The sequence below is a fragment of the Apodemus sylvaticus genome, chromosome 3 (assembly GCF_947179515.1).
Source record: "Apodemus sylvaticus chromosome 3, mApoSyl1.1, whole genome shotgun sequence".
Classification (NCBI taxonomy): Eukaryota; Metazoa; Chordata; class Mammalia; order Rodentia; family Muridae; genus Apodemus; species Apodemus sylvaticus.
In genome coordinates, this window is record NC_067474.1 from 86,096,296 (window position 1) to 86,150,306 (window position 54,011).

At 37.3% G+C, this 54,011-nt stretch overlaps 1 protein-coding gene across 2 annotated transcripts; it reads right to left on the bottom strand.

Annotated features, from left to right (window-relative positions):
* Positions 1–24,444: 24,444 nt before the first annotated feature.
* On the bottom strand, positions 24,445–35,445 carry LOC127680888 (FERM domain-containing protein 3-like). Of its 2 annotated transcripts, XM_052176671.1 has the most exons (3): positions 35,319–35,445; positions 27,519–27,971; positions 24,445–24,464 (listed from the first exon to the last, which is right to left on the bottom strand). In XM_052176671.1, exons 1-3 carry the CDS (start codon positions 35,443–35,445, stop codon positions 24,445–24,447), a joined length of 600 nt encoding a protein of 199 aa, XP_052032631.1. The 2 variants fall into 2 exon arrangements, with proteins under 2 accessions (XP_052032631.1, XP_052032630.1); XM_052176670.1 differs by lacking the exon at positions 24,445–24,464 and having other exon boundaries at positions 27,448–27,971.
* Positions 35,446–54,011: the final 18,566 nt, after the last annotated feature.

The window sequence follows — 54,011 nt, forward strand, 5'->3', positions numbered from 1 at the left end:
AAAACTCTTAATCACCATAGATGGAGAAACCAAGATATTCCATGATAAAAACAAATTTACACAATATCTGTCCACAAATCCAGCCCTACAAAGGATAATTGATGGAAAATGCCAACACAAGGAAAAAGAAAGAAAGTAATCTGCTTCCAACAAATCCAAAAGAAGTTACCCACACAAACATAAAAATAACATCACAAATAACAGGAAGCAACAATCACTATTCCTTAATATCTCTTAGCAACAATGGACTTAACTCCCCAATAAAAAGACATAGACTAACAGAAATATTTCTCATGCAAATCTTCAATTTTATCAGAAAATGTTTGTAATTCTCCTTTTAATTAATTTTGTAATTTTTTTATGTCTACCATTTTATCTGCATTATTTTTCATGATAATCTTCAATTTTAATATGTCTTTCTATATATTTCATCTATCTTATCAGAAATGTTTTCAATGTAAAAATCTTTGATTTTTATCACAAATGTTTCTAATTCCACCTTCAATTAATTTAGAGTTTTTATATCTACCACTTTATATGTAAATTTTCCACGAAATAGTCAATTTTAACGTTTTTGTCTATATATTTCTTGAATATTACCAGAAATATATTCCATAGAAATCTTCAATTTTGTCTGAAATGTTTATAATTCACTTTTATTCAACTTAGAATTATCTTTATGCCTATCATTTTATCTGCATAATTTCCATAATCTTTAATTCTGACATGTTTTTCTATATATTTCTTTAATTTTATCAGAAATATTTTCCATGTAAATCTTCAAGTTTATCAGAAAATGTTTATAATTCCACTTTCAATCAACTTAGGAATACTTTTATGCCTACCATTATTATATCTATATAAAATTTTCCGTGATAATCTTCAATTCTAACACATTTTTCTACATTTTTCTACAATTTTATGAGAAATATTTTCCACATAAATATTCAATTCTATTATAAAATGTTTCTATCCCATATGTCAATTAATTTAGCAATGTTTTACATGTCTACCACTTCACTCTTTAATTTTCCATGAAAATTGTCAATTTTAGCGTGTTTATCTGAAATATTTTCCATGTAAATCTTTAATTTTATCATAAAGTGTTTTTATTTCCCTTTACTTCCCTTTTCAATAAATAAATAAATAAATAAATAAAATAAAACAAAACAAAATAAAATAAAATAAAATAAAATAAAATAGATCTAACCCATGTTTTACGCATCTCAATGGTTCACATCCAGTAGTGGGTTGGGGGTGGGGGCTGGGGAGGGAAGAGCTCTGCCTGCTTTTCTAAAACTATTGTAACACTTTCAGAAGCTCTGTGCTTTACCCATCTTTAGGTAAACAGTATTAATGGTGAAAAATGTTTGTAGGTATTTAAATGCAATCAATTTTAAAAGGGGGTGTTAAATTCCTTGTTTGGCATAAAACCTATATACATATTAATTAGAAACTTTCCATCTTTTTTCTGTCTTTTTTTTTATTCAATATATTTTTATTTACATTTCAAATGATTTCCCCTTTTTTGGCCCCCCCCCTCCCTGAAAGTCCCATAAGCCCCCTTTTCTCCCCCTGTCCTCCCACCCACCCCTTCCCACTTCCCCGTTCTGGTTTTGCCCTATACTTCTTCACTGAGTCTTTCTAGAACAAGGGGCCACTCCTCCTTTCTTCTTGTATCTCATTTGATGTATGGATTATGTTTGGGGTATTCCAGATTTCTAGGTTAATATTCACTTATTAGTGAGTGCATACCATGAGTCACCTTTTGAGTCTGGGTTACCTCACTTAGTATGATTTTCTCTAGCTCCATCCATTTGCCTAAGAATTTCATGAATTCATTGTTTCTAATGGCTGAATAGTACTCCATTGTGTAGATATACCACATTTTTTGCATCCACTCTTCTGTTGAGGGATACCTGGGTTCTTTCCAGCATCTGGCAATTATAAATAGGGCTGCTATGAACATAGTAGAGCATGTATCCTTATTACATGGTGGGGAATCCTCTGGGTATATGCCCAGGAGTGGTATAACAGGATCTTCTGGAAGTGAGGTGCCCAGTTTTTGGAGGAACCGCCAGACTGATTTCCAGAGTGGTTGTACCAATTTGCAACCCCACCAGCAGTGGAGGAGTGTTCCTCTTTCTCCACATCCTCTCCAACACCTGCTGTCTCCTGAATTTTTAATCTTAGCCATTCTGACTGGTGTAAGGTGAAATCTCAGGGTTGTTTTGACTTGCATTTCCCTAATGACTAATGAAGTTGAGCATTTTTTAAGATGCTTCTCCGCCATCTGAAGTTCTTCAGGTGAGAATTCCCTGTTTAACTCTGTACCCCATTTTTTAATAGGGTTGTTTGGTTTTCTGTAGTCTAACTTCTTAAGTTCTTTATATATATTGGATATTAGCCCTCTATCTGATGTAGGATTGGTGAAGATCTTTTCCCAATTTGTTGGTTGCCGATTTGTCCTTTTGATGGTGTCCTTTGCTGTACAGAAACTTTGTAATTTTATGAGGTCCCATTTGTCAATTCTTAATCTTAGAGCATACGCTATTGGTGTTCTGTTCAGAAATTTTCTCCCTGTACCGATGTCCTCAAGGGTCTTCCTCAGTTTCTTTTCTATTAGCTTCAGAGTGTCTGGCTTTATGTGGAGGTCCTTGATCCATTTGGATTTGAGCTTAGTACAAGGCGATAAAGATGGATCAATTCGCATTCTTCTGCATGCTGACCTCCAGTTGAACCAGCACCATTTGTTGAAAAGGCTATCTTTTTTCCATTGGATGTCAGAAACTATCAGAAGAGATGTGAACATTCAATATGAGTATCCAGCTTCCACTGGAATTCACAGATGAGCAATTTACAAGGACAGGGGCTATCTGTTGTCTGTTGACTTTCACAGGTCAATTGTTATGTAAATATTGAGTTCTTGCCTACTCTAATATGAGTCAAATGAAAACAAACCTACTTCTCAGAAGAACAAAGTTATAAAATACTCAAGGGTTCTCTCTCTCTCTCTCTCTCTCTCTCTCTCTCTCTCTCTCTCTCTCTCTGTGTGTGTGTGTGTGTGTGTGTGTGTGTTGTCTGTCTATGTGAAATGTTTTTTACCCAGAGAGATATTGAAAAACAGCAGGGTCTCAGTTTGAAAAAAGTACCCTGAATCAGATAATAAATGTTTTTATAGAACTGGGAAAACACTTGGTATCTATCATGTTCAACCTGCTTGTTATCCATTCCCTTTCTAAACGATGAGAGTTTGACCTCTTGTGGCTAATTGAATTTAATTATTTGAATGAATTTGAGGAATCTAATTAAAAGCCATTTTCTTGTATTTGTATTCGTATTTCTTTGAGAACTTAACTTGTAAGCCACTTTGTGATTCTTCAAAGACAGTTAGTGACCAGGGCTTTATACTTTCTGCTTCTATGCAGTTGTCATTTACATGTTTCAGATACCACATATTATTAAACATTAAAGCTTTGTAACTGCACAATAATTTTTTTTCATTAGTAATTTTAAAACAGATTTCTCAAAAACTTTAAATCAATTAATATTTTACATTTTCTGAATTGTTTGTTCTTCCTCTTGGATATTAGAAAACCTTGTCTTAAATTTGTAAAATTAATAATTTTCATAGGATATGTGTTATAATACACAGAAGCTAATCAATCTTTGTTCTTATTTTATATTTATTACCTTTATCTGCCTTTGGTTCCTTGCTTTTGCATTATTCAACTGGGAGCATATTTTATTTACATGAGATCTTTTCCATATTATGTTTAACAGTCTTTCCTTGATACATTTTTCATTGAATATTATATTAGTTAAGTACTAGACAAACATGATTTGGAAATTCTTGTGAGACATATTGAAATGATAGAGTTTTCAGTTACAGTTATTTAGCTAATAATGAAATAAATTAGAAGCTACAACAGAAAGGAAGACTATAAAATGTAGCATTTTCATGAGTCCAGAAGTCTCTTAAACTAAATGTAAAAATTGTATTTAATGTACTTTAGGAAAGATATCCTAACCAGGCTCAGTAACACAGATCATAACTCCAGCAACTGTAGAAGCTAAGACAGGAAGATCACAAGGTGAAGGCTACACCTTGGGTTACAGAGTAAGTTTGAGGATAGTTTGAGTAATTTAGTGAGAGCACTGTGTCAAAATAAAAAACGAAAATGTGGTAAGGGATGCACCTGAGTAGTAGAACTCAATTACCAGGCACAGAGTCCTAGGTTCAGTTCTCAGCAGCTATACTATTACTACCACTAATAATGATAATTAATAGTGTCTTAGAATATTAATCACACAATCCAAAATGCTGTTAAGTAATGCAGTATTACTTATGTGGGTTATTAAAAAGAATTATTATTTAGATGTTAAGGTCATTCCATGACTTAGCCAAGTTATAGTATTTGGTTTCTTCCTCCTTTGAATTTTATGGTTCTTGTTAAAGACACCATTAGGGTATACGTGTTGTATGACGATGTACTATAAGATAAAGCTGTTTTCCTTGGATGTAAATTCACTAAGATACAGGGTGTTAAATGGGAGGTGAAACCAAGACTGTCTAAAGCAGTGGTTCTCCACTTTCCTAATGTTGGTACCATTTAATATAATACCTCATGTTGTGGTAGCGCCCCCCCTCCCCCCGACCATAAAATTACGGTTGCTACTTCATAATTGTAATTTTGCTATTATTATGAATTGTAATATAATTATTTGTGTTTTGCAATGGTCTTAGGATATCCCTGTGAAAGCGTCCTTCAACCCGCCACAAAGAGGTTATGAGACATAAGTTGAGGACTACTAGGCTAAGCGGAAGTGAAACATTCTATCTTGCATGGAAACTCATTAATCCCGCAAGGTAAAGAACACTAAATAGCTTCTAGAAGTACTTGAGACTGACCAGATATTCTAGGCTTCTCCCTTCCCACGCATATATAGGCAGTAAGGAGATCTGAGAGGCCCTATCAATGGAGCTGAGCTGCCTGGAAAAAGCAGAGATCAATTTTAGAGGATTGAATGAAAATGGTCCCCATAGCCTCATATATTTGAGTGCTTGTTCCACAGTTCATGGAACTGTTTAGGAAAGATAAGGGGATCAGGTTTTAGTGGAGGAGGCATGTCACTGTGAGATTTCAAAATCCCAGGCCATTCCCAGGTATTTATCTCTAGGCCCCATGCTTATTATGTCAACATTTAAGCTTTCAGCTACTGCTCCAGCATCATGGATGTCTGCCCGATGCCGTGAGTCTCATCATAATGGGCATTATCGTACTGCTCTGAAACCATAAGCAAGCTAGCAATTAACTATTTCGTTTATAAGTAGCCTTAGCCATGTTGTCTCCTCATAGCAATAGTAAAGGAACTAAAAATCAACCAAACTACCTTGGAAGAAACAGAGAGCATCTGAGCTACCTGTAAAGGCCTCTCTCAAATCCGTAGATTTAACTGAAATCTTTTGTGAGCGTTCACCTGTCTTGAGTGGGCTTTGGTGGGCAGCTACCTTTTAGTCATTTTTGCTCCAGTGAATTACCCCAGGAGAACTCATTTGTTTACCAAGTTGGACATTGGTGGTAAGTGTACTTTGGCCTGCAGCCAGTTTCCCTTCTTATGCGTGTAGATAATTGTTCCCTGGAAAATTGTAACACAGCACTGGCCAGTCTGTGGTTTGAACAAACATTCGGGCTCCATTTTTTAAAAAAATTGTTGATTTCCTAGAAATCTTAGGCTGCCACTTTTCTCACTACTCACTATAGCTTTCCTTAGGCAGAAGCTAAGTATGCAGAGTTGCATTAAGAACAGCGTCAACTCATGTCAACAGAAACACAGCTGAACCTCCTGCCTCTTCTTTAACTTGCCTGTTATTGAAGACAACTGGACTCCAGGGGCATGCTGTTGGAACTGCATATCTCTGGAGAATTCCAGGAAGAACTTTACAAATCAAACTCCATTTGAAATCAATGTAGTTTTTTATTCAGAGATCTAACTGCCACTTTAAACAAGCTATTTCACACATCAAACAGCACAATTGTTCATATTTCTATAGCCATGGAAAACGTGACATCTTAATACAGCATAGAATTCTGAGAGATCAATACATTCTATTAATTTTGTGTAAAAATGTCTTCCCTTTATTGTTATGAGATTTACCTTTGCAAAAGAAGGTTCAATTGTAATTGTTTATTCTTTACAAATGATCCACATGAATATGATTGTAGGACTTATAATAATTTCTATTCTGAAACAAAATTGTTGCCAAAATACGAGAATGAAAAACATTACATTAATTTTGTTAGGGACATGGTGAATTTATCAGTGTTGCATGTTCCAAGTTACTTTCATTCTACAGAGTTTTCCTTAAGTTTTTTTATTTAATTAAAATACAATTTCAAGTTTCTCCCCCCTCTCTTCTTTCTTCTAACCCTCACATATCCAGTGCCTCCTACCTGTAAATTTATAGCTTTCTCCTTTTTTGAACAATTGTTGTTCCATATACATGTAAATGAATAATCTACAGTGTTATCTATCTATATATATATATGATTTTAAGACTGATCACTCACTATTGAATAGTCAATCAAGGATCTCATCCCTGGTAAAAACAAATTATCTTTCTCAGCAAGTTGTTCATTGCCTGTCATTATTCAATTACTCAGTGGGGCCCTGTGAGATTTTCTCCATTTATATTGGGGTGTTACTTCTTTTTCAGTCAGACATATTGTTGAGATTTTATGAATGTAGCTTTCTTGCAAAAGCTAAGAGACACAAACTCACAGAAGAATCCCTGGTTCTCTGGCTTTTATAATCATTCAGACCTCTTTTCTGGGATATTCCCTGAGTCTCGGATGTGCTTTAGATAGATCAGTTGATACTAGGCACCGGATAATCCATTGTTTTCTACATTTTGACTCATTGGTTTGTTAAAAGATTATTTTCTTGCTTTTTCTATGGTATAGTTTCCCTAGTTATGTTGGAGTTTTACATTTATTATCCTTTGAAGGGCTGGATTTGTGAAAGATATTGTGTAAATTTGTTTTTGTCATTGAATACCTTGGTTTCTCCATCTATGACAATTGAGAGTTTTGCCAGGTATAGTAGCCTGGGCTGGCATTTGTGTTTTTTAGGGTCTGTATGGCATCAGCCCAGGATCTTCGAGCTTTCATAGTATCTCGTGAGAAGTCTGGTATAATTCTGATAGGTCTGCCTTTATAAGTTACTTGCCATTTTTCCCTTACTATTTTTAATATTCTTTCTTTGTTTAGTGAATTTGGTGTTTTGATTATTATGTGCCAGGAGGACTTTCTGTTCTGGTCCAGTCTGTTTGGAGTTCTGTAGGCTTCTTGTATGTTCATGGGCATCTCTTTCTCTAGGTTAGGCAAGTGTTCTTCTATAATTTTGTTGAAGATATTTACTGGACCTTCAAATTGGAAACCTTTGCTCTCTTCTACACTTATAATCCTTAGGTCTGGTCTTCTCATTGAGTCCTGGGTTTCCTGGATGTTTTGGGTCAGGAGCTTTTTGCATTTTGAATTTTCTTTGACTGCTGTGTCAATGCTTTCTGTGTTATCTTCTACACCTGAGATTCTCTCTTCTATCTCTTGTATTCTATGACTCCTGATCTCTTTCTGAGGTTTTCTATCTCCAGAGTTCTCTCCCTTTGTGATTTCTTTATTGTTTCTATTTCCATTTTTAGAACCTGGATAGTTTTGTTCAATTCCTTCACCTGTTTGGTTGTGTTTTCCTGTAATTCTTTAAGGGATTTTTTGTATTTCCTCTTTAAGGGCCTTCTACCTGTTTACCCATATTCTCCTGTATTCCTTTAAGGGAGTTATCTATGTCCTTCTTGAAGTCCTCTATCAGCATCATGAGATGTGATTTTAAATGCAAATCTTGCATTTCTGGTGTGTTGGGGTATCCAGGACTTGCTATGGTGGGAGAACTGTGTTCTGGTGGTGCCAAGTAGCCTTGGTTTCTGTTGTGAGGTCTTTGTGCTTTCCTTTTGCAATCTGATTATCTCTGGTGATTATCCAGCTGTCTATAGCTGGAGCTTGTCCCTCCTGTCTACCTGTAAGCCTGTGTCAGCACTCCTGAAAGACCAGCTCTCTCCTGGTAGACAGAATCTGTGCACAGAGGGCTATGGGACAGACCTCACCTGGAAGGATCCTGTCCCAGCTGCTCCACTGTTCGGTGCTCTGTGTGCTCCTGGCTGAATGGCCAAGTCTTGTTTTTCTGACTTAGTATTGCCTGGCAGTGGTAGAGCACTCCTTTAATCCCAGCACTTGGGAGGCAAAGGCAGGCAGATTTCTGAATTCAAGGCCAGCCTGGTCTGCAGATTGAGTTCCAGGACAGCCAGGGCTATACAGAGAAACCCTGTCTCAAAACAAAACAAAACAAAACAAAACAAAACAACAAGAAACATTAATTATTCTCATAATAAAATCTATAGTTTTTGAAAAACTTGAAACGGGAACTATAATCTGAACATATTATATTTAAAAAAGCATTTTCAATACAGTGTGTGTGTGTGGGGGGGGGTGAGTAAGGTTTTTCTGATTTCCTCTCAGCCGTAGGCAGTAGTTTCACATACAAACACAATAGAGAGTTTTTTCTCCAGTAGTTTTTTTTTTTAGCTCTTTTCCAAGGATACCCTTTGCTATCTGCTCAGACTGCTGCATTCGGTAATCTAGTGGTTGTTGTTGTTTATCTTATTGTCCTAATTTATGTTTTTCATAGAGCTTCCTGGATGGTTTAAGATTTCTCTTAGTCTGGATTTTCCATAATTCTCCATTCTTTGTGTTTTTATTCTTGTCTTGGTCATAATGAAAATTAGACTATGGACTCCGTGCATGCTAGGCCAGTACTCTGTGTCAGACTCCCTTTATTGCTTATGCAAAGGATTTTTATGAACTCCTTTTCACTTCATTTTGGTAATTGATGACTTTAATATTATTCTTGTGTTTCATTACCTGCATTTAAAATACATTTTTCTTAATTTTATGAGTGTCTTGCAGTTTTTTTAAAGGCTGCACCACCTCTGCCCCAATTGGATTATGAATTCTTGAACATCAAATTAACCACTTCATAGAGACTTTCCTAGGTGGTGTACCTGTTTGTTTGTTTTTTTAAAGATTTGTTTATTATATGTAAGTACGCTGTAGTTATCTTCAAACACACCAGAAGAAGGTGTCAGATCTCATTACAGATGGTTGTGAGCCACCATGTGGTTGCTGGAATTTGAACTCAGGACCTTCAGAAGAATAGTCAGTGCTCTTAACCACTGAGCCATCTTTACAGCCCGTCTTGCAGTTTTTGATAAGAGAAGTGCTTCTCAGTTTTTTTTTCTGATAACATAATATTAAGAATTATATTTTATTTGCATATTGGACTGATAAATATTTTATTTCTAAATTTACTGAATTACTGAATTTAAATATTTACTGTTACATAAAATTTGCACATACTTAACCTTTAATAAGGAAGACTGACATTTGCTAGCTAGTAGGACCCATGTGCTCTTGCACTCTCTCTTAAAGTCTAGCAAAATATTATCAGAATTCAAGATAAAACCTAGAAGTACAACACATTTGCAGGTTCCAAGCTTTAAGTCATAATGTCTCAAAGACATTTTTTCCACTTCAAAACTACTTTATTTAAAAAAACAAGCAAATACTTGTCTGTGAGGTACTTTACTTAGAAGTATATGCTTTCCATTAGGATGTAACTGTCCCAGTAGGAGAAGATGTGTGTGGGAGATGGGTGGACCTGAAGGTCAGTGGTAGAGTATGTTGCTAACAAATTATGAAGCATAGAATGTGAGAAAAAAATCAAAACAAATTAACTATAGGAATAGAGCAGGTGAATGTTTAAACTCTGAAGTGTACTGTTTCCTATTTCTGCTCTCCACTTGTAGGTAACATGGTACCTGACACCATTTCAGTATACAATGCTCTTGACCTCACACTCAAGATCAGAGGCTAGGAACTTAAAGAATTCTCAGGGTGAAAGATCACTGCAGGAGCAAATGCTTAATGTCATGCTAACTTCTTGTGGCCGTGTGGGTGTTAGATTCCCATACTTGTTGGAACAAACAAACAAAAATACACAACTTTTTCCGACCAACGGGGATATAGCATAGCTAATTCTGGTGTTAGATATGAATGACCATGGCCCAGAAATACAAATTCAAGTCAACCTCAAAATAAGTGTTTCAACATGATAACAGTTTGATGTTTTTAAAGTGACAGAATGGAGAGGTCATAAGTTAAACACTTTAAAAATATGTTGATGGAAGCATTGGGTAGGTGGATGAAAGCAAACTTGGAGGCATTCTGCAATAGGTCACAGATGCTACCAGATGCCGTTCTTACCCTTTGGATGGTGGAAGCTAGTGTTCTGTTAAATGACATCATTGCAAAAGGTTTTATGTTTTAGTCACATAGATGTTAACTTAGACACAGAGGTGAGCACAACATGGTTAATAAGAGGGATGAAGGCAGACCAACATAAATTGAAATTATATTGTACAATATTCCAATCTGTCCACTAACATTGTTTTTTAATCATTTAATCATCAGGATATATTATATGAGAAAAGTTTCTGTTTTTAATAAAAAGGAAAAAATGAAAAGATGATGCAAATTTGTAAACATGTTTAATACATAGTAACATTATATGAACATTATATGTTAAAAAGAAGTAAATTTTATTTTTTTCTCAAAACAAAAGTTGAGTGGAAAGTGCAGCATTTTGTGTGTGGCATAGGCATGGGCATGGGGACTTTGGTTTACAAGTGTGGTCACTGCTAATTATATTCCAATATGGCACAGTGGCATCGGAGAAAGAACAGATTTCTTCAAATGATTAAAATAGATATTGGATCTAGAAAGGGTGCTAAAAGTGATCAGTCTTCAAGCCTGCTAACTGGAATTCAACTTCTAGAACCTAAGCAAGAATAGGAAAACAGACGCCTAAACATTGTCTTCTGGACTCCATATGCTGTACAAATGTACATCACTCTTAGATGCATATATCACATACACATACAAACACAGAAACACACATACACACATGATAGAGGGAGTAACCATTAATGTAATTGACTTTTAGTCTTAGTTTCTATTGCTCCTTTGGTTTCTCCAACACTTTAGAGCTTTAAATTGGGAAGGTGAAAATGACTCCATAGTTTTCATATAAATTTCAGAGAAGTGTGCTTTCTACTATGATTTATATAAAGAGAAATATTTTGGAAGATTATGTGCTAGAGCTTTGATATCAATTTTTAGTGTATCCATATTTAGCTCCTCAAAGGTAAACAAATATCCCAGTGAGCCTTCTAAGATGCACGTACTGAATTTCTAACAAGTTCCCCGTGATGGTGACACTGCTATTATAAAGAACAATGTGTGCAAAGGGTGTGTACTGGCTCAATAAGTTGAAGTTCAGGCTGCTCTCATTTTGATTGCTATTCAGGAAGAACTAACATAGTAACATGCTACAACACTGGTATTACTAAGTACACTGAGAACCTTGTGTTTGTGAGGACTGTCCACAAAGCAGGAACTATCACCCACTGACTGCTCTCACAATAACTGTGTGTCACTTCATATTCAAATACGAATGCCTATTTTATCTGGGAGGATATTGTTAGAGTAAGGAGGTGGCAACCATAGATAATGATAATGTTGCAAGCAGTTAAATGTTAGCATCAATGTTAGCGTCAAAATGAGGCTAATAAATGCTAATGTCAAAACAGGGAGGTTAGGAACACTGAGGGAAAAAAGTAAGAAGGTTTAGAGCTGGTTATAAGATAACCAACCTGACCAGATAATGGCAAAGAGAGAGCATGTGGTGCCAGGAGTAGAGTGGGGTGGGAGAGCTGATATTAGCAGGTTCTAGCAGGTCCCCATGTATAAAATATCATTGTCCTTCTTAACTGTATAGACAGTTAAATCTTTATACGTATGCTCGTATCTAATTGTAACAGATTCTTTTGTAAATAAGACAGATTCCATGAAATCCTGTTTCTATTCCAGGAAGTAGATCATTCAGAGAAACATAGAAGAAAAATGGTAGACCGGACACTGGAGACAAGCCATGCTGCTGCTCTTCAGTCCTATCCATCTTGCACTCTGGGGGATGTACTTCACTTTTGATTAGTTCCTGATCAAACTGAACCTTGGTGTTCTGCTTGTTCTACCTATGTCCTGCTGTGACTCCATCTCTTTCAGGAAGACAAGAAGTAGAACTAATGCCAACCTTGGGATCTTGTGGAAGACAAGAGGTGTGTGGCTTCTCATCCATTTCAATAAGACTTTCATCTCAGGACACAAGTCATGAAGTAAAAGAGAAATAATTCTAAGGTTTGAAGTGGGGCTTGTAGAGCAGATTATCTCTTAAATATCAAAAAGAGCTTTGAGACCCAGGGTGAGGCAAGAGAGCAGGAAGCTCCACAGGTGTCTGAAAAGAATGTTGTTTCACATTTTAAGAAGGCACACGAAGCTTGGCTGTGGTGGCGCATGCCTTTAATCCCAGCACTTGCGAGGCAGAGGCAGGTGGATTTCTGAGTTCGATGCCAGCATGCTCTACAGAGTGAGTTCCAGGACAGGCAGGGCTACACAGAGAAACCCTGTCTCGACAAAACAAAACTAAAAAAAAAAAAAAAAAAAAAGAAGAAAAGAAAAGAAAAGAAAGCACACGAACTGGTTATCTAGTGCCATCATCCCTAAAATCATAATACAATAGCATTATACACAAAGTATATTGTACTTAGGAATACACACACACACACACACACACACACACACACACGCACACATATATATATATACATGGACATACATGCATCTACTTATACATATGTAACAGCAAGTAATGGGGAAAAAAAGGAGTTCCTGAATTGAAAGAGAACCTGGAGGAATAAATGGGAAGGTTAAGAGAAAGAGAAGGGGAAATGATTTCATTATATATATTTAACATTTTTTGATTCTTTGAGAGTTTCACATCATGAACCTCAGTCCCACTAATATTGTACCTGTCCTCCACCCTAGTACCCTCCCCCCAAAGAAAAAACATACAAATGAACAGAATAAAGAAAACAAAGCAAAGCACAGAAAAAGTGTCATTGTGAAAGTTGTAGTAGGTGGCAGTGTGTCTCTGCCATATATGCCTTTGTCCACACATGGAGACTTCCAAGTGTTTATTGCAATGAGTCATTAGTCTGTTTTTTTGTTTCTGTGAAATCATCAATATTGGATCTTTAATGGAACTCTTCCCACTTATCCTGTTGTTGCCCTGTATTATGGAGATCCTACAACTTTGGGACAGAAGGACTGACCTTTTCACATGACCCAACAGTTCACAAATTATTTAAATTTGGGGGTGGGCCAACTCATAGTCCTGGATCTTGGCATAGGTGTTAGCTGAGCTAGCTGGTCAGTGACCAACTCTCTCTTATCCTCACCATCATAGCGAACTCCCCAGCACTGTTCCAGCTAGGCTACTCAGATGCTACCATCACTAGAATCAGGGTCAGCTCTCCTAGTCTCATGCTCGAGGCTGGCTCACCAGTGCCTTTGCTGTTGAGGCCAACTCCACTAGGTTGGCCATGTACAGTACAGGACACTCTCTCCCAGCCTGAGAGGGGCAGGTCTAGCTCTCTTGATCTCACAACCTTGGAGCCAGCTCTACCAATTACTGCAGGTGGTGAGGTGGGTGGAGGTGGGGGTGGAGGTGGGGGAGAAATCACATGCTCACCTACTCCACCTCACATCAGAAGAGTAACAGGCCTTTCTCTCCCTCTCTCTTGTCCCCAGGGCTGGCTTACCCACAGCTCCACTACTAATGCCAGTTCTACTGTGCTGGGGCCAGACCTGCAGAGGCCAGTTCTGCTCATAATGTGAACATCCAAGTGGTCCAAAGTGGTTGCACACACCAGGAATGTCCCGTCCCATGGTCTCTACTGGTAGTTGGGGCCGTGGACATCTATACCAACCACTGACACTGCATCACTACAGACCCATGCATGGCCCTTAAGAGGCAGTATGGACTGACACTTCATTATGGCCTTAGGGGACAGGGATGGCTACTCATAACAGGCTATTTCTCTTCACCCTCTAGTTCTCAGTTCCATATCTCTTCATAACGTTCAAATTGGTCTGCTTGTCTTTCTCTCCCATCTGTCTTACTATGTACTCCCACATTGTAGTGTCTTTCAATACAAGCAAGCCATGCAGCTAACAGGCTGTTGGGTGACCTCCTCTGTCTGCACCATGTGTCCTTCCAACAAGAAATCCTCTAGGTGTTGGCAGCCCACTCATGTGGCATGGAGAGGGTAGGTCTAAGGTTATCTTCTCCCTCTCACATTTCATGGTGTGGTGACAGGCAGGGACCTGGGTGTCTATGACATCACCCATGCTGAGCCACAGAAGGCAGGTCTGTGGATGTCTTCATCCTGCCACTGAATTAATTATATTATTATCTCAAAAGTTAAATAATTTTTAAAAGATAATCAAGTATGTCTGTGGAACTTAAGGAAAAAAACAGTGACTGACACTGCTCATGAAAGATTGGTGGTATTCTGAAATGGCTGAGCTAGAAATAGAAGAGATTTTATTATAGGTATTCATTGCTGATTTGGACATTTTTATCTTATTAAAATAAAATCGGAGTTAAGTTTTAAAATGATTCTGCATTTTATCAATTATTTTTATTTGTACTAATTATATTCTACTTCTTCTCCAATATGTCAATTTATTTTTGAGGACAAGAATTGTCTTATTTATTGACAACTTCAGTTGATGAGATATGTTGAGCCTAAGGGTTATGAAGCATTTATCTGGAAATACCTAAAAAGTAAACTAAAGCCTCACATCAAAGAAAGATCCGCTGAGCTGGTGAGAGTCGGTTCCTTGATACAAAGCCTGGTTTCCTGAGTTTGATCCTCAGAACCTGTATGGTAGAAAGAACATTGACTCCCACAGGTTGTCTTCTAACCCCCACATGTTCATAATGTGTGTGTGGGGAGGGGTGTGTATACACATACATGCACATGTGCACACACACACACAAACACGCTCACAAGTAAATTTAAAATAGAAAGTAAGAAAGAAGGAGGAGAGGGATGGAGGGAGAGATGCGGGGGAGGTAAGTTGCTGGCATTGTTTTAACAATAGTTACAGGTAGTAGAAAAACATGCTAGGAAGATTTACAACATAGACATTCAAGGGCTTATGCTGCAGATTTCTTTCCCCACTTCTTTCCTACCATCTTCCTTTACATTAACTTCATGCATGAAAATTGGTATGACTGACGATATTACCCAAATCTTCACGTTGATTGGTCTCAGCTTGTGCCTAAACCACCTTTTTTTTTTTTTTTACAAAAAACAAACAAATAGATAAACAAAAACCTTTCAGCCCGTCCCCACTAAGCACACTTTCTAATAACTAACTCCATCACTTTGACTCTCTGATTTCCCCTGGGAACATACTTGCTACTCCCTTGCTGCTTCTAATTCTTAATCACTTTCTCAGCTTTCTCTACTTGCTGATTTCTGTTTAGTAACGATGTCCCATTAAAGAAAGGATCTTTCATTAATCTAATTTTAAGAGTTAATCAGCAATATTTTTCCAAGATTAATTTTGATAGACACTTTTCATATATTTAACTTCCTTTTCAACTGAATAAATTTAGGATATTTTATTACATGTTAATTATCACCCTATTTTTATTAGGGAACATATTTGTCTATATGAAAAATTTTGATACAAAAGTATAATACCAAGAGTTACTCAAAATCAACCTTATTCTCTCTCTCTCTCCAACCTTATTCTCTCTTTCTCTCTCTCTCTCTCTCTCTCTCTCTCTCTCTCTCTCTCTCTCTCTCTCTCTCTCTCTCTCTCTTCTCTCTCTCTCCCTCTTTCTCTCTCTCAGTTGCTTTCGAGACAGGATTACTCTGTGTAGCTCTGGCTGTCCTGGAACTCACTCTGTAGACCAAGCTGGCCTCGAACTCAGAAATCTGCCTGCCTCTGCCTCCCAAGTGCTGGGATTAAAGGCGTGCACCACCACCACCCAGCTATTTTATTCTCTATGTAGTAAACATGGTTATTTTAACTCTTAAAATAACATAAACTAGCATTTCATATTTCTTTTACTTATTTTTATTTCTCTTTTATAAATGGCATCCCAACCATAGATTCCCTCCATTCCCTTCCCCACTTTCTACCCCTTAACTTCCCTCTCTAGATCCACCACCCTCAGACAGCTTTCCCTCACAAAATAGCAGGCCTCCCAGTGACATCAGCCAAACACAGTATAACAAGCTACAATACAACTAGAGAAATACCATCATATCAAGACTGGGCAGGGCAACCCTATAGGAAGAAAAGGGTCTCAAAATTAGGCAAAAGTTTCAGGGACAGCTCTTGCTTCCACTGATAGGACTTCCTCAAGGACTAACATCTAAAATATATAAAGAACTCAAGAAACTAGACACCAACAAGCTAATCCAATTAAAACATTGGGTACAGGACTAAACAGAATTCTCAACAGAGGAATTTTACTGTCCAAGGAACACTTTTAAAAATGCTCAATATGCTTAACTAAAGGGGAGATACAAGTCAAAATGACTTCAAGATTCCATTTTATAACTGGTTGCAGAAGATGGCTGCTTCGGGCTCCCTGTCCCCATTACAAAGAGCCTTATTAGGTTTCTGCCTTGCCCCTGAATTGCCCAACTCTACAGTAATACTCTAAAGTATTGTTCTACAGTATACTCCAAAGTAAAACAACTCTAAAGTAAGACTCCTAGTAATGGGGGACATGGAGCCTGAAGCAGTCATCTTCTATAACACGGCAAGGCATCGAGTAGGGAATGGGACACCAACCCATTTTATAACTGTCAGAATGGCTATGATTAAAACATAAGTGATAGCTCATTCTGTCAAGTATGTAGGGCAAGCAAACACTCCTTCACTGCTAGTGGGAATGCAAACATGCACAACAACTTTAGAAGTCAATATGATAGTTTTTTACAATATTGGGAATTGATCTATCTCAAGGCCCTGCTATACTACATCTGCACACATACCCAAAGGATGTTCTATTCTATCACAAGTACAGTGGCTCAATTATATTCACAGCAGCTTTATTCATAATAGTCAGACACATAAACCAACCTTGATGTCCCCCAATGGAAGAATGGCTAAAGAAAATGTAGTACATTTGCACAATATAGTATTACTCTGCTGTTAGAAGCAATGACATATAATTTGAAGGCAAATGGATGAAAATAGAAAAAAAATTACCCTGTGTAAAGTAACCTAGACCCTGAAAGAGAAACATGGTATGTACTCATCTATAAGTAGATATTAGCTGTAACGTAAAAGGACAATCATGCTGTAGTCGATAGGCTCAGAGAAGCTATGTAACAAGGAGGGCTTAATAGGGAATACAAGAATCTCCCTGGATAGAGGAAATAGAATAGATTTTGCAGTTGGACTGGGGGTAGGTGAGGTTGGGAACAGAGGTGAGGTTGGGAACAGGAGGGTTCAGGAACTAGGAAAGGAATTGAGAAAATACTGAGAGAAATGACTGGAATTGAGCGGTAATTCAGGGGCAATGCAGAAACCTAGTAAGACTCCTAGTAATGGGGGACAGAGAGCCTGAAGCAGCCATCTTCTGTAACCAGTCGAGGCATCAAATAGGGAAATTGGGACACCAACCCATCCACAAAATCTTATCCCCATAGTTTTCTATGGCTGTAGATTGTTATGGGACCAAAGCCTAGCAGAATTCTCACCAAAGAGACCAGAGAGATTTCATCAAGCAAATTCAGAGTTCCACAACCAAACATCAGTCAGAGCTTGGGGAATTATGCTGAGGGCATAGAGGTAGGAATGATCAGAGGAACCAGAGGAATCAGGGACACCAGAAGAGCATGGCTTACAGAACTGACTGACAAGAACTCATGGGGCTCACTGAGGTCAGGGAGCCTGTAGGGTTCTGACCTAGATCCTCTGCATAGAAGTAATGTTGTATATCTTGGTGTGCTTGTGGAGATTGTGACAGTGGAAACAGGGTCTGGCCCTGACTCAATTGCCTACTTGTGGTAACTTTTTCCTCCTACAGAGTTACCTTGCCCAGCCTTGATGTGATGGTATTTGTCTGGTCATATTGTAGCTTGTTATGCCATTTGGTTGATGTCACCGGCAAGCTTACCTTTTTGGAGGGAATTCTGAGTAAGAGTGGATCTAGAGGGGGCTGGAGAGATAGCTCAGGGGTTGGGAACACTGGCTTCTCTTCCAGAGGTCATGTGTCCAATTTCCAGCAACCACATGGTGGCTCAGAACCATCAGTAATAGGATCTGATGCCCTCATTTGATGTGACAGTGACAGTATGCTCACATGCACAAAATAAATAAATATTTTTTAAAGTAGATTTGGAAAAGAGCAGAGTTGGGTGTTAGAACATTGGGAAGGGTAGAAAGTGTAGTTGGGATACAATATATGCACATTTTTATCTAGTTCCATTTTTATGATGATAATTGAGACTTCTGAGAAAAACAGAAGTAGAACTACCATATGAGCACGTGTATTACTCCTATACATATACCCAAAAACGCCACTTCTACATTTATGTTTATCAACACAATTTTACAATTGTCTGTAAATGCAATTAGTCTTGATGACCATCTACAGATGAATATATAGTAAAAATATAATTCATGTATATTGTCAGGAGCCATAATGGGACAAGCTAATATACTAGCAGGTGATCATCCTGAAATGGCCTGCTTTGGGTTATTATATAATCTGTGACAGGTGAGCCCTCATTAAGCAAGGCTGTGTGGGACTAATTTTAGGACAGTTTCCTGCTATTAATATGCTTTTCCTGTTATTATTAAACATATATAATAATCAATAAGTAACAGCACACCCTCCTTTGGAGCAGATTTCTGTAGATCCATGAAGATTTACTGTTTTATAGTGAAGCTATGTAGACAAATAAATGACTTAAGTTTTAATGATGATACTATAAGAATTCCTAAAATTATATCTGTGATTATTGAGCTCTTTTATAATGGGAATGCTACTAGGTCCTTTTCTATAGTCAAAACTGCAATGAGAACTCTGCCATTCTCTCCAAGTGTCACAAGTTAATTGCTCTTAGATGGCAACCAGACTTTCTCCTACTCCAAGCACATTCCAAGAGGTTATAAAACAATTAAGCAAAAGTCATAAAAAGGGAACTAACGATTTATTATAGGTGCTAGGACAGAAGATAATATATTGACTGGGTTTATCTATACAAAACTTCACTTATAACTTAGTTATGGTTTTAAACTTTCTACGCACCTGTAGAGAAGACAAGTGATAGGTGATTAGCTAGTTACTGCTAATGGCTATGCATGCAAGCATTCTCTGTTGTAAACTTCTATTTCAATTTATGACTTGGTATTTTGTGTGAACTTGTGATGAACTTTGTAACATGTGATCATGTATTCTGAAAAATGTATTAGTACTGAGGACAAAGAGAGGAGGCAGGGTTAGAGTAGAAATGTCTCCCCTTCCCCAGTTAGAGTAGAATTTTTGCCTTTCCCTTCTTAGAAGAATTTTTCCCTTTTTCCACTTAGGATCTTTCCACTTTTCCCTTTTAGATAGCTTTCATAGGAAACTTTTTACAACTTAGTAATAAACTCATTAACCACTTCTCTAAGTGTCCCATTTTTCTCCCTGCAACTTCTGACTAACAGGCTGAAAGATAGAGCCCAGCAATTCCTGTGGAGACAGTACAAAGGCAATTTATCTAATCTTTAGTAGTTTGAGGAAGAGGTACTAAATGCCACAAACTATAGTTTCTGGCCACAGTGGATTGTAGTAGAAGGGTTAGCTATAGTAGCACAGTAACCTAGATTTAGATAAGTAAACTTTTTTGTTATACAGCAACCTTAAATTTTCTGTAAGACAAAGTCTTATCCCAGAATTTCATAAGACAGAGTATTACCCTCGCCAACCCTCTTCCCCCCTCTGCTGCCTCAAGAAGAACCGACAAGAAGAATCACTTCTGCCAGGGCTGGTTCCTGGCAGTATACAATGGACTTTAATTCAAATACAATGAAATTATAAAATTTTCAGGAAAATGGCAAAAGTTTCAAAATGTTATCTGAGAGAACCCAGGCTCCGAGAAAATGAACGCCATATACATCTTGCTGTTATGCAAGTACATTCAAGTAGAGGCAAATGGAAGTGAAGAGCAGGAAATGATAGAGGCCCATTAGGCTGCAATGAAGAGGCAGTAAGAGGAGGGCTGGAATGATGATGGAAAAGGAGGAAAGAATACTAGGAATAAAATACAATAGGGACAAGTGAGGGGAAAGCAAAATATTAAGGGGTCAGTAGGTAGAAAGAATCAAGCAAAAAAAAATCAAGCAAAGTGAAATACATATGAAAATCTTACCACTTACTTTTTAAACTTTTAAAAGATTTAAAATGTTTAAATCTTTTAGTTTTCACACACACACAAATAAATATACACACATATGCACAGGCAAACAAATTTAAAATATAGTTTTTGAATATGAAAGAAAAAGTAATGGTTATCTTTTTCTGAATTTAGCAAATTTCTCTTAATGTAATGAATTGTGGTTCTTTCCATTCTCCTGTAGTGCACCTGCTCCCATCTGCTGACTGAGGAGGTCTCCCTGGTAAGGACTAGACAAGGTATGATCTGTAAGCATAGCAGAATATCATTAGAAATCATTTCTTTTTCTTTTCCTTTTTCTGTTTTTTCACTTTCTTTCTTTTCTTTCTTTTTTTTTTTTTGATTTTGATTTGTTTTGATCAGTCATGTTTGATTCTGCCCTAGGTCTGTAGGTTATCTACTTTCCAGTTCCTAGTCATGCAGGGAATTTGGGGTATGGGCTTCCTTTCATGGTCTAGGTCTCAAGTTAACCAAACATTGGTTGGCCACTCCCACAAGTTTTATGCCACCATTGCCTCACTACAGCTTGCTCAAAGGACTGATTGCATGTCAATCCTTGTGAGGCTGGGTTGTTACTTGGGTTTCTTTGTAGCCCGCAGAGTACCTTCCATCCCAAATAAACTAAAATGAAGAGTCAAAGAGTCCATGCATCATCCAGATCAACCTCTCTACATTCTATAGACCATGTGGATATTGTTCTTGGCAATGGGGCCCAGCTGTGAGTTTTTAGAGAGTGACCTTCTCTCCTAACATCAGCTTTAGTTGTTTAGGGATCTCCATGGGACCCCCTCACCAACAATTCAAATGAATGTGCAGAGTCCCACCACTGGAAGCCCTGACAGGCTGCAAAAGATGTCCAGTTGAGATTTGATATCCTCCATTACTAGCAGTCCTCACTAGAGTCAACATCACAGATTCCAGACAGTTTCCACTGCACTAGATTTCTATACTGCACCCCAGTGCTCACCTCTCTTTACCTAACCTCTCTGGATCTGTAGTTTGTAGCATGATTATCATTTAGTTAATAACTAGTATCCACTAATAAGTGAATAGACATCATATGTCTATTTTCTGGGTCTGGGTTACCTCACTCGGGATAATTTTTTCTAGTTGCTTCCATTTGTCTATAAATTTCATGATGTAATTTTTTAACAGTTGAGTAATATGCCACTGTGTAAATGTGCCACATTTTCTTTATCATTTTTTCACTTGAGGGACAACTAAGTTTTTTTCCCAGTTTGTTTCTGACTATTATGAGACATAGGGGGTGGATCTGATGCTCTGATGGGGAATCTGTGTGTGAATGCTGAAGGTCTTGTTCACCATTTGGTTCTTGATGGATCAGTAAAGATGGCAGCAGCCAATGTCTGAGCAGAAGAAGAAAGACATCCAGATTGCTGTAGGCAGGTTAGGAGATGCAGGAGGGGAAAGGGGTTCTCTTGAGAGGGAGAGTCATCAGCCATTTGAGATCTTGGGTGGAGTGACCATTGTTCACTTCCGCAAGTGGGATGTTAGAAACATAACCAAGTTGAGGGCAGATTTAGAGGTATTAAGCTAGGAGTAAAGGTAACTGAGCAACTGAACTAAGAGAAGTTTTAGAGGTGTGGATCTGGTAAGTGCATGTTAACCCTGGGAGGCTTAGAAGAGCCTAGCCACTGAGACATAAGGCAGGTTAAAAACAAGGTGTGTGTGTGTGTGTGTGTGTGTGTGTGTGTGTGTGTGTGTTTCATCTGTGGATCCAAGGAAACCAGGGCAGTGGTTGGTAGCACATACCCCTGGAGGTTAAAGTGGGGTTGTAGAAACCACACACTACAATGAATAAAGTTGCAATGAACATTGTTGAGTAAATGGGATGGAAAATCCTTTGGGTGTATGCCCAAAAGCAGTACAGCTAAGTCTTGAGAGAGACTGATTTCTAATTTTCTAAGGAACTTCCATGTTGCTTTCCATAGTGTTTGTACAGCACTCCCATTAGCAGATTTTCCCTTATTTCACAGCCTTGCCAGAGTGAGATGTAACTTGTGTTACTGATCTTAGCTGTTCAAACAGGTGTAGATGGTATTGATTTGCTTTGATTTTTACAGGAACCTATAATTATGGGACCTTAGATATTTTAGAGTGTGTCAAGTTTAAAACAAACTAAGTATTTTAAAGAAACTGATCATTTGAAGAGCTTGAATTTTTTTAAAGAATATGGGACTTTTAACAGTTGGAATGTGATATTATATTGTGATATTAGCACTAATATAAAATCTTAGGGATAAACCAGAAAGAAAAGACTATGCTTTAATAGTGTACTGTTGTTCCAAGTTGACAAAGGGTCAATGTTCCTAGTTAGGTTTTTGTTTTGGTTTGATTTGGTTTGTTTTGGTTTGTTTTGGTTTTAGGGGTATTTTGCTTGGTTTTGGTTTTTGTTTTTGTGTTTGTTTTTGTCTCAGAGTTTTTTGTTTTGTTTTGTTTTGTTTTGTTTTGTTTTTTTGGTCTTCTTGGCATAAGGTAGAGTCATCAGAAAAGATGAAACTTCAATTGAGGAAGCTTCAATTGAGGTCCACTAGCAATTCTGTCAGACATTTTCTTGATTAATAATTAACATGAAAAGACATAACCCAGTGTATATGGTGCTCTTTCTGGGCAGGTGGTGCTGGGAGGTATAACAAACCAGGCTGAGCAAGTTATAGGGAAGAAGTCAAAAAGCAGCACTCCTTCATGGCCTCTGCATCAGCTCCTGTCTCCAGGCTCCCTCTGTGGTTTCTTGCCTCTCTTTGGTGATGACTAAAGGCCAAATGAATCCACCCCTTTCTGAGTTGTTTTGTCCTAGTGTTTTCTTTTATTTTTTTCCACAGTGATAGAAACCTAAGAAGGACAGAAATTCTGTATGATAATTCTATGCCTAGAGAACAATGTATTTACATGGCTAGATCATGAGATTTGGTTTTGTCTGATTTGCCATTTGAAAAACCAGAAGGTCACTCATGCCAGGAAACTCAGGCAGACAAGGCAAATTAGAACTGTAAAACTAAAACTAATTTTACTCAATAAAATTAGAGTAGAACAAAACGTAGAATTTTTAACTTTTTAAGACTGTAGCTGACAGTCGGGTGGTGGTGGTACACGCCTGTAATCCCAGCACTCTGGAAGGCAGAGGCAGACAGATTTCTGAGTTCGAGGCCACCCTGGTCTACAGAGTGAGTTCCAGGACAGCCAGGGCTACACAGAGAAACCCTGTCTCAAAAAAAAAATCCCCCCCCAAAAGACTGTGGCTGACAATTTCCCTGATTTTTTTCTTATGTCTGAAAAGTTATTTTCTCAGAAAATAAATGGTTATAATCATAATTCTATAGATAAAAAGAACAAATTTTAGCTAGAGAAGGTGCTGGAACTTAAAAGACGTGTTTTAATATGTACTATCCACAGAAGATGTCTTTTAATTCTATCAAGAATAGTTTTATAAGTATAAAAATGGCTTTAGTGATCTTTCCAAGGAGATATTTGCAGTAACAAAAGGTGCAAAATTGGTTTGTATGGTTCCATCCAACATTCTATTATAAACTGATTCCTAGTTCCTTCTCTCATTGGTAGAGGCTGTGACAACTCTTGTCTGTGACAGACATCCTTTGATGTCCAAGTCTCAGCAAAGATAAGTTTCTTTATCACTTCTTTGTAGTAAGATTGAAAGTTTAAAAAACTAAGCATTACCTACCATAAGGTCACCATTTCAATCCAAGTATATAAAAGATACACTACCAGAAGAGGGTTCAAATTGGCTTTACTAAAGGATGGGTGGATACAGCTGAAGCCTGAGGCCCAAATGATGTTTCTTTCTTCCTCTCTGAAGTGATGACAGCTGAGCTCTCCTGGCTCACTCATGAACTTCTCTTCCCAGTCAGAGACTGAAGCTGGAATGTGGAAAACAAAACTTGGATGGGTCCAACATATGTAGGTCCTGCTGACTCTGATTATGGCATGGAGACTGGGACTACAAAAGCAGGTCCAAGACAGAAAGGGAAAGAAAGAAGAAGCAGGAAAATAAGTAAGCAGAGACTTTCACTAAGTATCTTCCCAAAGTTGAAAATATTTCACCCAAAGATGTTCAAGTCCCATCAACTAAAACAACCCCAGGAATCACTTCAGAGGTGAAAGCATCTCTGAGTACTTGTTCTACTGGCAATGCTGTGGGAGAGCCTTCCTCTATTCAACTCAAGGATAAAAAGACAAAATGAGAGTTAACTGTCTGACAACTCTTACTGACATAGGAAGACTGTGCTCTGCCTTGCAGTGGTTTTGTGTTTTTGTTTTTGTTTATTGTAGTGTAAACTACTGGTACTTTGAAATCATTTGTCTACTTTTCTGCTTGTTCTCTGCTTCTCTAAGTCTCTTGATATCATTAATTTGATACCCTTTAATATTAGAATATATTTTCTTTCTTTCTTTTGTGTATGTGTGGGGGGGGGAGCAGTGCTTCTCCTAATAACCTTGGCTTTCCTGTAACTTTCTTAGTAGACTAGGCTGGTCTCAAATTCTGGATCTACCTTTTTTCTGTCTCTGCCTCTGCCTCTGCCTCTGCCTCAGCCTCTGTCCCTGCCCCTGCCCCTGCCCCTGCCCCTGCCCCTGCCCCTGCCCCTGCCCCTGCCCCTGCCCCTGCCCCTGCCTCTGCCTACCACTGCCTCTGCCTCTGCCTCTCAAATGCTAAGATTAAAGGTATGTGCCACCATGCTTGGGTTGGAATATGTTTTGAATGCTCATATTATTGTCAATGCGCACACTTTTGGTTGGACACAATTCAAAAACTTCTGAGCTGACTGAACTAGGCAGATTGAATTGCCCACTTTGGAAATCAGGTTCTGATAGTGTTGGAACTTTATTAGAGGTACGGAATTATTATATACTTTTATACATGAAGTCAATCAAATATTTTATATAGGTGAAAATTCTATATTCTTTACACTGCGTACCCTTTTCTCCCTTTGCTCTGACAATGCTGGTAAGCACTCTTAACAGAAAGCACAAGGCCCTTTCATTCATGAATTAATGACACAAAGCGATGTACTGGAAGATTTCTCCCCTCATTTATCTTCTTTGCCTAAGCTGAGTTTGCATGATATCTGATGATCATTTTACTCTTTTCAATAGAGGATCCAATTATGAATACAATAAAATAAGATCTTAAGGAAACCCAGAAAAGAAAGGCATATATTGCCCATCATAAAAGTCAAGAAGGTAGCTTTTGTTTCTCTCTCCTCTTCTACATATTTTCTGTCTTGTACTGCCCAACCCACAGTCAACCCCACATACTCATACACACACACACACACACACACACACACAAACACACACATACACACATACATTCAAAGATGTATACACATAATCAGATACAACATAAAAATATACAGACACACATACTCATATACATACACATATACACAGGGACATATATAGTCACATATATATATATATACATATATATATACATATGTACAGTCCCATATGCATATATACACACATGCATACATAGATACATGTGCACACAAATACACAAGCAGACATGCATAGATATACACAGACACATACTCAAAAACCATACAGTGAGATACACATATGTACAGACATGTATACACATAAGCACTGACATATATCCAAACACACACATACAAACAAACACTGACATATATACAAATATATACACTCATGGGTATACACACACACATCACATATAAACACATAGCCACCAACACACATACACACAGAGTTTCAATTTTTTCATATAATCACAATGAATGTTGTGAAGGATCAAAAATATTTTACTTTAAAATGTGTATACTGCCATTTAGATTCACTGAAATGTGTTGCTGTAGAGTTGAGGAGCAAGAGAGCAGCTCCTTACATTGTAGAATGTCCTGCATCACAATCATTTCCACATGAGATGCCAATTGACCACAGGTGTCATCAGAGTTCTTCTTTGGTACCTTCCATTTGTCCACCCATCATCTTTCACTCCAATTGGTGAGCAATGTGCAATTAACTAGTCTATTTTTCTTGTATTTCTTCTTCCAGTTTCACTTTATTGTCAAAATGTTCTGCTTATCTAGGCTAAATATATGGCCCTAACAAACACGATATTAGATTATCATGCCATCATGCCTAAACATAGAAAGATGCTCTCACATGCCCACTCAGTGTTCTCTGTCTACACCTCCAGTTCCAGCATGTTTGGGCAACTTACTACAACTTGTTTCCTCTGGGTTTTCTCTATCATTTTCAGATAGTTATAAAGTATCAAATTTTTCAGCCAAACTTTTTTTCAGCCCAAAATTTTTCAGCCATACATTAAAAAAAAAAAAAAAAAACAACTGGTGCCTTATCAGTAAAATAATTTCTGTTATCTGATACATCTTTGTTCAGTAGGTTTATAATATGTATACTTACAAAATTCAATGGGGATTTTTTTTTTGCAAATAAAAAATTTTTACCAAAATTCTTTGACTATAAAAATAGTCTTTAAAAACTGAAAGAAAAACCCAGCACAAATTTAGTTGTATAAACATTTCTTAGAGAACGCTTTTTTCCACTAAGAATTATATTGAAAAGTATTCTCTTGCTCTTTGACTAAATTTCTAATTATTAACATTCCCTTTCATAGTGATGACAATGACGAAGAATCAGGAAAAGTAAGTCACGTTGAGGTAAGATAAAGAGAATGTCTACACTGCAATAAAAATGACATATCTTTGGTTACTTAAAGGCTGCATACAGAAAATATAATTTGTTTTAAATGGGTATTAAGTATATTAAAGCACAGAAAACCAATTTAAGAGTTTGGTCCCAGATTTATGACCCAGGACAATTTGGAATATGGCGTCTACTGAAAAAGATAATTTTAATATTGAATGCAGCCCTTTTTCTTACCAGGGAAGCCCAGCATGTAGAAAAAAATATTGACCTTCCAGCCATCTACTCCTTTAGGGGACAGTAGTATTCAGAGTAAAACTGCTCAAATTTGTTTTGTTGAATAAGAAGGAGAGATCAATACCTGACTCCAAAAGGAGAAGGAGTAGGGGGAATACAAACAGCAGCAGTCCCAGGCCCACCACAAGGAGCCTGGAGCACCGCTTGACCAGGGGGCTGACCCAGACACGGCCAGTCAGGATGGAATAGCTCCATGACAAAACCTGGTGACCTTCCTTCACCTTCTCTTCAGCCATCAAAAAGACATTTTCATCTGCTTCTAGTTCCTCAAATGAATCTGTGTCTTCTCTTTCTAACTCAAACCTAGATGGACAGTCAAATAGCATGTCGACTTCATCATCATCCTCTCCGGTAGGGACCAGGCTGGTGCTGGGATTGTATGCTAGTTCAGAGAGGTTCAAGGGGTCTTCTTTCACTCTGTCTTCCTCTTTACTACGAGAATCTGCACTCTGAGTTCCCTTCACTGGTGAGCTGGCAACTCTGCGCTCAGAAGCCTCCACTTTAGACAATGGCACACCTGGAAAGAAACATTATTTTATAAATTTTGAACTTCAGATTTTCTTCTTTTTCAGAAAAACCTGCATGTATAAACAAATGGAATTCACAGAATAAGTGAGACTTTTCTGTAGAATGGAGACATTAAACAAAATCATATTAGTATCAGACCTTATTAGCTGTAATAGAATTGTAAGCTCTCAGCTGGAGATATCCTAAAATAGACTACAGTGATCGAAGGTTGCAAGTACCTTTAGATTTGTGATGATAGGAGGTCTCAAACTATGGTCAAGTTTTTTAAAATAATGTGCACATAATTCAGCCATGTGTTATAAATATGAGTGAAGTTTTCTAGTATTCAACATTAGAGCACAATAGAGTATTTTAAAGAATAACTATAGAATCTACTGTCTAAGAATCACATTATACTTCTGAAGTATATTTTATAGTCTTCATCCTAGACACAGTTTTATAACTTCTGTGTTGCTGTATCACAATTTTCTCCAAATTAAAACATTACACATTGGAGAAAAACTTATTAAAGGAGTGGTCAGTAAGAAGTAAATAACTCCAAACCTTCAGAATACCTATCTGAAACTGTGTGAAACCTCTCCTTTCACCAGTTTATATGACAGTAAAGACTGTTGAAAGATGCTCCTGGACAACTTGAATTGCTTAGAATAGTCTTAGGCAAACTAAGTTTACTGGAGGACAAGGAGACGTCTGTCTTGAAAAGGCTCATACTCACTGAGGTAACTCAAAGAGACATTCCCAAACATGGTAAGCTGCCTTACAAGTCATACAGTAGGCTCCTGTATTCCAGATTTTGTGAGTATTCACCAGTATCAAGATGGACATTTCATGATGCAGCTGTCTTTGAGTTATATCTGTTCCTATAAATAACCCCCTTACTATTATTCCTATAAATAACACCACTAAACTCATTGGTTAACCAAGTTAGACTCTGATGGCATCCTTACATCTTTCATGGGTCCCTATCTGTGATGAGTGTCATACAATATAGACAGTGGAGAGAAGCATATAGTTTAATCTTTCCAGGGAATTTAATGATACATGGTACTAATTTTAAAATTCTTTTGAATGTCATTGACTTTCCTGATGAACATATTCACTTTCAATTGGACATTTCAGAATATCTTATACCAGACATGCCTCTGAACATCCTCAAAATGTAGCTTGTTTATTCTAAGTTGAACCTATGAAAAAGTATCCTTGTGGTTTCAAACAGCATAAAAAAAAAATAGAAACTTAGGCAAATGCCACCCCCCCACCCACCCCCCCACCCCACACATCCAGACAGCAATCCTAGTCTTTCTTGTTTTCGTAAGCACTGTTTCTTAGGAAGGTGCTAGTCTACCAATATCTCATCTTTTTTGTTTGTTTCCTGCCCAGTTTGAGGAAGCTTCATCTAGCAGAGTGACCTCTCTTCTTCTTGTGGCCACTATCTACCAACTTTATGATTTCACCGTGTTCTCACCGACTCTTCTAACACCTATAATAACATCATTTTGTGACCAATGGCTAGAACTCATTAACAAAGCTTATGCAGTCCTTTCCCCTACATTTCTCAATCATTTATTTCTGTACATTGCCTACTGAATTGGTTGTCATCAAATTCTCCAATCACTACCACATGGCTAAAGCCAGTGTGTGTGTGTGTGTGTGTGTGTGTGTCCATCCTCTGTCCTTATCATTTGGCCTCTATGAGGCCACAGATTTTTACACTTCACACTCTGTCTACCTAAGTACTCAATCTGCTCAATCTCTGCTCTCTGCTCTTTTGTGACCAATGTCTAGATCTCATGCAATCCTTTTCCCAAAATTTCTCAATCACCTCTTTCTGCACACAGCCTAGTGAAATAACTTTCACCAAAGTCTCCAGTGACTGCCTTATTGTTCAAGCTAGTGTGTCTCTGTGTGTGTATGTGTGTATGTGTGTGTGTGTGTGTGTGTGTGTGTGCGTGCGCACATGTGCATGTGTGTGTGTGTGTGTATGTGTGTGTGCGTGTGTGTCTGTGTCTCTGTGTGTGTGTGTGTCTGTGTGTATGTATGTTTATCTTCTGTCCCTATCACCTCTATAATTTCACTCACTTACTTAAGCTACCACAGCCCACAGTCTACTCAATTTCAGTAGTGGCCTCAGTTCTCACCTCTTCTCTTTCTACCTTCTTCCTGAAAGGCTCAACTATATATTTGGTTCCATTATGCTGATTAAGACTTTCTCAGCCTGGGATTAGCAGTTACTAGTATCCTGGAAAATGCTCCCAGCTTTTCTACAGAATGAAAGTTCTAGGTTAAAGAAGTTTGGAGAACTATCCAAACTTTGCTACCCAGTTTGACATTAACCTTGATTTTAAGCATACGAGTTCGGGCTGGAGTCAGATTTATAGCTAACTCTAATGAGCCAGTTGCATCAATTGATATGTTCTCACTTCCTATGCATAAATTAGTAGAAATTTCAGATCATAAGCAGAGGAAGATATGTTAATGCATGTAAATTTCCTTTCATATGGCAAAGACTAAATACTATTACTATTAGCATATTAAAATACTTAAAAGTTCCATTTCCAGTCCCTGGCTATTTTTGTTTTGGAAAGAGGTATATAGTCAGCTCTAATAGAAATATAGAATTGGAGAACATCATGAGAACAGGGATGTTGAGAAAGGTTTTTTTCTTCTTGAAACATCCCCAGAAGATGCTCCAACATACAGTAAGGACACATGCTCCACTATGCTCATAGTAGCCTTATTTATAATAGGCAGAAGCTGTTATACAGAGGAATGGATACAGAGAATATGGTACATTCTCACAATGGAGTACTACACAGCTATTAAAACAATGAATTCGTGAATTTCTTAGGCAAATGGGTGGAACTAGAAAATATCATCTTGAGTGAGGTAACCCAATCACAAAAGAATGCACATGGTATACACTCACCGATAAGTGGATATTAGTCCAGAAGCTAGGAATACCTAAGATATAATTCACAGACCATATGAAGTTCAAGAAGAAGGAAGACCAATGTGTGGATACTTTGGTCCTTTTTAGAAGGGGTACAAAATACCCATGGGAAGAAATACAGAGACAAAGTATGGTGCAGAGACTAAAGGAAAGACCATCCAGAGACTGCTCAACCTGGGGATCCATCCAATATAGTTACCAAACCTAGACACTATTGTGGATGCCAACAAGTGCTTGCTGACAGGCGCCTGCTATAGCTGTCTTCTTAGAGGCCCTTCTAGTGCCTGACAAATACAGGGTTGGATACTTGCAGCCAACCATTGAACGGAGCACAGGGTCCCCAATGGAGCAGCTAGAGAAAGGACCTGAGGAGCTGAAGGGGTTTGCAGCCCCATAGGGGGAACTACGATATGAACAAATCAGTACCCTAAGAGCTCCCAGGGACTAAATTACCAACCAAAGAATACATATGGAGTGACCCCATGGCTCCAGCTCTATATGTAGCAGAGGATGGCCTTGTTGAACATCAAAGGGAGGAGGGGCCCTTGGCCCTGAGAAAGCAATATACCCCAGTGTAGGGGAATACAAGGACAGGAAAGCAGAAGTGGGTGAATTGGCAAGCAGGGGGAAAGGGGGGAAGGGATAGGGTGTTTTAGGAGGGGAAACCAGAAACGGGATACATTTGAAATGTAAATAAAGAAAATATCTAATAAAAAGAAAGAATAATACTGTTGGACTGGGTGTGGGGTCCCCAATGGAGGAATTGGAGGGCAGACTGGAGGAGATGAAGGAGTTTACAGCCCCATGGGAAGAACAACAATGTCGGCCATCCAGATGCCCCAGGACTCCCAGGGACTAAACCGTTAATCAAGGGGTACACATGGTTCCAGCCAAAACTATGCCAGAAGAATGCCTTGTTGGGTATCAGTAGAAGGAGAGGCCCTTGGTCCTGCAAAAGCTCAAGAGATGCCCCAACAAAGGGAAATCGAGAGGGGGGTGGGAGTGGGTCAGGTGGAGGAGCATATACCTAGAGGCAGGGGGTGGGAGAAGGAGTTGAGGTTATTTGGGGAGGGGGGAAACCAGGAAAGATTTTAGTATTTGAAATGTAAATGAAGATTATGTACAGAAAGAAGGAAGGAAGGAAGGAAGGAAGGAAGGAAGGAAGGAAAGAAGGAAGGAAGGAAGGAAGGAAGGAAGGAAGGAAGGAAGGAAGGAAGGAAGGAAGGAAGGAAGGAAAGAAGGAAGGAAGGAAGGAAGGAAAGAATATATCCTGGAAAAGTAGAAACTCTGTACTAGCAGGGTTTCTATTGCTGTGATTAAAACACCATGATGAAAAGCAACATACAAAGGAAAGGGTTTCTTTTACCTTATAATTCTCAAATCATACTCTATCACTGTGAGACATGAGAACAAGAACTCAAAGCAGGAACTGAAGAAGTAGCCAGGGAGAATTGCTATTTAATGTTTTATTCCTCATTGCTTGTTCAGGCAGTGCACTTATACACTATGAATCACCAGCTCAGGGATGGAGGGCCCCACCTACAGCACTCTAGGCTCTCCAACATAATTAATGAAGAAAATACCCAACAGAGTTACCTATAGGTCAATTTAAAGTGTGTGTGTGTGTATGTATGTGTGTGTGTGTGTGTGTGTGTGTGTGTGTGTGTTGCCTGAATGTATGCCTAAGGTTTACAGAGACCTAAAAAGTGTCTTGGATCCCCTGGAACTGAAATTGTAAGTGGTAACAAGTCGTTCTAAGAGCTGAACTAGGGTTCTCATCGTTGTCTAGAAGGAAAGGCAGTTCTCTTAACCAGCAAGCCATATTTCCTCCTCTGGAGACCAGTCTTAAGAATATGTGTTCTAAACTGAGCATCTGTCCTCCTAAAAGATACTAGCTGTGTCAAGTTTGCAAAAAACTAACACAATTGACCCCTTGTCAAATTGGCATCCAAACACATCACTATTAAATCATAAACTTTCCTTTTTCTTCCTAAAATGACATATTAATATCATGATTATAATATGAAATATTTCAACTTTTAAAAATGCCATAGTCTTTAAAAACTCACCTTTAAAGTTAAATCTCTATAAATCCAAGGTCTCTTTCAACGTTCAGTCTCAATAAATATCTAAAAATCTCTCTAAGTCTCCAAAGTCTCAGAAGTCTCAAAAGTAAGGGCTTGGGGCGGGGGAGGGAGGGTGGAAGGGGTGAGAAAAGTTGAGTACTTTCATTTCAAAAGGACCAAGGAACAGTTGTAATCAAATAAAATCAACAACAACAAAAAATTCAACAGTACAAAGCTCAGTGTCAGATGTCTGTAACTTAAGATCTTCTAGTTTCCAAAAGGCCTAAGCAGCTTTCCTTCTCTGGGTCTGCCACACAGCACAGGTGTGTGTTTAATAAGCTCAGGTCTGCTGCACTCCACATCTGCTACTATCCTTGATGGTCATTGGTGGTATTAATATGCAATGGTGGCAATGGAAAACTGACAGCCAGTGGTTAGGAGTAAACAGTAATTATAAGAGTAACAAAGATAATTTTACATCAGTGAGATTTTTATGATGCAATACTGATACATACTTGTACAGAGTCATAACATGTACCAATCACACCAAGAGTGAACCCTAATATAAACTGTGTTGTGAGACGATCATTTCATGTCATCTAGAAAAATGTATCACTCTGCCAAAGAATGCACATAGAAAATGACTGTACTCCTTTTGGTTTTAGGTAAAACAAAAAGCCTGAATATTTTCTATCCCTAGGTCATGGAAACTAGAGCCTACTGCATAAGGAATGAGTCTACTACTGACCTACATCCCCTGGCATTTTGCCTCCCAAATGCTAAGGACATGATGCTAATAGATTTAGTAGTCATGTGGGGAGCAAACATTCTCATACTTATTTTGTTTGTGTCTTTTAAAGAAAACTGAATCATTTCCATAAAATTTATGTTATATACTCTAACAAATATACTTTTAGGAATCATGAAGAAATGCCTTTTTTCTAAATTATTTTCATCATTATCCTTTATGGCCAAAAAAACCAGGAAATGCTGATTTACAATGATATTTTGATTATGTGAATTATTCTTTATATTAAGATAAATATTCTCTATATCATTTGTTCAATTTTGACGAGATTCATATTAATATGTACTAATATAGAATTCTCTCGGTATATATAGAATAATTCTATTTATAAAAAATACTTATATGGCATTTTCAGCATTGCTAAATGTTACGGAGAGCATTAGCACCAGAAAATGATTTATACATTTGTGCTTTTAAAAGTAAGATAAACATAACACTTATATATATAAACCAAACACAACAGGAGGGTAGAGGACTGTGGGTTGCCAGCCACCTCTGTATGACACTGTGAATTATATAGGCTAGCCTAGGCATACAAGCCTTTCTCAAACAAAACAAAACAAAACAAAACAAGACAATAAATATATTTGTTTTAAAATAAGAACACATCACACTTTACTCATCTCATAATAAAAATACAGTGAATCTCAACAAAGATGTCAACTTTATAAATATTACTCAGCTACGACTAATTCTGACTACTTTCCAGAATATAGTTTGTTGTAACCAATTTACAAGAAAGAAAGAAAGAAAGAAAGAAAGAAAGAAAGAAAGAAAGAAAGAAAGAAAGAAAGAAAGAAAGAAAGAAAAGATACACAAACCTAAGAACAGCAGCATTGTGGCTGATGATCAGATTTCAGAGGCACAAATGCTACAACAGCATTGTGGCCGTGGCTCTGAATTTTAATTTTTATTCCAATTTCAATTTCAATTCAGACCACAAAATGCTATAAAACATAACAGTTATTTAGAAGAGAAAAGGGCATAACATCAGCCGGACTGAAGTTATCTAGCAGGTTGTTTTACTCATGTGCATATTTCTGTCTGTGTGAACCCTCAGAGACCAGAAGAGGGCCTGATATTTTCCTAAAATTCTGCTAAAAATTCTACTAGTAATTCTACTAAAAAAGGGAGCTCTACCTCATTCTCAGAAACAGACCTGAGATCAGAAACTCACATAATGAGAGACAAAGAAATATTGTGATTATGCTTAATCAGAGGAATACATAACAGCCTTCCTCTTGTAACTGTTGACTAAAGAAAATATCTTTATTATTTATTACACAGTAGAACTTGGCTTCCACTTTCCCTTCTCGCTTACTTGTTTACACTCCTCGGGACCATTCTCTATTTCTCTCCTTCCTGTTTTCTCTCTCTTCACTCTTTATAAAAGAAACTGTATGCCACATTATCCTCAGCCTCTCTCCAGATCACCAATGGTAAGAATGTAGCTGGAAGCAATCACACTTAACTAGGCATAGAATGACAGCCCAGGGGGGAAAAAGCACGTACCAGCATTTCGAGGTATGACCTTGGAGCCATGTTTCACCAGACGGACAAACACATTACTGCTGCAGTGGTTCATCATGTGCAAATGGAGGCTTCGTTGAGTCCTGATCTTGACCAAGCATTTTGCCATATTTAATGATGTGATCTTCCTAAGGGTCTCTTGGCAGTGGTGGCCCTGTACATATACAACCAGTAACAACAGTAACCTTTTGCTCACCGTCCATTCTGTTTCAAAGGACGAAGGCAGAACACAGTGTGAATGAATCAAATGTCAGGTTCTTAATGTAGCCAACAAAAATAACTCATGATGGATAGACATTGGGCAAGGAGGAGGGAGGGGATACTATTTATAAATTCTCACCCCTCCTCTGATGAACAATTAAATTTTACACGTAGTCCTCACTTAGTTTTTTTCTAGATCAGTGATTTCTGACAAATGTTAAAAGGTCCAGGATAGAAAGAAAATTTCCTAATTTTACCATGGAGGAAACAGCTTACTTTTATTTCTCTTCAGATATGTTTAATAGGTCTCTATTATGTTCTAGAGCAGATTTACCCAATTAAAGATAATGCAAGCCACAATCTTTTAAAATAAAAATAATATTTAAGTAGTAAATGACAATTATTCTTAATAAGGTCTTTTCTATGAAAATAGAATATTGTGTTTCTGATAGTATTGTTCCAACATGAAATGGTTTGTTAGGCAATTCATATTTTTCAGTGATAATGATGTGTGTTGCATGTGTGTAGAAAGTTTCAACTGTGATAAGCAACACTGGTGATGGTATTCAGCAGTCACGTGGGGCAAGCATGTTGGACTGGCCTGTTCTCATGAATGTGATTTGCATGCTTCATCTCCATCCCCGTTACAATGCCAACACTTCATTTTACAAGCAAAGCACTTGAAGAAAATTGACCTGGACAAAATTCGTGAAGTTAATAAATGGTAATCCATGGTGAACCTTGGCATTCAAATAGTAACAGCTGACTAAAATATAAATGTCCATATTGACAGCTGTTGATAGCTTGAATTGCAAGCTGTAATGGGATTTAAATGCAGGAGTCAAGTATCACATTCTCTTTCCAATCTGAAACCCTTGCACTTGTGTGTCTGACGTGCCTGCACTCTAGCATGCCCACTAGGATTACAAACATTCTCATTTTTTAGTACACACTATATAACTACAATTTTTAGCTGATTAATAATAATACATAAAACATTTTTATTTACACAGTTTTACTGGAATTTGTAATTCTCACTGATTTCAGAAGAAATTCCTGTGTATTATGCCATCTCGTGTGCATGCATTTTTTTGGCTTCTAATGGCTACATTGCTGACAAAGATTTTGTAATGACAGTGAATTTTCCTTTTCTCAGGAAACAAAGGGTTACATTTAAAACCATCATTTGTAACTCTGCATTGTTATGTTTCTTTGTAAGACCAAATTAGCAGCATTTACAGAAAGAAGTTTAGCAAAATGCATGAAGTTTTACAAGTCTGGCATTCCTCAATGCTAAAATCCACTTTTAGAAATTTATTTTGAATGAATACACAGAAATGTTGACACAAAAGGTTCATCAAGGCATCATTTCTTACATCAATAAAAACATCAATCTAAATTTCCAATGCAATAATTCATAGGCATTAAAATGTATGTTTATATGAACTTAATGATGTGAGAAAATGCCTGAAATATACAACTAAATGAAAAAAAAGTATGTTTATTTAAGCAGAAAAAAATCAGCCATGTAATCATATAGTCCAGGATAAAATAAAAGGCAAGCATCAATCCTGAAAGAGAAGGCCGCAGCATACTATATATAGTGAGAAACAGAGGTGGTCACTCCTGCAAACATCACAGGGATCCTATCTCATTATATGGGTTATAGTTCCAGCCACAGCACAATATGGCTATAGGGTGAGACAGTTTTCAAATTGGAGCCTTGAACCAAAATGTTTTAAATTTCAAACCCGAAATTTTCATACTATGAAGGCATAAATCTTTCATCATTTTCAACTCCCCTTTAACTATAATTCCAAGTAAAATCTCCACATACAAAATAGACATATCACAAAAATGTAGGCCGTAGGACAGTGATATAAGTCTTCTCTAATTTAATACCAACAATAGTTCTTATAGATATAATTTTTTTTAAATTACACATCATAAATGATTTTCATTTACAATATTTTTAGTAAAATTTAATTTTAAAATAAAATACATAATTAAAAATTATAGGAAATATTTTTAAAATTAAAAATCAAGTATGAAAATCAATTTTGTATGAATTTCTGGTTTTTAGTATAAGATATGAAGAAATTCAAAGGATTAATACGGATTTATTTGAACAGCTAGAGCTCAGTAATGAGAAATTGTCCCTTTGACCTCTTTTGGGAAGAATTGATAAACCAAAAACTGCCTCCATACATGTTTTAAGTTGAGACTAAAGTTCTGCTAATAGTGAAACCTAACTTGATAGTTTTTTCCAAACTCTTGAAAATAGGTCTGGGTCTCAGCAAATCTTAAGTCAGCTGTTCCGTCCATGTTCAAATAAGACAGCTATAAGCTGTCATCAGTCAAGTTGTCTCGATTCACTTCTGTTTTGTGTGCTCACTTCCTCTTCTGTGGTGATAAAAATAGCCTTCCTACGGAGTAAGCCAAAGAATTCTGGACTATTTTTGGTCCAGAGTACCATCTGATTCTAGAATCACAAAGCTAATTAAGACATGCAAAGCTAGCTTTGCTGTGATGTTGACTGATAATATAGATCATTTATTTCTCATCCTATTAGAACAGCTTCTGACCTGTTGGATCACCTGAAAGAAGCAGACTTTCCAAAAACAAAGCAGAAAGAAAGTACAACACCTGAAGAGAATTATTGCCATACTTTTCTTTCCCCTAATTCTCAAGCACAAAATCTCACCATAGTTTGCATATCCTGTTTCTTCATTATATTTGATTTTTAATCATAAAAATTATGATTTTTAACTGAGGTGGATTATAATATTTACAATTCGCTACATATTTCATTTAATCTCTTAAAATTGAAAAATCAATTCTCTGCTGTACTTTTCAGAAACCTTAATTAGACAAGTCCTCTGTGGTGCTTCTATATGTGTTTAGAGAGGGAAAATGAACAAGGCTGAGTTTCTCTGTTATCCTTGACACTTTTCTTCATCTTGTCAGACTCAAGGCAAATATGCAGCTGACTTTTAGAGGAAGAAGAAAAGGGTGGCAGAGATATGCAGCCCTTACACAGACTCTATACACATCCTTGTTTGGAGCACAGTACTCCAAAGAATAGTATCAGTTAGCAGAACACTCAGAGACCCTTGAAAAGAAAATTCCTATTTGTGTCATTTATTTGAAAAATTTGGAATTCATGTTTAGACAGTGAGAAAATTCTGAGAGCAGTATATTTTTCTCTTCAGTGAGACAAAATATCCAACAAGGAGCAACTTAAGAGAGCAGAGTTTATTTTGCCTCACAGCTCAGAGAATTCAGTCCACGGTAGCTGGAGAAGGTGTGGTGGGAACATTTAGCAACTTCCTTCATACTTCTCAGTGAACCATGAAGCAGGATATGGTGAGGCACTGGGAATACCTTCCTCTTTCCACCATAATGGTCCCATGAATGCTAGTTACAACATTTAAGGTGTTGTATGGCTTCCTGAGGAAAAGTGGAAAAAAATATCTGCTCATCAAGTCTACCTTTGTAAACTACTGTTTATTGGGATTGCTTGCAATATGGGTGAAGGCTAACCTACAGAGTGATGTAAAATGCAAAGGCCAGTTGCATCCCAGTAAAGCACATCCTAGTGAAACATTTGAGGGGTCTTGATAAGGTATATCAACTCAGCCAGCCTAAGAACAGAAAGGCAGAAAAATATTTCTAGTAAAACAGGAAGCAGCAGAGACATCCCCAACACTGGAGACAGTATTAAATAGAATCAACACTTAGAGAAAGGCTTTTCTTGGAGGTGAGAATATATACATATGCAGTAAGACACGGAGAAAAGAACCTTCTGCGAAGCAGAGGGAGACTCTGGAAGCCAAAACGTCTAATCTCTTCTATGAGGCTGGGTTGTATTGTGTGCTTTGGTTGGTTAGTTGTTTTGTTTGTTTTATTTTGTTTTGTTTTGTCTTGACTTTTTATGAATACACTGTAGTTGTCTTCAGACATACCAGAGGAGGGCATTGGATCCCATTACAGATGGTTGTGAGCCACCATGTGATTGTTGGGAATTGAACACAGGAGCTCTGGAAGAGCAGTCAGCTATCTTTTTTTCTTCCCCCTGCGTTCTTTGTTTACATTCCAAATGATTTTTCCAAATCAAGTCCCATAAACTCTCTTCCTTCTGCCCATTCCCCAATTAACCCCCTCCCATTTCTCTGTCCTGGTAATGCCCTGCATTGCTGCATCAAGCCTTTCCAGGACCAGGGCTCTCTCCTTCCTTCTTAGTAATGATTTGATATGTTAATTGTGTCTTGGGTATTCAGAGCTTCTGGGCTAATATCCACTTAGCAGTGACTTCATTCCATATGTGTTCTTTTGTGATTGGGTTACCTCACTTAGGATAATATTTTCCAGTTCCAACCATTTGCCTAAGAATTTCATTGTAGTATTCCATGGTGTAAATATACCACATTTTCTGTATCTATTCCTCCATTGAGGGACATCTGGGTTCTTTCCAGCTTCTGGCTATTATAAATACGGCTGCTATGAACATAGTGGAGCATGTATTCTTATTGCATGCCAGGGAATCTGTCAGGCTTTTGTCTCAGGTCAGAAGGAAAGGAAGAAGCTCATTAAGTATTATCTAGCCATGCACTCTTTCCCTGTCTGTCTGCTTACCAGTGAACCTGTGCCTAGTCTCGAACTAGAAAGGGTAATAACTCATAAAACTCAGCATTGCTGAAGATCCCTGCTGGTCAAAGATGCTTCTCTTTGAAAATTGTTACTACTTATATAACATTGTGTAGGTCTTATAAATTTTGTAATTTTCAGGAGACTCCTGACCTTGTAAATTTCATTTACTTCCTGAGTTCTGCATATTTTACTTAAAGTCCTGTGAGCCTCATTTAGGAGTGAATGTTTCTGTTGAGATGAAATAGCTCAAAGCAAACACATTTGGCTAGTTCACAGCTCCAAACTTTCCCCTTAATCAAAGGATTCCAATTGGTCAGGTTTCTCAGAGCAAAGCGAAAATTCTAATTTTTTGGCAGCAATTTTTGTATTAGCTCATGTTCATAGCAGGGTAATTGAGTGCAGACAAGAAACAATTTAAATGAAGAGTTTATGTTTACTAAGACTCAAGAGAAAAGTCCCTCCAGGTTGGATATAGAGTTAGTGACAGAAGGAAGTAACAGATTGCTCTTTTTTCAGTGGACAATGAAAAAAAAGGTCAGGAAGGAAGCAGGGTCAATCTTTGAACATTTGGATCAGTCCTCCTTATACATCTTCTTCCTCTAGCTAGGCCTACCTTTTACCTTCATACAGCGGAGTCACAATATGATGCCCCAAGCTGTTGTGCTCATATACATGGGCTTGTGGAAGACAATTAAATCCAAATAACAATGCAAAGGATATTCAAAAGAAAGAAAGATTTTTCCCATAATATGAAGTCAAAAGACACATTTAAATAAGGAAAAAATAAGGAGGAGGTCTGTAACCCAATGGTGGGAATACGAGTTATTCATAAGCCTGAAATCCATGTCTACTGGAGCTATGAATTCTGTGGCATATACTTAGAATAGGAAAGTGTCTGCTCTGCTGATAACTCAAACTTACTAGACACTTGAGAGTGCTTGTGTCTCCAATTATAAAATGAAGACTAAGGACCTTCTCCTGGTTTGATAACAAGGAAATGAGGTAAATAGATTAGTGACTGCCATGGTGCTCTCTTCTGGGTGGTAAACCAGTCCTTGATAAATGGGTATAGAAAATATAGTTTAACCACAGACTCCAAAGACATCCTTGGCTGACAATCTTGGCTTCTGAGGCATACTATATTTTTTTTTCCTCTCAGTCTCTCTTTGCAGTGCTGTAATATGAGCCTTGGACAAACAGTTTGTACCTCCTATAGTGGTTGTTAGAAATGAATAATATATGGGCGTAATCACTCAGATCACTGCCAGGCAGTAAATTATTAAGTAAAATGTAGAGATATTTATCTAAACACATTATTTATTTATCTCTGTTAATGATACAAGGGGAGTATAATGGTGATAAACAACTGTCTTTTTGTCCCTTTAGGATGTTATTCTTTCTGCCCAAATCATAGTGAAACAGTTTTCCATACTTTTGTGGATTTACCTGACCTGTCTGATAACTTGGGAAATTTGTCTCATCTTGATTCCCTCAGTCAGTATTTTTCCTGCAAGCTGGTGATAGTATTATTACTTGCATGTACTGTATTAGGTATTTTGTAAACGGATTCTGTAAGCTTAGTATATTTATGCATTGGTTAAAATAGTTAGGCTCACTGAAATTTTAACTTTGAATTATGAAATACTACATATATACATGACATCTTCATTGCTACATATATTAAGCAACAAAATTATTTTTATCTCTTTTTTTACAAAAGGAAAACAAGCAAACAAGCAACATGCACCTCAGCTTATTCAGAGACCCAGGGCATTTTCAAATCCCATGAATAAAAGTAGTTTGGATATCCTCCTCTAGAGACAATGGAACTTAAGAAAATGGAAATCTACCACAGCAGACTGCCATTTATGGAGCTGTGATTAAATACCTTAGTGAAAGCCACTTGAGGGAGAAAGAGTTTATTTTGGAGCATAGTGCCAGGTTATAGTCCACTATGGTGGATGTTGATGCAAATCATGACTCACCTCAAAGGGAATAAGAGAGAAGTTTATTCTAGAGCCACAGCCTAGGAATACATATTTAGGTTACTCCAAATTCTATGTTCTAATACTAGGTTTTATAAAGGTTTTGTAGGCAAACTCAAAGAAAAAAACCACATGGTCATTTCATTGGATGCTGAAAAAGCATTTGACAAAATTCAGCATCCTTTCATGCTTAAAGTCTTGGAAAGAACAGGAATTCAAGGTCTATACCTAAACATAGTAAAAGCAATATACAGCAAACCGGTAGCCAGCATCAAACTAAATGGAGAGAAACTTGAAGCAATCCCACTAAAATCAGGGACTAGACAAGGCTGCCCCCTCTCTCCTTATCTTTTCAATATTGTACTTGAGGTACTAGCTCGGGCAATTAGACAACATAAGGAGGTCAAAGGGATACAAATTGGAAAGGAAGAAGTCAAACTATCATTATTTGCTGATGATATGATAGTCTACCTAAGTGACCCAAAAAATTCCACTAGAGAACTCCTACAGCTGATAAACAACTTCAGCAAAGTGGCAGGTTATAAAATCAACACAAGCAAATCAGTGGCCTTCCTATACTCAAAGGATAAGCAGGCTGAGAAAGATATTAGGGAAATGACCCCCTTCACAATAGCCACAAACAGTATAAAGTATCTTGGGGTGACTCTTACCAAACATGTGAAAGATCTTTATGACAAGAACTTCAAGACTCTGAAGAAGGAAATGGAAGAAGACCTCAAAAAATGGGAAAACCTCCCATGCTCATGGATCGGCAGAATCAATATAGTTAAAATGGCCATTTTGCCAAAAGCAATATACAGATTCAATGCAATACCCATCAAAATCCCAACTCAATTCTTCACAGAGTTAGAAAGAGCAATTAACAAATTCATCTGGAATAACAAAAAACCCAGGATAGCTAAAACTATTCTCAGCAACAAAAGAAAATCTGGGGGAATCAGTATCCCTGACCTCAAGCAATACTACAGAGCAATAGTGTTAAAAACTGCATGGTATTTGTACAGTGAGAGGCAGGCAGATCAATGAAACAGGATTGAAGATCCAGAAATGAACCCACACACCTATGGCCACTTGATCCTCGACAAAGGGGCTGAAAACATCCAATGGAAAAAAGATAGCCTTTTCAACAAATGGTGCTGGTTCAACTGGAGGTCAGCATGTAGAAGAATGCGAATTGATCCATCCTTGTCTCCTTGTACTAAGCTCAAATCCAAATGGATCAAGGACCTCCACATAAAGCCAGACACTCTGAAGCTAATAGAAAAGAACCTGGGGAAGACCCTTGAGGACATTGGTACAGGGAGAAAATTTCTGAACAGAACACCAATAGCGTATGCTCTAAGATCAAGAATTGACAAATGGGACCTCATAAAATTACAAAGTTTCTGTAAGGCAAAGGACACCATCAAGAGGACAAATCGGCAACCAACAAATTGGGAAAAGATCTTCACCAATCCTACATCAGATAGAGGGCTAATATCCAATATATATAAAGAACTCAAGAAGTTAGACTCCAGAAAACCAAACAACCCTATTTAAAAATGGGGTACAGAGTTAAACAAAGAATTCTCACCTGAAGACCTTCGGATGGCAGAGAAGCATCTTAAAAAATGCTCAACTTCATTAGTCATTAGGGAAATGCAAATCAAAACAACCCTGAGATTTCACCTTACACCAGTCAGAATGGCTAAGATTAAAAATTCAGGAGACAGCAGGTGTTGGAGAGGGTGTGGAGAAAAAGGAACACTCCTCCACTGCTGGTGGGGTTGCAAATTGGTACAACCATTCTGGAAATCAGTCTGATGGTTCCTCTGAAAACTGGGCACCTCACTTCCAGAAGATCCTGCTATACCACTCCTGGGCATATACCCAGAGGATTCCCCACCATGCAATAAGGATACATGCTCTACTATGTTCATAGCAGCCCTATTTATAATTGCCAGATGCTGGAAAGAACCCAGGTATCCCTCAACAGAAGAGTGGATGCAAAAAAATGTGGTATATATACACAATGGGGTACTATTCAGCCATTAGAAACAATGAATTCATGAAATTCTTAGGCAAATGGATGGAGCTAGAAAACATCATACTAAGTGAGGTAACCCAGACTCAAAAGGTGAATCATGGTATGCACTCACTAATAAGTGGATATTAACCTAGAAAGCTGGAATACCCCAAACATAATCCTTACATCAAATGAGGTACAAGAAGAAAGGAGGAGTGGCCCCTTGTTCTGGAAAGACTCAGTGAAGCAGTATAGGGCAAAACCAGAACGGGGAAGTGGGAAGGGGTGGGTGGGAGGACAGGGGGAGAGAAAGGGGCTTATGGGACTTTCGGGGAGTGGGGGGCTAGAAAAGGGGAAATCATTTGAAATGTAAATAAAAAATATATTGAATAAAAAATTTAAAAAAAAATAAAGGTTTTTTATGAACAGAACAAAGAAAGTCAAGAATCAAAATATTTTTTCAAATATACTTATGGAAACACCAAGGCAGTTATGTCATAACCAAGATGAGAAGTCTCACTATAGGTCTCATGTTCTGATAGCATTGTTAGTCCTTTAGTTGTAGGAGAACAGGGTTTTGTTAAATGAATGTATTCCAAAGTTTTTTATCTGTTCCTCAGGATATTAGAACTGACACAGAGGTGGACCAGGGTGGTACGTATAGGCTGAGGTAAATTGTATTTAGACTTTGGAACTCAAATATTCCAGCTCCTCTATATCACACTGTCAAACAGCCTTTGAAGACACAATGTTTCTTCAGAAATTCTTGTTCATGTGGGCAATATACAGTAGCTCGAAAAGGAGCCTTAGGGAATTTATTCCATCTCATCCACAATCAAAGACATCTAGTTAATGCTAAGATTAAACTCTCATTTTCATTCATTATATAGCAAATGTCATAAAATGATATGGTCCATTTTCAGGGTGGGCATTTCCACTTCAGTTATTATAATCATGATAAATTCACACAGACATGCCCAGATATTAACCTGATATAGAGTCCTTCAATGAGACTATTTTTCCAGGTAGATATAGAATGTACCAAATTGACAATTAAAACTAAAAATCTCTCTGTCCATAGATAAGTCTCTTACAGAGAATAGATAGAAAATAAAGTCATCATGAGTACAATGTGTCCCTCAGAATCATGAAGAGATCCCTTTGAGTAGAATTCACATTATCTTGTTCACCAATGTTCTTTTAATACAGATTCTTCCTTCTGTACAAATGATGTTTCTCTTTTTGTGCTGTTTGAAAATAGTACTTTAATAACATCCTGATAAGGTCTAACTTGGATATATCATGCACTCTGCTGTAGTTTTCTTGGATAACAGTATGACCCCTCAGAAACCTCACAAACACACAATGCTGCTGTGTTTGCTAGTTTCATGTCAGATTGATATAACATAAAGTCATTTTGTAATAGAGAATCAAAATTGAATAAATCTCCCTTACATATTAGCCTATACTGTATTTTCTTGATTGATGATTGATTGGAAAACCTCTCTGTGTGCAGGGCTACCCTTGGACTTTTACTCCTGGGTCCTGTAGGACAGAAAAGAAACAAGCTATGATGAACAAGCCAGTAGACACCACAAGTGCTCTGTGAGTGACCCTGCAAATGTTACAGCAGGCAGAGAAGTGATCCCAGTGAAGGGAAAAGGAAATCCAGCTCTGCACAACTTAGCCAGTGCTGGTTCAAACTTGTAGTTTCTGACCTAGTGTAGCTTATTTTAGATGTATTTAACTATAGTATGATTTTATATTAAAAATCCTGGTAATAGGGAACTGGAGAGATGGCTCAGAGGTTAAGAGCATTGACTGCCCTTCCAGAGGTTCTGAGTTCAAATCCCAGCAACTACAGGATGGCTCAAACCATCTGTAATGAGATCTGATGGCCTCTTCTGGGTGTCTAAACAGAGCTACAGACAATACAGAGCTTATTTATTATATGCAAGTACAGACAGAGTGTACTTGCATTTAATAAATAAGTAAATCTTTTTTTAAAAATCCTGGTAATAATTATCTCAATCCCATGTACACAATAAGCTTGAAATGTGACTACATCAAAACTCTTTTGTGATGTTCATGTGACCTCTACCGTGAAAATAGGTTCTACCATCTAAGGGCTAAAGATCTGACATGGTCTCAGTCATATAGATAATGTACTGATAACCAGGCTATAAATTACATACAACTAAGCATGGGTTCTATTGACTAAGAAGCAATCTTCAAGCTAAAGGTCTATGGAGGAACAATTTGGAATAAATATAAGAGTATGGGGGATTAAGGTGTGGTTCACTCCTACAGACATTACATATTACCAGGTTATTAACTACATCCACTCCCAGCCTTCTAGGTGGAATACAGGTATATATATATATTATATAATATATATATACCTTTCCTATATATATATATATATATATATATATATATATATATATATATATATATATTCCTTTCCTATATAGATTTATATTCCTTTCCTATATAGATTTATATTCCTTTCCTATATTGATTTATATTCCTTTCCTATATAGATTTATATTCCTTTCCTATATAGATTTATATTCCTTTCCTACATATATTATTTCCTATATATATTCCTTTCATTGAAGAGAGAAGCCTTCATGCTTAACATTCCTGGTTTCTCTAGTGCTTAGTAGGGAACATGAGTGTAGGAGGAATGGCTTAGCCAACTCTGCATAAACACCAGGGACAGGAAAGCCACAAAGGAATCTCTCAATTAGGAGGACCTAATTGAGGATTGCTTGAGAGACCAAGGGTTGCTGATGCAGTCCCAGCCAATCAGAAACTGCTATTGAGAAGAGACGCTTTCTTGGGACCAATGTGGGGGTGGGTGGGTAGAGGGTATTAAAGGAGCTTGCAGTGGACATTTCTCACCTGTTCCAGGAGTCTATGTCATTGACTCCAAGCCACTTCACCTCCATCCCCCAAGGAAAAGTAGGGTTGGGCAGTTGGTGGCCCAGGACATGAGGATCTTGTGTTCTCTACACACCTCCATAATCTTTGCATTAGCTTCTGCCTCCAGGTTCCTGTCCTGTTTTTGCTTTTTGTTTTTCCTTCCTTGAGGAAAGCCTCATTGATAGACTGCTATGGCAAGGTAAAATGAAATAAACCCTTTCCTGCCTGGGTTGCTCAGCAATAAAAACCTTTGCTATGTTTATGACTCCAATTAGAACAGTCTTATTTTGAGTAGTTTTTTCAAGGACGAAGCTGTTTCTTGCCTCATTACAGGGTAGATTTGGTTTTGCTTCATTTCTGCTTTACTAATTCTGTCAAAACACTGCTCATTATTCCAAATAAGCTACTATTCTTTGAGTAAAAGCAATAAATTTAGATTGATTGTCTAAATAAATGAATTGTTAGGGCTTTTTTATTAATTCTTCTTAACAGTCTAGCAAATGGTTTCAAGAAACACAACATTGGTGGAAGCTTTTTTCAAAGTATCACTTATGTTGCTGCTGTGTGTTCAAGTTTCTTGACCCATGCATACATCCTGGGAAAGAGTCACATCTCTCATTCCACAGCAGTCTACCTACATGGTCAGAAAAAGAAAAACAAACAGCATAAGAACATGAGAGCAATGCCCAATGATGATTGGTCTTGTTTTAGAAATTATTAAACATTTTTAAGTTGCTTTACCCATTTTTGCTGGAATACAATGAGAAATACTCTTATAAATAATTTATAAAGATGGGAGAAGGAGTTGAGTTCACTGACAAATTTGTGGAACAATATTCAGTGTGATAGACAAATCTGTTACACTGAAAGTGAAAATTCAGACTTTAAAATGTTGTTTTGTGTATTTTCTGCATGAGTGTATATATATATAACAAGAGGTATGATCTTGTTGGAGGAGTATGTCACTGGGAGTAAGGCCTTAATGGGTCTCATCATCTCCATTGCACTCTCTCTCTCTCTCTCTCTCTCTCTCTCTCTCTCTCTCTCTCTCTCCTTAAGGTTCAAGATGTGAACTCTCAGCTGATGCCTGTCACTAAGTCTTTGTTTCATCAAAAATTCTAACCCTCTAATACCAATACTATATATATATATGTATATATATATATATATATATATATACCCATGCAGAAAATACACGAAACAACACACACACACACACACACACACACACACACACACACACACACACACATATATATATATGTTGGTGAGAAAGCATATCGTATAATGTGTGCATGTGTCTATGTTTATTTTTGTGTACAAGTCTAAGATTAAAATCAGGTATTTATCCTCAGGCATTTTCTCCATGTATTTATTTTTCATCATTATTTTCTTGTTTATTTATATTTATACATCCACATTTATATTTATTTTGATTATTTACTACTTAGGTAAAAAAATGAATCCAATTTGCTTTGGGCAAATAGAATGAAAGCAGAGAGGTTAGAGAACAACTACAGAAGGGTTATATTAAAAGCTGTTTACCTCCAGCAATAGTACTCAAAGAGATATATGTGCTACTGTGTGATGAATAAAATACAGTCCCCATAGGTTCATATAATTGATAGCTGTTCTCAAGTTGCTAGAGCTCTTTGGGAAAGATTTTTTTGTTTTGTTTTGTTTGTTTGTTTGTTTGTTTTTTGACTGCCTATATTTTTATTCGTTATATTTTTATTTACATTTCAAATGATTTCCCCTTTTCTAGACCCCCACTCCCCGAAAGTCCCATCAGCCCCCTTCCTCCCCCTGTTTTCCCACCCAACCCTTCCCAAAATTAAGAGGTATGATCTTGTTAGAGGAGTATGTCACTAGGAGTAAGGCCTTAATGGGTCTCATCATCTCCATTGCTCTCTCTCTCTCTCTCTCTCTCTCTCTCTCTCTCTCTCTCTCTCCTTCCTGCTTAAGGTTCAAGATGTGAACTCTCAGCTGATGCCTGTCACTATGTCTTTTCTTCATCAAAAATTCTAACCCTCTAATACCAAAAGCCCAATTAAACTCTTCATATAGTAAGATGCCTTGGTCATTGTGTTTTATTTCAACAATAGAAAGTAAATTATTTAGCTGTCTTTAATATGGTTCTGAGTCTAAAAGTTGCTGGTTTTTGTGGCTGGCAAATCATGAATATAAATCAAAAACATATTATGAGGTAAGCATATGAAGATGTAGAATTTCTTTGTAATGACTAAAGACTACGTGCCTATCCTTAATGTTCATCTATTGATATTAAAAACAATAAACAGCATTATAAATCAGTAGATAGCAGTACAATGTTGATACATACTGATTTGTGTGGAAGGAATGAACCAAACCTAAACCATAGAATCCCTGAAATAAATTGTCGTATAACATTTTATACTCCTTTTTCTGTATTAATTAACGTATTTATTCACATTAAATCCCAATCACAGCCCCTCCCCACATCAGACCCTTCCCTTCTCTTATGTGAAAGGGGAGAAGTCTCATAGGTACCACTGACACATCAGGTCAGTGCAGGTCTAGGAGCATCCATTTTTACTGTAGCCACAAAAGGCAGGCCACTCAGGGGTACAGGATCCATAATCAGGCAACGAACTCAGAGACAGACCCTGTTTCAGTTGTTAGAGGACCCTCATGAAGACCAAGCTGTATGTCTGCTATACATAAACAGAACGCCTAGGTCAAGCCCATATATGCTTTTTGGTTAGTGGTTTAGTCTCTGGGGTCCCTTATATGTCCATACTCTGTTGGCCTTCTCATGGAGTCTCTATTCACTCTGGGTCTCTCAATCTTTTCCCCCAACTTTTTCACAAGGCTTTCTGAGCTCTACCTAATGTTTGGCTGTGGGTCTCTCCATCTGCTTCAGATAGCTGTGGGGTGGAGCCTCTTATAAAATAGTTATGCTAAGCTCCTGTCTGCAGAAGTAACAGAGTATCATTAATAGTGCCAGGGATTGGTTCTTGCCCATGGATTCGGTCTCAAGTTAGGTCATTCCCTCAGTTTTTATGACGTCTTACTTCCTGCACTTCTTGTAGACAGGACAAAATTTTTGGTTGAAGGTTTTACGGTTAGGTTGTTGTTCTTACCTCTCCATTGAGAGTTCTGCTTAGCTACAGAAGGTGGTCACATTAGGTTCCATATCCCCCACTGCTAGGATACTCAGCTAGAATCACCCTCATAAACTACTTAGAGACTATCCAATCCTAAGTCTGTGGCATTTTCTAGAGATGTACCCCAACATCCTGCCCACTGATGATTTTCATTCACTCTTCCAGCCGTTTCTCTGGCTCTCCTACACCTGATTTCCCACCCAATTTCCCTTCCTATCCCCTTTCTCAACCAGATCCTTCCCTCCATTCACTTTTGATGGCTATTTTATTTCCCCTTCTGACTGAGATTCAAGCATCCTTCTTTAGGCCCACCTTACTATTTAGCTTTTTTGGGTGTAGTGTTTACAATGTTGGTGTCCTATATTTTATGCCTAATAACAACTTATAAGTGAATATATACCACAAATATTTTTGGGGGGTCTGGGTTATCTCACTCAGGATGGTATTTTCTATTTCCTTCCATTTGCATGCAAATTTCCCAATGTCCTTGTTTTTTATTGCTGAGCAGTATTCCATTGTGCAAATGAACCACATTTTCTGTATCCATTTTTTGGTTGAGGGATACCTGGATTGTTTTCCATATTAGAATGAAGCTGCTATTAATATAGGTGAGCAAGTGTCCTTGTGATATTGCGGATCAGTTTTTGGTATATAACCAGATGTAGTATATTTGGGTCTTGAGACATAATTTCCAATTTTCTAAGAAACCATCAAATTGATTTCCAGAGTAGTTCTACATCTTTGTACTTCCGAGAGAGAGAGAGAGAGAGAGAGAGAGAGAGAGAGAGAGAGAGAGAGAGAGAATGTTTCCTTGCTTCATATCTTGGCTCCATCAAAGCTTGGCAGACTTGGCAGGAGTGAAATCAACTTTCTGTGAAATCAACTTTTCTTTGGCTCTACCCAAGTTCATCTCAACCCAGAACCAAGACACTTGGTGTATTGTGGTTGGAGTCAAAATAAGAGAAAGAGTTGTCAGTTTGAGCAGTTTGAGAGATTCTATAGCAAGACCTGGGGAAAGAACAAACATTAAGACAAGGCTAACCCTCTTCAAAGAAGATTCTTCTTGCAGTCAGTTACAATTAGTGAGAACCATAACTAGTCTAGATATAGAGAATAAGAATCTTCAGAACTCCAGGCCCTAAAACAGATATCTATATCATACTGCCTCCTCCCAAGAGAGAAATTATTTTAATAATATCAAAGAAACACAGCTCAAGGATCATGGTAGAGAGGTGTACAAATTATTTTAAGAGCCATAGGTGGGAGAAGTTCACCTGTGGCTTTTGAGACAGAATCTTAGAATGAAATTCATCAGTTTGAAGAGGCTGAGTGTAATTTGGGGTGATTCACCATTTCTAACCCCTGCTCAAAGCATCTGGGGTTATAGGCATGCACTTATAGGCTCGCTACTGCTGCTACTGCTGCTGCCTTCTCCTCCTCCTCCTCCTCCTCCTCTTCTTTTTCTTCTTCACATGAAACAACACTTTATTATAATCAATACTAGTGCATATGAATAGCAAGTCTAGTTAAAGGGAGAGAGGGACAGATGAGTGGAGGAAGACAGAGAGAAGAAAGAGGGTCAGGGACACAGAAAGATTTCTCAGCAGGTTTAAAACTTTCAAAGTTTGGTAGCATGATAGCTGATACAAAGTGGAAAAAATAGATAACTCCAAGACAAAATTAAATCTTAAAATACGCAGTTCAGTCACAAAATATCCATGAAATATGAGATAGTGTGAAAATACCAGAGACAGGAAAAATAGCAGTAGAGGAAGGAAAACCCAGGGCAAAAAGGAGAGAAATTATTTTAATAATATCAAAGAAACACAGTTTCCCAATCCAAGAGAGAGAGAGAGAGAGAGAGAGAGAGAGAGAGAAGAAAAGAAAGGTTTTCATCAAAGTATAAGAAGCCTACAGTACAACAAATAAGACCAGAAAAGAAATTCTCATGAAAACACCAAATGTGCAGAATAAAGACAGGATATTAGGTGCAACAAGGGAAAAAAGAACAAGGAATACATAAAGGCAGACTCGCTAGAAGAACACCCAACTTTTCAATGCAGACTCTGGAATTGAAAACTGCCTAGAAAGATGTTCTTTTTTTTAAAATTATTGATATATTTTTTATTTATATTTCAAATGATTTCCCCTTTTCTGGGTCCCCACTCCCCACAAGTCCCATAAGCCCTCTTTCCTCCCCCTGTTCCTCCATCTACCCCTTCCCGCTTCCATGTTCTACAGATGCTGAGAAATAACAGATTCAAGCCCAGTCTACTGTACCCAAGAAAAGTATTAATTCAAAATTAGCAAGAAATAAATATATTCTAGTATAAAATAAATTTAAATGATATTTATCTACCAATGCAGCACTGGATACTTTTTGAAAAGCATGTTGTTTTACTGCAAAAAAGAAGTAAAAGTATTTTATGATAAAATGGAAGATTTACATGGAAAATCTTTCTGATAAAATAGAAGCGATATATAAAAAATCACGTTAAAATTGACAATTTTCATGGAAAAAAGAATAAAGTGATAGACATAAAAAACGTTGCTAAATTAATAGAAAAAGAAACTAGAAACATTTTATAATAGAATTGACGATTTACGTGGAAAATATTTCTGATAAAATTGTAGAAAAATGTAGAAAAAGATGTTAAAATTGAAGATTATCATGGAAAATTTTATATAGATATAATAATGGTAGGCATAAAAGTATTACCAAGGTTTATGCTACTCAGTGGAATTTTATTTGGTTGATACAAAAATGGTAAACTGAATTCAAATAAGCTTTGTGTAATTTTGCATAAAATCACAATTATGAAATATAATTGTATTTGTGTAAATTTATGATGAAAATAATAAGTTTGAAGATACTAGATGAAAATCAAATTTCTTTCAAATTGCTTTCCACCAAAACCCCCTAAAAAATAAAGTATTACCAAGGTGATTCAAAGTGGAATTTTAAACAATTTCTGATAAAGTTGAAGATTTACATGGAAAATATTTCTGATAAAATTAAAGAAATAAATAGAAAAACAAGTTAAAATTCACTATTTCATGGAAAATTATACAGATAAAATTGTACATATGAAAAACCTTTCTAGATTAATTGAAGATAGAATTAAAAAAACTTTTGTGATAAAATCAGAGAGTACATGGAAAACATTTCTGGTTAAATAAAAGAAATATATAGAAAAACATGTTAAAATTGAAGATTATCATGAAAAATAATGCAGATAAAATGGTAGAAATTAAAAAAAACTAATTGAAAGAGGGATTACAAACATTTTCTGATAAAATTGAAGATTTGCATGAAAAATATTTCTGTTAGTCTATGTCTTTTTATTGGGGAATTGAGTCCATTGTTGCTAAGAGATATTAAGGAATAGTGATTGTTGCTTCCTATTATTTTTTATGTTATGTTTATGTTTGTGTGATTATCTTCTTTTGGGTTTGTTGGGAGAAGATTACTTTCTTGCTTTTTCTAAGCTGTAATTTCCCTCTTGGGTTGGCATTTTCCATCCATTATCCTTTTTAGGGCTGGATTTGTGAAAAGATATTGTGTAAATTTGGTTTTATCATGGAATATCTTGTTTTCTCTATTTATGTTGATTGAGAATTTTGCTGGGTATAGAAGTCTGGGCTGGCATTTGTGTTCTCTTGGGTTCTGTATGAGATCTGCCCAGGATCTTCTAGATTTCATGGTCTCTGGTGAGAAGTCTGGTGTAATTCTGATAGG

Excerpts from the sequence above, each read along its gene's own strand:
- LOC127680888 (XM_052176670.1), bottom strand. The coding sequence starts at position 35,445 with ATGGCAAAATGCTTGGTCAAGATCAGGACTCAACGAAGCCTCCATTTG. Across the intron at positions 27,972-35,318 it reads GGTCATACCTCGAAATGCTG|GTGTGCCATTGTCTAAAGTG; the intron begins GTACGTGCTTTT and ends GTTTCTTTCCAG.